General features: G+C 45.6%; 4 protein-coding genes across 4 annotated transcripts; all 4 read left to right on the plus strand.

Moving 5' to 3' along the window:
* Positions 1-3,492: 3,492 nt before the first annotated feature.
* Positions 3,493-4,828, plus strand: LOC144115191 (uncharacterized). Its single transcript, XM_077649457.1, has 2 exons — positions 3,493-3,504; positions 4,157-4,828. Exons 1-2 carry the CDS (start codon positions 3,493-3,495, stop codon positions 4,826-4,828), a joined length of 684 nt encoding a protein of 227 aa, XP_077505583.1.
* A 15,865-nt stretch (positions 4,829-20,693) lies between these two features.
* LOC144094217 (uncharacterized) lies at positions 20,694-23,027 on the plus strand. The gene is made up of 3 exons (XM_077628150.1): positions 20,694-20,764; positions 21,458-21,979; positions 22,893-23,027. Exons 1-2 carry the CDS (start codon positions 20,753-20,755, stop codon positions 21,959-21,961), a joined length of 516 nt encoding a protein of 171 aa, XP_077484276.1. The 5' UTR covers positions 20,694-20,752; the 3' UTR covers positions 21,962-21,979; positions 22,893-23,027.
* A 19,878-nt stretch (positions 23,028-42,905) lies between these two features.
* On the plus strand, positions 42,906-44,866 carry LOC144094222 (uncharacterized). The gene is made up of 2 exons (XM_077628161.1): positions 42,906-42,960; positions 44,346-44,866. Exons 1-2 carry the CDS (start codon positions 42,949-42,951, stop codon positions 44,862-44,864), a joined length of 531 nt encoding a protein of 176 aa, XP_077484287.1. The 5' UTR covers positions 42,906-42,948; the 3' UTR covers positions 44,865-44,866.
* Positions 44,867-54,818: 9,952 nt separating this feature from the next.
* On the plus strand, positions 54,819-55,310 carry LOC144094234 (uncharacterized). The gene has a single exon (XM_077628172.1). The coding sequence runs from the start codon at positions 54,834-54,836 to the stop codon at positions 55,281-55,283; it is 450 nt and encodes a 149-aa protein (XP_077484298.1). The 5' UTR covers positions 54,819-54,833; the 3' UTR covers positions 55,284-55,310.
* Positions 55,311-72,089: the final 16,779 nt, after the last annotated feature.

The following is a 72,089-nucleotide window of genomic DNA, read 5'->3' on the forward strand; positions in this document are numbered from 1 at the left end:
GCGACCCCTCCCCTAAGCACTAAAATTAACTCTGTTGTTTCACTTCCGCGTCTTCGTGCACTGCAAGTTATTGTTTGTTCGGTAATCATGTTGCTTTTATCGCGCAGTGCTGTGTAATGACTTCTAGATACACGTAGCTGAACTCGGACGATATTCCTACAGCTGTTTGGGCGTATAATGGTTCGTGTCGTCATAAAATGACAGCCGTTGGTTATCATCTCATTAGCTATCATGATACGCGAGTGCCTGCACGGCGGCCAGTGATGAGCTGCGTACGTTCGTACAAATACTTTCGTAAATGGAACCACTACTTGTTTCTAGCGAAATTAGAAGCCTAAACAGGCACTCATACGGGCACTCCTGTCCCAGAAACAAGTCACCTTCATCACATACCTATAACGCGCGAAATAGCCGCTGGCTGTGCAAGGGGGCAACAGGTACAACGAGAGCATTTACCAACTTATAAAGTGACAGTCTATTGATTTTATTCACCACATATACGATGCGGCAGTCGAAAGCTCCGAACCCAAGTAAACGTATGTCCGGTTGTGGGCCTGCCAAACATTCCAAAACAATTTAAAACGTAATCTTTCGATACGGGTATGCCGCTTTCCTTTGGTGGTCGGCATCTGCAAACTCTGGGGGGGGGGGGGGGGGGGATAGTGGGAGTAATGCACGTTATAAATGAGATGCCTAGGTTCTATTCAAGCTATAGTTCAAAGCGCTAAGCCGGTTCCAAAAAATTATCAGCAGAATAAGACGACCGGTGATACCTGTCACAAATACCAGCAACCGTTTTTTTTCGTCACAGTTTTTTGCAGCGCCATTGTCAGTATATTTGACAGTCGGCTTTTTAAAAACATTTTACGGAATGATGAAAAAGCCTGATTGAACCATTATAGAAAAGATGAAGTTACAAGAATGAAAAATAAGGTGCCTTAAATTTCTTCCAGAAAAAAATATAACCCCTGCATTGCGCTCACTCCTGTACCTAAAGTGTAAAAAAAACAATTTTAGGTGACGTAGCCCAACTGCATGTAGAGCTACGAATTTTGAACAAATTCCGCGCCACCATCGGTTATGGCCGGATTTCTTCGCCAAGTTAAATTCTGTCTCTGCCAAAACCTTAGCTCTGCCTTCATTATCGCCATCAGAGGGAAAGATTTACACGGACGTGCCAATATTGTTATTCTCGTCTCCGGCGGTAGGCTGTCCTTTTAGCTCTACTGTACGCCTATTAACCCATCCATACGAGCCGTGCTGTCATTATGTGCGAGACCAACTTTAGTCGGCAAGGAGGAATTGATGCAACAGAACCGATGCAGGCGTACTTCAGCCTAATAGAGACCACGATTTACAATTCACCTCTGATGCGCAGCAGGCATGCAAGGGCAACCTTGACGAAACAACTTGAACGCGCATTACTCGCAGAAGGTCAAGCTTGAGTGAGGCTATAGAAGCAGCTAAGATAACTTTCAAAAGTAATTGAGAGAAACTGCGGCCGTGCAACATTCGTGTTTCGGGGCACTTGCCTCCACATTTCTAAACGAGACCGCGTAGGTAGGCATGCAAGGCGGTGATGGTCGGCCAGAAAATCCCAACGGTGTAGAGGAATAGCTGCAGCTAACAACTGTTCTTTCCCTTTCGGCTATTGAAATCGGAGAAAGGCCGTACGCAACAGTTGCGCCACACCAGGCAGGCGTTTCGCGTCAATCGTCACTGTTTCGCATGCGTAATTACGCGGATTTTGTTGTGAATACGGAGTCTAATATCTAGGAACGCAGACGTGCTACGAGAATTATACTAAACGTGTAGTATAGAAATCCGACTTCGTTTAAGCTTCCAGTATTTTCGCTTACACCTATTACAATGACTGATTTTTTTAAAATTGATTTTAGTAAATTCAGTGTTGACGACGACAGTTAGCCTCCCACTTTAAGTCCACATTATTAGCGAATAAACATATTCACCACCATCGCCTCAGTGTAAAAACAGCTTTCGCGTGCTGCTCATCACTTATTATTATTTTTTGTTATTCTGAAAGTCTATTTTTTTTCTTGTTTTTCTAAACTAGTTTTCCTCGGGTTTTCATGCCTTGTGCAGTGCCGAAACAAAGTGACAGTATTTGATCCAGTATGAGGGAAGAAAATGTGTTGCAAAATAATTCTACAGTTTCAGATCACGGTACTTGTTGTTTAGGGCCAACTTAAACGCCTGCGTGTGGAAAATGTGTTGCAAAATATTCTTTTGCAGGAATCCCACGATAACACACTGAAATGTTCATTCATTTCTCAATTGCAACCACCCAAGGAGAGGCTGTTCTCCTTGACCGGTACGATCAAGTGCTGGATGGGGAATCATGATATGATTTGAGAATTTTGTTGCTTGAATTAGAGCCTATGGCCTCTGCTCGATGTTCATGTAGATTGTCTCGTAATTAAAAGCCGTGTTCACTCCCCCTGCACCCCACACACGCATGTACACAAACAGACAAGTACATAAAAATAAAATTGCCTTCTGTGTTTCTACAGCGCTTAAGGTCGCATAGTAGATGTGCAACACGCACTATCGGGGGCATGAGTAACTGATCCCCCTCCCTGCTGCGAACCCCTCCGCATTGTATGCTGACGCCACATCAGGAGTACATCGTCAGGTGGCGCCCGCATGCAGTGCGGCAGGGTTCGCAATTTGTAGGGGGGGGGGGGGGAGGGTTATTAGTTATTTGGTTCTCAATAGTAAATACAGAAGTGCAGACGGGTAGCGAACCTGGAAACTTCACATCAGTCGCTTTATGTGCGACGTTCACCCTGGCTTTCACCTGACGAGCCCCAAATATGGTTCTGTGATTCAGCTGGCTTCCCACAGGCTGCTGTAAATAACTTTTTTCAGACACTTTCGGACAGAAACGTACACCGCGGCTCCAACGAACGTTTGAGAATCGTGGCCGGGCAATTCATGGCACTTTATCGGAAATTACTGGAGACAGGCTGGCTTTATTGTTCTTTGGCGTTTTCTTAGCAGGTGCTGGACCATTTCCTCTGTACTTGCCTCTTCCAGTGTGGGCCGTGCGAAGCGGTCGTTGAGGATGCTTCAAAAGGGCTGCCCGTAAATTCGGACCCCGCCTCTGGCGCTGCGCTGAGAAACCGCAGGCGCAGGCAAGTGCCTTTAAAAGGAGAAAGGAAATACGTGCCTTGTTTTACCTGTTACGCACTTTTTTCGTCTCATTCGGCAGTGTGTTGGCTTTCCCGATTTCGCATGCGGAGAAGTAAAGATGGAACCCCCCCTGGCCTCTTCTTTTCTCCGGCTTCCTCCGCCCAGCTTCCCTGTCCGTGTTTAGTTTCCCCGAGATAAATGCGAGATGCGCTCAAAGACGACGCGAGATAATACGCGTTTCCGTGCGGTACGTGCCACTCCTATCATCCAGGTGAGTGTGTGTATAAAAAGACCGGCGACAGTTCGGGACAGGACCAGTTCTTCGACAGCCCTCCGAGAATGCGTAGCTTGGTAAGGTCTCTGGTTCCTCTTGTCGAGAAGGTCGTCGTTATTCACTTCGCCGCACGAGCCAGCTCCAACCGAGGATTAATTTGCATGAGAAAAGAACGGATCCTGCATTGAAGCAGCCTGGACATATCATGATGCTGAAGCGACATGTTTGTTCATCTTTCTTCGTGACCTTAAATTTAGCTAGTCCGAGCACCACGGAACATATAGCAATCATCTGTCGCAATGCCTTTGTCACTATCGTTTTAGCTGTAAATACAAATTGAAGAGCTTAAACTTAATCAAAATATACAACCGTATGTTTTGATTGAGAACATATACCGAAGCCTGGTTGCGTGTGCTATCCAGGCTACGGTAACATGTGTCCATCCCTCGTTCGTCACGGATGTTGTTAAATGTACAAGATGATAAATGGCAGTTAGATTGTTAGTTGTCAATGACATGTGGAAACGTTGGCGCACCGCGCCCTGACTAACACTGACGAGGTTTTAATGTGTTGACAAACACTAGTCACCAGAAATCATATAATGCATAATCATATAAGAGACCTTGAACTCAAGCCTTTTACTTTCGAGCTCACGCTGTCTTAGTCATGTTGGTGATTGACAGGTAGCTCAAAAAGATTATGTGCCGTATTTGTGCTCTTTTGTTTCAGGCATCGCTCGCGGTACTTGCTGGCCTTGCGGCGACCGCCTTTGGGGGCGTAACGGTTGGCGGCCTCGGCGACGGACTAGCGGGCGTCGGGGTAGGAGGCAGTGTGGTGCTCATCAACTCAGGAAGGGGAGTTGGAGTCCTAAAGTCTCTTCCTGGCCCAGCCTATGTGGTGAAAAGCATAGACCACCTGCACAGAGTAGACGGCGGTGGTGCCTTCGTGACACCCGGTGGAGCAGTAAGCTTCGGTGGCGGCGGCGGCGGCGGCGGCGGCGGAGGCTTCGCTGGTGGCTTTGGCGGTGGCTACGGCGGAGGATACGGCGGTGGCTTTGGCGGAGGCTACGGTGGTGGCTATGGTCGTGGCCTCGGTGGTGGCTACGGAAGAGGCTTTGGTGGCGGCTACGGAGGTGGCTTCGGCGGTGGATATGGAGGCGGCTTCGGCGGCGGATACGGCGGAGGTTTCGGTGGCGGATACGGAGGAGGCTTCGGCGGCGGGTACGGAGGAGGCTACGGCGGCTACGAAGAATGCTTTGATGGCGGATATGGAGGTGGATATGGCGGTGGCGGCTACGGAGGCGGCTTTGGAGGTGGATATGGTGGCGGCTTCGGCGGTGGATTCGGAGGAGGATATGGCGGAGGCTACGGAGGTCTGGGTGGCTACGGTTACAAAGGCTAGCCTTGAAAGGTTCGTCCTTCGTGCCCCCTAACTCCGAGCGTATAAGGCGAGACTTCTCTTCTTGAGCAGATTGCAGCCGCTAGGCTACGCCATATTCACACCGATGTGGTCATGACAGCCGTTGCATGAGAGAACGCTGATTTGTTCTTAGGTTGTAAAGGATATGTTATAAGGATATGTTATGTTATACTGAGCGTACGAATTCTTGAAGTTAGCCCATCTATAGCACTAACTGGAAAAGCGGATGCAATGTTGTCATACGCCCAATAAGCATGCCAAAATACAGAAGAAACCATTTTCTTCTTCCATGTCACACCCAGTTCTCTATAGAAATGGCTATGCATTTCTTTTTCTTGCCGATTCTGTTGCTTTGCTTGCTCTTAGATCTTCTGCGCAGAGGTCGCATTTAGTCGTAGGGCTCCATTGGGGGCCAAGTTTTCACCCGTGGTAAGAGACGGAACATGCGAACAAGAGAGTATGCGCTGCCATGTGCTTTGCACCAGCACTGGAACAAACACATTGAAGGATGGTAGGCTAGAGCAAGTGGCGCGTTCAGTTATGTACTTTTTTCAGAGTGCTTGTGCCGCATTTGTTGTGGCATCGCGTGGGCAGAAGCTCCACATTACCTCTTCTACCGTCGGCTGCTGTGGCTCAGTACATGCTTTGCCATAGTGGCCCGCATTTCGATGTAGGCGAACTGCGATAACACCGTTTACTGAGATTATGGTGCTCATTTAAGGACCCCTCGTGGTCGAAATCGCTCCGACGCTCTTCATTTCGGCCACGTCCGGAGCGCCTATATGTATGATTTGGACGTGAAAATCTATTAATTTTGTGAGCAGTGCTCCACGCCAAAGGTTGTTAGTTTAGGCTGTATAATAATGGTAGACATTGCAATTGTCCTGCCCGTTTTGGAAAAAATGAAAAATGTGTTTAACGAAAATATTAAAGACGCAAAATGCATGGCTGCAGCTCCTATTTCTATGGGGGCAGTATTAACACCGAGTCTCAGGCAAGCATGTATGTTCTGACCCCTGCTGCGTAATGGAGAGTGCAGAAAGCAAGCCAGAACAAGAGTAATAAGGAATAACGTTCAGCTTTTTCTACTAATGAATGAAATGCAGAGATGCTTCAGCCCGAAGCGCGGGCCAAGTATTGCATGCTTAAAGGTATGTTTTCAGCTGTAGGGTCTAACATCATAACAGCTTAATCAAAAAGAAAAAGAACTGGCAGGGTTATGCACTCCCGATTATCAGTTAAACATGATACAGCATCCCTTCGTACCCCATTTATGAGTCACTTGACGTCTATATTTACAATGAAATGCAGGTTTTTAGCAAAGTGGCTGCCTACATGAGTGCTGCACGAAGGCGTTAAAATTCTGCGCGAGAACCGGCAACTAGCGAAAAAAGTGTCCCTTTCTTTCGAATGCTTCGAAGAACACACACCAACAGGTAACCATCACGAGCATTACGTCAATGAGCTGGTTTTTAAAGTTTATAGTGAGAAATATAGCAATCGTTTTTTTCCTTGCACGTTCCTTGCATTTCTCACACCACATCTCGACTTTGTGTTCCTTCTACCAGGGTTCCAGTGCACTAGACCGATCCGAGTAATCTGACAACAGCTGCTCAATTGTCATCACCTTTTCACGAAGTCGTTCATCATGGGTCACCAGGCATTGATCTCCAATGTATGCAAGTGTAAATAAACATCACATCGTCGCTGTGCCAAAAATTGTTTTCAAAAACGTGTGTTCACAAACACGCAGCTGATAAATGCTGTTTATGATGTTACCTGCTTTCTCATGTGTTCAACGGATGCCAAAAGCTGCCCTGAAGGGAGTATATTTAAACTGTAGCTCTATTTTTATCGTGCCCTGAATTCCACATGAAAGCAATAGCGGCGGCTAGTCATCACTGTTGACTGCTTGCACGCCGCAGTCAGCAGTCAAAGTATTTTCACATTTCGAGGTACTCTTTTGCAGGGTACTTAAGATGGACTGAGAAATTGAAAAATGTTTTCCAAAATTGGCTGCAGAGTAGTTGTAATAAAAGCTATGGCTATGAAATTCGCTATCAATCTACCATACTGGTGCCGCTTGCATTAGAGCTGAAAACTATTTTCAAAATTTGAGCGAGTATTATTTTCGTTTTAATTTTTACCATTAATGCACCTTTTTCTGAACATCTACTGAATGCAGAGTTCTGAAATTTTGCAAGAGTATAAACGTTTATTTTACACAACTGGAACATAAATTATACGCTTTGAGCAAAAAATATTTATTATGTTTTTCTTTGTGCAATAAAATTGCCGCCCATTAATGATGTTTTTATAGCCACATAATTACATATTGACTTATGCTATTGATTGTAGTTCCATTCATTTAAAAGGCATTGGTTGAAATCTGTGGAAAATTTTGTTCGCTTACGACCTATAGTTCCTGAGAAACAGGCACATAAACCTCCAAAACTGCTGTTTAGAAAAAAAACGCAATTAAATATTCTGAAGAATTCCTTATCCGCTTGGCGTGACAACAAAAAAATGCTGTAAAAAACAAATATTTTTAAAACTGCGATTACCCAAGTGTGATATATTTTCTTAAAGCTAAAGAAATGTTCTATCAGATGGTCGCAAAACCGAAAAATTATTTTTCTAAGTATAAATAGGATCATGAGAAGAAACAAATTTTATACAGTAAGGGAGTAATTACTCATTCACATTCAACAAAGAGCAGCCATAGGGCTACAAAGAAAAGCTATACTTCTTTCACAGGATCCTCGTAACCAGGACTGAAACCCCAGACCAGGACGAGTTATTCTTAAACTACGAAGTCGCTGTGAAAGCTGTACAGCTTTTCTAGCCGTTTGGCTGCGCCTCGATGGATGCTAAGGTCTAATCACTCCCTCGCTACAAATCTACTTCACCTTGAAGGATTCCCCTTAACACTGTACGATATTTTTTCTAATAATGTACAGTAGAAGACATTCAAACGAGTATAACTATGATACAGCTGTATACAGCAACTCAAAATTCTCAAGTCTGCAACGTCATCTTGTAACACAGCAGCGTCTCTGAAAACTTCTACAGCAGCCAAGAACAAAAGATAAAAAGGAACTGGAAGCGTACTTCTCCTACGAAAGTAGTGATTTTAGGATACATAAAAGAGCCATCCCGGGCGCTAAAATATTCATGTGTACTAATAGTGCGTAGTGCGGCCTACAGTTTTTTTTCTCCTATAATTGCGAACCATTCCTAACAGCGAACCATTAAAGGAAGTGCATTTTGAGTATCGCTCCTGCCACAAAGCTGTCAAGCAAGATTGTCCCACATTCACCGCGTATGGCCCAGAGAGCAGCGTCCTTCGTTAGCAGGAATTTGGGAGAATAGTCTAGTTCACTTCTTTTGCCACTACGTGGTGCGAGACGAGAAACTAACGGCTGTGTTTTTTTTCTGAGGTTAGATCTGAGAACTTCTTTAACTGTGCGCTGCAGTATAAGACTACGCGGCTACAGCGCGACGCATCAGCACTTTGGATGCATTGGCATACGGCTCTATACAGCGTGAGATGTGGAAACCATGTTCTGAATATGTCATTTCTGGGCAATTTTCCTGTTTGTTTCGACGAACACGGCTTTAGCAAAGGAAAGCCTAGTTCCTGCTCTATTTGACCCCGCTAGAAAGAAAGTCATTAGAGATGTAGATCCTTCAAAAGCCAGATTTATATCAGCCTAAATGGCTGATAAAATCGTTTAAAAGTTTTTTGGTTTTGGAAGTAATGTTAGGCGAGGAATCGAGGCAGCGCTGCCTCTGACCTGTGCGGGAGATCACGTAGAACCTAACTCTTTTGGAAAAATGCAGTGCGTTATCTATATTATTAGTTATACGAAAGACTGGTAGGGTTTTAGCGTAGCTAAACCGAGTAGACGTGCGAAAGCGTCTGTCTAGCCTGATTGGCTCATAGCTTTGCTTTGCTGGGTCGTCGGTACCTATGGCGACAATATTAGGCTCTGATAGATCTGTTCGCACCACAGATGGAAGTTTATGAAGACGGTGTGCAATGCACAGAGCAAGAGGGTGTTGAAGATGTGCCATGTCACTAAGGTATGTCACTAAGGCAACGACAACACTAAGCGTGTTCGCCGCGGCGCCACGCCGAATCGCCGCGGTCATGGAAATCCTTGTTTCGTGAGCAGTGCTTTATGGTGAGCAGTATATGCGGTGTATGCTGCCTTCTCTAGATGTCTGTGTGTGCATCCCAGGATTTTAATGTTTGGGAAGGTGGGGATCTGCGGTAGTGCGATTCGTATTACGCAGTTTGGTGTTTTGTGGCATACGCATACTCACATTTCCCTTTTCTGCAATATTTCTATGCAATAATGATAATTTAAAAAAGCTGCGGCGGTAGACTAGGGCTCTCACGGAGCGGCCTTTAGAGCTGAACAGTTCGCGTCGCCGTGGGTTGGATTCCCATTCCTGGATGTTGATATGATTTGTTTTTTAACCTCCTTATGTGGCGCCGCTGTTGCTATGGGCAACGGCACAAGATCCAAAGGTGACAAGATTCTTGGTCGGTATTGGTGAGCGTATGAGTGCCTTCACGCTGAAAAACGCGGCCTCTCCCATTTAAGTGCCATAGGCCGCAAACCTTGGCGGCGCCAGCCACAACTGTCCCAAATTTCTGATAACCTTGCCGCGGCGGCTGCGTTTTTATGGAGGAAAAACGCTAAGGCGCCCGTGTGCTGTGCGATGTCAGTACACGTTAAAGATCCCCAGGTGGTCGAAATTATTCCGGAGCCCTCCACTACGGCACCCCTTTCTTCCTTTCTTCTTTCACTCCCTCCCTTATCCCTTCCCTTACGGCGTGGTTCAGGTGTCCGCCGATATATGAGACAGATACTGCGCCATTTGCTTTCCACAAAAAACCAATTATTATTATTATTGCTGTAGGATCCACTGGCAAGAAGAAAGGAGCAGGATGAGACAAAAGGCAAGTTCCACGTGGTACCCTGAAAGTAACGAGCAGACAATAAATCAATGACATGACTTTTCGCTCTTAGGGCGAAAATGTGACAGCGATAGTTGTGCACTAACCCCTTTCTCCTGTCCACCCCTCCCCTAGAATGCACGAACACTGAAGTGCGACCACCTGAATCTGAACGAATAGAATGGGATTCAAGTGCTCAAATAGTTTTAGAATAACATACATGAAGTTCGAATCGCGCATGCTGTACTTTTCTTCGACGGCTGTTTCAAAAACAGGCCCACTCCGACGTCGTATAGCACGCGTCGCGACGCGGTCCATTCGTGGCGTTCATGATGCTCAAACATATGACCTTCAAGACAGGGTGACGCGGCAGGGTTCAGCCAGGCTCAGCAGACGCTCCCTTCATGCCGGTGACATCGGAGGCTATGACTCGTACTCTCTCCCCCTCTCACAAAGTAAGGTGCGGCGCTAGTTTGTTCGCTGTCGACGTCAGTAGCAAACGGTAATTTTCCGAGGCTTATGATATGAGAGCCACAAGTTAATACACTGACTTAGTACTGCATGCATCACAGTACAGATCACTGTTGCGTCTTTCGACAGCCACAACTTCAACTCCGTGGGTTACAGCGCTGCCGCTAGCCCTTCGCTATTTCGCATGAATATTCGTTTTGTACGAATATTCACACAAGTAGCGAATAATCATGGGCATAGTCGATTCGTATTTCGTTCGGTACTTTAATTATTCGATTCATATCCCATTCGGCATATAGCTAAACTATTAGTATTCGATTCGATGCCGAAGCAACGATATTAGCATTCGAGTCGGTTGCGAAAAAGTACTATTCGCACATCCCTAGCTATTTGTATCAGCTGTGGTCATGTGGTCGAGGACGCCGGAGGCTGACGACGATGACTGCTATTACAATGCGGAGGCCGGGAATCTTCGCTTAATAACTGGCGCTTTAAAATTTATGAGGGATATCGGAATTCTTTATTGAAAGTTTCATTATTGAACCGAGTGGATATTAGGTGTAAAGGTAACTTATACGAAGACAAGTCCTCTTATCAAAGCGTGGGTCAGTGGTGTGAGGCTTCACTCAACCTCCCTAGGGGTTCGAGTTCGCGTTTACATAGGTATAGTCAAGTCATATTTATTTAACAGCTAGCACATGGATGCCAGGAGCGCAGCCAAAAACCTTGTTGAATAGCTTGACGAAGGGTCTTCGCCCATGTACAAAACTTGGCCATATTTAGCATTATATGCTATGAATAAAAATTATTTCGCTTACTCGACAACAGAAGAAGACGGCATTTCAATGTAAAGTTAACAATAACAACGGCGAAAGAAGGCACAATAGTGGTTAAAAAAAGGAAAGAACATGCAGTGGGAAGAATAACAGATTTTACAGTGACACATAACTTGGCCAAGACCATATAGAAAATGTCCTTTGTCCGCTATAAATCCTCACTGTCTCTTAGAAGCCTGGTTTTTATAATAAGAACACATATAAGCATATTATGAGAGTTAGCATTTTAAAACAGTGTCAGTTACGGCTCGACTGCAAAGCCATTTAAATAGGTCACTTAGCAGTCTCGCATTTTTCGCGATGCGTAACCAAGTGAATCGAGGCCACGGCGGTTTTCCGGAACAGTTGACAGTTGCGACGACACAAGTTTATCTTTGATATTCCTTTGCTTTGGTGTTCCTTTGAAGGTAAGCCCGCCATGCAGTCACCTTTCCCTAGTACAGAAACTTCACAACAACCATCGAGATGGTATGAGCAAGGGACCTTCAGCTGCAAGCAATACTATGCTTTGCATCAACTCGGTGGTTACTCTGCGTTCGACACTAATGCGCAAAGAAGCAATGCGTCACTTAAAAAACAACAACAAATAAGAGGTGCCGCCTGTTGCCAATTTTAAACTGCAGTATCTCACAAGGCGGACAACACTGCATGTGGAGTTTTCTTCTTGATTAGTTCAAATATAGCGACTATTAGGCAAGTTTGCGTTGGTATACGAGCGCAATTCTCGATAAATGACGTCCTTTTCTTTCCCAGAACTGAGAGGAGTAAAGAAGGCTGTTTACAACGGTATTTATCGTCTTTGTCCCCAGGTTGTTCGCGAATGTTTAAAATTAATGCATTGCGACATCACCTGCAACGTTGTAACTGCGTTCTGACGCGAATAATTGAATTCCTTCCTACCTGCACCCTTAGAATTTCATGTTCGAAATTTCGGACACGTTAACCTGCTAATGTAGCGAATCGTACGTGTTGGTACATACTTTATAGAAAATGAGTGCAGCGCGGAAACAGGATTGCGGACGAATAAGAAAACATAACCTGCTCTGGCCTTAGTGCCTGGCATCAGTTCATTAGAATGGGCTTCATTCGATATGCGCCAATGGAAGTTGGCTCAAAAGCTTACAGTGCGGTTTTACATAACTAAAACGAATGAGTTGTTTATTCAGGTGTTATTAGACGCTATAGTGTGAATAATGAGAAGTTGTGGGCTGTCTATTTGGAAGACTGCCATATTTTGCCGCTTGTTGAGTGGGCAATGTGCTTAGTGCGAAACTTGCGGCTGCTTTCATGGCGGCTATTGATTTGAAAGCTGACAAGACGGACACCATAAAGAAAAAAAAGCGGCACACCGCGTGTTCAGAATGTCGAAGGCAAGATTCGCAGCATAATCCCTTTGCTAGTGGATATGTGAGTGGTAGGTTTGCATATGCCCATTTTGTTGAGGGTTACATGATCAATAGCACCATAAAAAAGATGGGGCTTAAAAAAATTAAAAAATTAAACAAAACAAAAGAATAGTCATATTTAGCTTATAACTTACGTGCTAATCCCTACTTCGAATTTCCATTTGAAAGACACGTATGCCGATGTAAAGGTTTTACTGCAAGAATAAATATCGCACCTCTCAGTTTTTCTCGCCACGGGCTTTCTCGGAAGAAAGAACTTTGAATGTGTAAAAAGTCCTTGTTTATTTAATACCAGTGTTCTGCGGCTGATTTTGTAGGAATCTGTGCTGAATTGCAAGACAGCACTTTTTTCATCACAACAATCTCAAGCACTATGTGCTCAACAGTATACACTGGGAACTCGCAGCGTTAGTACTCTTCATGTCGCAACCGGGGTGCTTTTTCACTTTGGCTAGAGAACACGATAAATAATGTTTCTCAAAACTGTTTGCAGAACTGTTCCCAGAACAGTTTCTCAAAACCTTTAATTTAGTGTATGGCAGTATTGGTTTCTTAGTTTCTTACGTGCCATAAACACAACAGTACTCGAAACCTTGAGCTTGGTAGGACGCCCTCTGACATACTCATGCAAACATATTTTTGTCACTCGTGATAATATCATTCCGTTCCGCGCATCTAGCGTCATGTGCGCCTTCGAAAAATAAAATGTGATCCTGCGATCCCTCGAGTACTCATCTGACAAATTCTCGTGCTACAGTGCTACAGCTTCCACTCATTGTGACACTTTCTATGAATTTTCCTACCTGTCCAGAAAAAAAAAGACGCTTATTTATTTTTTTTCATTGCAAATATGACTTCCTTGATACCTGTAGAGACTGTTTAGACGAAAAAAAAAAATAGTAGGCGAAATGGCGAGCGCTGCCTGAAAGTGTTAAGTAGGCTTCAGCTCCGCTTTAAAGGGACACTGAGAACAACTTCATCAAATTATTATTCTCAGTGAAAATTTATTATTTTTGTGGATGCTTTGATGTTTGTCCGGCAGGAAAATACGCATTTGAATTTCTAAATTCCCCCCTCCCTCTCGGTTCAAACTCGTGGCGCCCTTACCGAAAAGGACGGGTTGACACCATTTTAGAGTGGGTGACTGTGTAACGTGACCTCTGAGATCCGCTCCCGAAAATTCGTGTCGACACGCATTTTACTTGATAAATCGGCCGGTGACGGCGACACGTGTATTTCGTCTCTTGACCTCTTCTAACTTATAAGCATATCCTAGTTCAAGGAAAGCGTGGAAGAAGCGGGCATTTTTTGGAATAAACTAGTTCTATTACTAAAATAAAAATGCATACCAGACTCTCTTTATGTCTGCGCTTATGAAATTAAGAAAGAAATTGAGATCTAAGAAATGTGACAACAAACATGAATAGCATTTAAAACAGATGAACCGAAGCAATGTTTAAATAAAAGGAATTACATGTTCACTTGTGTGCGCACATAGGCTTATGGTATAATGAAGCGTACGCTGATTAACAAGACACTAGAATAGATATAAAGAGCCCATCACTCCACGGTTACGTCAAAGAATTATGTTGATAAACTATAGCTTCTCAAACGTCCTCAAACGTAGCTTCATGCGGAACTAAATGACAATGTATTTAGCTACAATAAAAATACGCAGTGTCTTGTTTTAATAATAATAATAATTGGTTTTTTGGGGAAAGGAAATGGCGCAGTATCTGTCTCATATATCTTTGGACACCTGAACCGCGCCGTAAGGGAAGGGATAAAGGAGGGAGTGAAAGAAGAAAGGAAGAATAGGTGCCGTAGTGGAGGGCTCCGGAATAATTTCGACTACCTGGGGATCTTTAACGTGCACTGACATCGCACAGCACACGGGCGCCTTAGCGTTTTTCCTCCATAAAAACGCAGCCGCCGCGGTCGGGTTCGAACCCGGGAACTCCGGATTAGTATGTCTTGTTTCCCGGAAATGAAAAAAATGACGCCGAAGACAATTGATTAGCTCTCAAGCATACCGTCACCAAAACTTTCAAGAAAAGTAAGTTATATCTTTGACACACGACACGCTAGTCGTAGAGGCCAAACAAGTTTATTTTTTCTGCTGAAAATGCTCGGACATGCGCACGGTTTTGTGATATAGGGTGACGTGGTTCTAATAATTGTGCCAGTAACAAGGACTGATGCGACAACGCACCTTTTATTCGAGAACCTGGTTGTGTGCAGTGTGTTCGAGGCATTCTAGAGGCACATAGAAGACATCCGTGTCCGCTGCTATAACACTTCGCGAACTACGTTCGCTTGAAGCCGCTGTGTAAGTGGCGGAAAATCTTCAAGCGCCGACCAATCGTTGTGAACAAGGCCCCCGTAGGCCGGGGCCGAAACGTCATCTTTTTAGCGATTGGTCGGCTCTTGAAGATTTTCCGCCATGAACATACCCGACCAGACGGGTTTCCGTCGAACCCTGGATTTCAGCTGTGTAAGTGGTTTGAGCGCGCATTGCCAAAGCAGGATTAATGAAGGAACGTATCAGTGAGGCTTGCGGTCAGGGTAGCCACGCAACAACCACACTTGTTTTGACCTCCTTTGAAAGAGTATGGCTTTGCTGGGCTTTAATTCTGTGGTGGCGGTCATGATGTTGCATTAGTGACCGGCAAGGGAAGCATTACGTTACTGCCGGCCCTATCGCTCTCCACTTCTTATCCTTCCTGGACTCAAGTAATTGCTCGCTTTCGTTAAGCTACCTCAACCATCGGTAATTTTCATTAAGATGGTCAAAGGGATGACGCTTCCTATCCCAAGAGCTTTGCCTCATAATGACAAACTAATTGAGATGCCCTTTGGAATTGCAGATTAATTTTGCGCTTCCTCTGACATTCTGCCGACGAAATTTCTTCAGTGTTGAGCGTGAGATACCTCGCTGCTTCTCAGATGAGCCATGCCTCCGGCAGAGTCGCATTGTAGACACAGAGATGATGAGGGATTTAGACAGGCGTCGAAGCGTAGGGCTTTATTTGCACTACAGTGGACAAAAAATGCATTAATCGCAGCAAACACAATGAATGCCAGTTAACGAGCTCCTAATGACCAACACATATACTACTGACGCTGCTTTTTAGCGAAGATATGACGGTTATAACTGCGCTGAAAATCCAGCCCAACGCTACAGTATGCGCTAGTCCTGTACGCAACCTGCCTACCAATGAGGGTACCCTCCGCACAAAAGGCCTTTGAAAAAATGTGTCCAGTTCCGCTAAGTTAGTTGAAAGAGAGATGTGGCATAGGCTGTGATGTACTGAATAGGTTACACGGCAGTTTTTGAGGTTGCGAACAAATGTGGCGCAGTACCGCTGCGATAACCGAGCTAGCGCAGAGCTGGAGTCTTACAACTGAACGTACTCTGTGGGGAAGTGTCCGTGGGAGCAGCGGAGCGCATGCATGGGAAGCACTTCGCGTCACGTTTCGTGCCGTCAGCGGCCTCAGCTTTTTTTGTTTCCCACGCGCTCGGACCAAGAGGTTTGTTTGTATTGCAGTCATTGTCTTTTTTTATGTGGCAACTAGAAAGCTCGTCTCATGCATCTGACTGCTCCTCATCTTTCACTGCTTAAGTATTTGCAGTCATCAGTGGACTTTCAAAAGCGACGAAATAATTTTGACACGCGATAATGTTTGGGGATGCATGAATAGCTGCAACTACGGCGTCAAGAATAGAGAGGGATATTTGGTGGGACTTCTTCCTGTCCATCAGAGAAAGGGCCAGCGGTGGCAGTGCCCCGATTCCAGTCAAGAGCGCATTTCCTAGCGGTGCGCCGATTTAGTAGCGTGCGCTTAGTGCGCCTAACAGCCTAAGTTACGAATATATTTAAGGCGGCCACCGCAATCAGGACCATCTCCATTCTTACGAACAGCGCTCGAGGTAAATTTGAGCGATTAACAAAAGCCAGCTTTTGGAACTGATTATTTCAAAATACTTAGAATCACTTATCACAAGACTAGGCTATGATAAGTGATTCTAAATATTTTAAGCAAAGCTGAGTCAATGCATTTTTGTGCATTTTTTAGAGGTGAGGAGAAAGAATAAACAAAACTTGTCATATCATGAAACACATAACAAATGTTTCGAGAGGACTCGAAATCATTATTTGATGTATACAGTGTACGCTACACTGCTCAAAACTTTCGAGAGCCATCGAAGAAGTAAAGCGTGGAAAGGTTTTCTTCAGCATACCCGAAGAATTAAATCAAGAAACAGCCTGCTGTGCCACAACTGGCACAGAAACGATGAAGTACTGGAGGTTAGCGATGACTTGCGCAGTGCCCAAAATAGCTTTTAGCCACCTCAATGCTCTCTCATTTTTATTAGCGGCTGAGCCGAAAAACCCTGCGTTTTGGTTCCGACATTCAATTTCTATTTCGTGCAGCTGTGCTCGCGCAAATATGACCTTAATAATTTCGGCACTTGAAACACTCGAACGAGGAAAAAAGGTGTGAATATTTTCGGAACAGACGAAACGCCTAATCACTCCCACGATCGCTTCTTTGCGATGCACACCTATGCGACATCGCCAATTTCTGCCTTCTCTTCAATCGATTCCTGTACCTGTAGCCCAGCTTCACCCCGGCTAACCTTAAAAAATCAAGTCAATCTTAAGATTCACTAGTACCGCGTTATTTGTGCTGACTCGTGATACGCAGCAATAAATGAAGCAAACCCCTAATTCATAAAGAAAAAAAACATTACAATTTTGTTTTGGAAATGAATGTATATGAGCATAACAACAACGCTCTCGAAGTTTCTTTGGGGGCTGTGGTGTTCGCTATCATGGGGTCACTGTTGTGGTTCACAATGCAGTGAGCTCTCAGTGATGAAGGAGACTGGCGCGCCAGTAGGTTCATGACTTAAACTTCGCACGCATACTCTTGGGAGCCCTCAGGTACCTTTCCTGGACCAAAGTTGAGCTTACACCCTCAACTAGTTAGAGTCGAGTTTCTCTCGCTAGGGAAAGATAGCGCTGCAAAGGTGGATGCCGAGGAGCTTGACCACGACTTTAGCGAGTATACGTTGATATCCTGTGAGCAGCGTCACTAAAAAAGCATCAAGTTCGGACTGGTAAGACGATCGCTTCTCTCAAAGCAGTGGGGCTCCGGCTTGTCTTTTAAGGCATAGAAGGTGGTTTCGCTTAGGTCTAAAAGTTTAAGAAAAACGCTTAAAAGTGGTGCGACACAGTCAAATGGAGAAAGCTGGCTGCATCCCTTAAGAGAAGCAGGAGCCCCGTCATAAATGATTCATTGCCCCTTCAGAGGGATAGTATCTCAGCGAGGTAATCGGCAGCATTCCGTGGGCCCGTTCCTACAATGGTCGCTATCCGTACTGGCGGTAGATGACCCGCTTTTTTTTTAGTGCGCAATATGCCATAATTCTTTTTTTATAGAGCAATATCCCTTCCAGGGGTGAGCGCTTTTTAGATTCACTTAAAGGACCTCTATTAATCATTGCTGCACAACTCCTAGTGTGAAGTGTTAAGAGAACGCATCGAAGGAAACGGCGCCGTTCGCTTTCAGGCCCTTTCACTTGCGCTCTACCTTCTTAAAACTGGAGGAACAACTGTACACAACTGTAGCGAAAATGAGTTTGCATAGGTTCTTGTTTTGTGCCTTTTTTAAGTGGCCTTTTGCTGGCGCGTTCCGAGAGAAGAAAGAATGAGGCATGACAGCAGTGATGAGCGAGTTTTTTGGTCCATCGAAGATTACTTCAAAATCTTCGAGATTTAGAGCAGTGGCTTCTCAATGGATGTTCAGGGCCTTCACGCTTTATTCTCTGGCATCATCAGTGATTTTATCGCTACTAAAGAAGCACCTGACGGGGAACAACTCCATTTTTTTATAGTTAGCTGTTTTGCAAGAGGAGCGCCTTTGTTAGAAATACGGCACGCGGTAACATCAGAGCTTCCTGCTCTATTCTTGTGTGCACTCTAAATTAGCCAAGCTTGGAGCAGCCGTAAGTGTTGTATGAAGCATCCTCAACCGGCCGTGCCACCACCACCGCCTTGGCAACTGTCAAGACGCAAGGAAAACGGCTAAACGCGGCTGGATATCCGGACTCCCTCATCAGCAGCGTACGTAGGCCTTCAGTTTTTGAGAGAGTTGCGTCGAGCGGCCGCGTTCAAATGTCCGGAAGGAAGTTCTGCCAAGACAGCGGCAGTGCTGGTCGTCGCTAGTTGAAGGCCGTGCAAAGCTGCGGCGTGCGTCTGGTCTTTTCCGCTTCCAAAAAATTGCGCAACAAGATGTGCAGGAAAGTGAACGGGGAAGTGCCAAAGCGAAAACGAGACGGGGGTAGCGAAAAACACGAGACACGTTATGTTGATTGCAGAAGCAAGATGGTGCGCGAAGTTTCACTGTCAAGTGGTTCGACATATGTCAGCCACACAGGCCGCGACTTGAATGACAGAATAAGGGAGTACGTTAATGCTGTCGAAGGGGGCACAGGGAGCACGGTTGCCACTCATGTGAAAGGTTGCGATTGCACTGCAGAGTTTGAAAAATGCAAAGGGCTCCGGACTTACAGAGATCAGCGAGAACGAGAACTTAACAAAGCATTCGTTACTCGCAGAAAAGGGGCAAAGTGGCGGCAGGTACCTTGTTCGCTTATCCAATAAGGAATTAGCCTTTCTTGATATGTGCAAGTGCAAGTGCTGGTGCCTTCGTTGTCGTTTCTTTTCTTTTTTGCTGGAAGCATGCTATTGCGACATCGCATGAAAGGCAAGTAGTGGTAAGTTAGGCGATGTGTTTGTCGTTGCTGTCTTTTTCGTCCTCTGTTTTGCGCTGTTTTGCTTGTGTTAGCTCTGCGTGAGCTTACCTAAAGAACTGGGTTTGCGTGAAAGGATTCCGCGACGACGTAAGCTATCGCAGGGTGCATTTTATGGAAGGCTTTTAATGTCGGTGTACACTTATTTTCCCATTATTTACGAAAATATTCCCACAACCGTCATCTGGTACCGTTTAATGATGGCTCTAGCTCAATGTTTTTTTTTTTGCCTGCTCCGCAGTATAGCAAAGTGCATAACCAACGCATACTTTCTCTCTTGTAACGCCGGCATTTTGTCAGTATTGTAAGCTTGTGTGCGCTGCTTATAAGATAATTAGTATAGGTTAAATGGAACGGGCGTAACACTTGGAATGCCTATTCGGTAAAACAACTCCAGGTTACCGCACACTATTCTGGGCGGTTATACTCGTTGGTAGAACTGTAAAATTCGACGACGTCGGAAAAATAAAAACGCCCCTTGCCCGCCTATCGGATACACGGAGTACACAGATAAGAATCTACTGTTTCTGAACTTCGCCGCGGCAATAAAACGCCCGAGGAAGACTTTTTTCGCGATTACTCCATTCCTAGGAGATTTGCAGTGTCGAATCATGTCTGCGCAAGCGGCTTCTTACCCCACGGCGCATACAGCCATTAATTTCTGCAGCCATATAACGCTGCGACAAGGATCACAGCACAGACGCGACGGCTTAGTTCCGGACAAACTGCACTTTTCGTTCGGCTCGTGCCCGTATTGCGAACCAGGCTCCTCCGCTTCGTCTTCCTCCTTCTTGACTCGCCCCTCGAAGAAAGAAAAACGCGCGCACAGAGCAGGAATTGTTCACCGTCGAAAATGCAACAGGAGGGGCCGCCACCGCGCGAAGAATAAAAACGGGGAAAAAAGCAACGACGTCACAGGGAGCGACAAAGCATGTGCCGAAAGCTTCCCGGCCGAACTCCCACTGCTCGCCCTCCGAGGAAGCAGTTCCGCTTTTGCGATAGCATCACAGCGCGGTACGAGAATTCTGACTGCGTACAATCAAACCCGGATGCAAAGCACCAAAGGCAGAAGCGGCGCCGGTAAAGCTCGTCATCTCGAGCGCGAGAGGTTACACGCTTGGCAGGTCCAGTTACGCTATCTTCCCACAATCGGCCGCCCTCCAAGCAGGACGGACGCGCACGTGGTTGCTCCGCGTTACGTGAGAGAAAGGGCGGGCTCTGGTTTCGCTTTCAGCAAGATATTGAACAAGCGCTGGGGGAAAGAGAGTCGTGACCTTGTTAGCGGACACGTCACTGCGCGCGTAACAAGAGCTAGAAACCCGGGAGTGGTGGCCAGTATAAAAGCGGGCGGCGGATGCACCGACAACACAGCTTCTTCGGACTGCAGCCCCGAACAGCCGCACAATGAACTCCCTGGTATGGCATGTTTCATCCTTTTCCGATATTCTGTCTCCGCCGGATCGGAAGTCAGTATATGTAGGGTGTGCTAGGCACGACGCGCTCACAAAGAGACCTTTGTCCGTTCTGTTAGAGCGCTCAGAGGAATGTAAACCCAGATGAACGCGTCGCTTCGTTCGTTACAGCGTTTCTCTCGGGCTCGTAATAGATACACATAAAGTGCTTACCTCGCAGGGCAAAAACAACTTGGAACACGAATCGGTCCGCGAGATTGGCGGAACGTTATTTCCTCTCGTCTTTCAGTCCAAATCACTGCGAATTCTTGCTTACGCTGAGAGTAAATAGCAAACTGCGCCACTTACTTATTTCACCGCCCTTTACAACATTCTCCTTTTTCTGCCCTCCTGTTCCGCCTCTTTACAACTCTGTGAAGAAGCGGAAAAGCAGGGCTAAATATTTAGCGTATAGGTTCAGAGAAGTACCAGATGACAGAAGGGGAAATAAAATCAACTAAGCTAAGGCCTCAGAAGGCACTCAAAAGGTTTTCAAATTCTCTTCCTGGGACTTTTCTATTCAGTGTTGACGAAAATTAATTATCTATCCTAAAACAATGCATTAAATTACATTTATCTCGAGAGGAGCAAAAGCTCCAGCAGAAATAACATCTGTAAGATGACCACGACTTTGCTTCGCTGCATCGGTATTGCTCAGGCTATCCTCCTTGTCGGCTCCGCTCTGGCGGTGGGCGCCATGGCTGGCGTAGTTGCTGGCGGAGGCCTTGGCTATGGCGGAGGTCTCGGCTACGGCGGAGGCCTTGGCTACGGAGGAGGCCTCGGCTACGGAGGACTCGGCTACGGTGGAGGGCTCGGTGGTCTCGGATACGGTGGCGTGGGCGTCGGCGGTGTAGGCGTAGGCAGCAGCGTGGCCCTCCTCAGCGGAGGTCCCGGCTTCTCCAAGGCGGTTGCCGGACCCGCCTTCCTCGTGCGCACCGTGCACCACGTGAACAAGGTCCACGGCGGAGGCGCCATCGTGGCCCACTCCGGCCTCGGAGGCGTCGGCGGAGGACTCGGCTACGGAGGAGGCCTCGGATACGGCGGACTCGGCTACGGCGGAGGCCTGGGATACGGCGGCGGCCTCGGATACGGCGGTGGGCTGGGATACGGAGGCGGCCTCGGCGGATACGGAGTCGGCGTGAAATACGCCCTCAAGGGATAAGCTCCACGCAAATATGAGGTACAGTATTGTTCTATATTTGCTCCCACGTTTTCTACCGTCAGTTCTCAACATGTATTGGAGAAGGCGGGTAGGGAGGGGCTGGAACATAGCAAGGTAGCAAGGGCACACCTTTTTTATAGGGCACTGGGCACTTTGGGCAATGACGCCACAGTGTTAATCATGCCACAGGGCATTCGCTTACGGCCAAGCAGTTTTTACTGGTACGCCATTGCAGCCTGCATTCTTTTTCTTTGCAAGCGGCCAGGCAACAGAATTTGTGCACTGCTTGTTCAACGCCTGATACAGAGCGCAACGAACATCACAAGGATTAAGAGGAAACACTGTATATTACAACTGCTCCAAATATGTCGCTTGCGAACTTGTTTGAGTTAATGGCTATCTGTCAGTGCTACTCGATATTTGCAAGTTCCCTTCTACATTTGCGACAGTCCACTTGAGCGTAAAGTAATGAATGATTATCAAATGGTAAATATACGCTTTTGGCCCCTCGGAAAACAAGAAATTCCTGGTTGTTTTAGGGGCTGCCTGAGCAAGTCTCAATATTAGGTTGCCGGTGCAGTTAAAAGAAAGAGAAAGCTGTCTTTAAATACACCTTTGCATTCTCGTTAGTTGAAGCGAAATACAGCGCATTGTTGCGGTTAATCAGGAATCCGCGTTAGTTTCTGCGGAAAAAGAAATAGTAGTAAGCGGTTTTTATGAAATTAATAATAAAAAGGAAGGAAAATATTTTTGCTAGCCCCGGCATCTGCCATCGATACTGAAGCAGCTGAGTTGGGACAGCGGAAATAAAGGATAGCAGGCAGAATGGAGAAATGAGATGAAAGACGTGAGGAAACAGGAAGAGAGGATAGGGAGAGAGGTAATACACAGAAACTATTTGATAACCACAATTTCTGCTCTTTATTTCCAGCACGGAAGCGGAAATTCGGCGCGCTTCATGTAAACGCTCCGACCGCGGCCATGGATATTCAGCAGTATGAAAATTTACAGAAGACTGCTTGTGTATAAGATATGTAAATAAATAACCTTTTTTATAAAAACAAACAAAAATGCCTCATTCGTCGTCTGAAACAACTCACATAACGTGCCAATTTTTCAGCGCTGTGAAGTGATAGAAAATGCGGTTTCAAAAGTCGCCCTGCACCAAATCCTGCGTAAGCTTCGTTCTCTTCCCGTTGTGGATACGCAACATGAGTAGCCAGCGTCAAGCAGCCCGCTATGCTTGACGCTGTCATTGGCAAACATAGCCGAGAAGTTGTTCACTAAGACGCACACACGAAACACAAAATTTGGAAGGCTTAATTTAGGACTTCCTTTTTCTCGATAAATCTACGGCGCAAGTTCCGGCATGACTGTTGGCCATAGGTTATCATCTGTCATTTATCGAACGCCCTGAAAAGACCAAGAGCACAACGAGCAGAGGAGAAGCTCTGTTCCAACATGTTACATTTTTGGACTTTAAGAAGAACTTACATCGTGGAATATTTTGCTATATCATTGGGGACCCGACACGTGCAATCAGAGATAACGCTGTATTGATTGGTGCGGGAATTTGGTCTTGCTAATGACTTCAGACTTCCGAAACTCCGAGGAGGGACTTCCCAAGGGAGGTTAATGGGACTAGTTCGTACTCGGTTAATATCACGGGAGAGCAAATCATGACACGGACACAGGAACGACAGAAACAGGCGGAGTTGGGAGTGGCACCCGTCCGTCCTTATCATCCCTTTGTCCATGAACGATTTTTCGCGCTCCCGTGATGTCATAGAAGGGATTCTCTGGAACATTTAGGCTGCCTGTTCTTGTGTATATGGCAGGGTGTGCTGGTGGCACTGGCTGTTAGCTACCTTATGTAACGCAGATAAAATTTATTCTGCAAATTATTTTTTAATTGGTTTTTTCGGGAAAGGAAATAGCGCAGTATCTGTCTCATATATCGTTGGACACCTGAACCGCGCCGTAAGGGAAGGAAGGGATAAGGGAGGGAGTGAAAGAAGAAACGAAGAAGGAGGTGCCGTAGTGGAGGGCTCCGGAATAATTTCGACCACCTGGGGTTCTTTAACGTGCACAGACATCGCACAGCACACGGGCCTCAGCGTTTTTCCTCCATAAAAACGCAGCCGCCGCGGTCGGGTTCGAACCCGGGAACTCCGGATCAGTAGTTGAGCGCCCTAACCACTGAGCCACCGAGGCGGGTAACAAATTATTTTCCCAGAGAAAGAAACAGGGTTGGAGATGCACGAAGCATTTCTGCCAAAAACCACATGCCGTCCAAGGCACCAACATTTAACGAACTGATGTCAACTCATCGAAAAAATTAGCGGTCTGACCCGTGCTAGGTAAAGATTACCCTGCTGCAGGAATGCATGCGGGCCGTTCAATGTTTTCACCTCATTCATGCATTCACCAGGAGCAACACAAGGTAAGTTGCCGGTAACGAAAACTTTTACGCCACTTGTAAGCCCCCAGCTATGACGTCGCTTGTGCGACATGTCTGCTTACCCTTACAAAAATGGTCTTTAGACAGTCTGTAGACTTCTTATAGACCCTATTGCCTTCCAACAGATATTTCTTTTTGTCTATTCATAGTCTACAGACTGTCTATTGGCAAAAGTCTACTAAAAGCGTATGACCATAAATCTATAGCTTGTCTATAGACGTTCTATAGTATTTGTATTGTCTTTGGACTGTTCTCTAGTGTTTGTCTATAGAGAGTCTATAAACTGCGTAGACAGAAGCCTACAGACAGTCTATAGACTGTCTAAAGAAATTTTTGTAAGGGTTGAATCATCGCTTGTTATCGGTGTCTCGGGTGAAGCATTTGTTTTTAATTTCGTTTACTTTCCAACTGTGTCACGCGTTCCAGGTGTGTTCGGTCTGTCGGGATGGATATCGGTGGGGTGGAGATCATTCAATGATAAAGATCAACAATGAAACGCTGTTAGGGTGCAGTGAACATTGGTACTTCCCACATTCACATCTTTAGTTTACATCATGTCGGAACAACATAAGGAGAAACATTTTATTAGCGCTCAGACAAGGAGCATATTTCCTTCTATTGGAAGTTGTGTTACTTAAACAGTCAGTCAGTCATTCAATCAATCAATCAATCAATTAATCAATCAATCAATCAATCAATTTTCGACAAAGAAAGTGAAGCTGGGAGAGCGACCAAAAAGCCAACAAGGCTGTTGGCTTGACAGGAACCACGCTCCCGGCTGCCTTTCTGCCGGTAACAGCAGAAGGCAGCCGCCAGCAGCAGTTGGAGTAAACAGTATAAATTTTCACAAACATCCGCGCAGTTTTTCAATGCAAAAAAAAGAGAAAACAAAACGTGAAATGAAACACTTATTTACTTATTGCTGACGAGAACGACGGAGTTATAGATACAAATTATGTGGGAACAAAGAACTGTACCATGAGTTCTGCAAGAAAAATGTTGCGATTGCAAATTATGCATGTATATATTGAAATGAATCACACGTCATCATACATCTAACAGTACAATGGCATACAGTAGTACTGAATCATGGGGTCATGTATACAGTGTAGTGTGCATATGATCCCTTTAATGTCTGTTCAAGATCATCAAAGAAGGAATAAAAAAAACTTAGAATTTGCTTATATTTATTATTTATCTGCATTTGCTATATTGATTTTACCTTTAAACAGGGTGTTTCACAAAACACTGTCACCTATTTTTAAAAACAGTCTTTTTGTATTAGAGGAGCGCTTTTTTCGGCATAGCATTGTCAGAATGCAGCTAAGACGAGCTAACTGGGAGGCTGGTTAACTAATAATGAATAGTTAACTTTTTAACCGCTGCTCTTAAGGTGCTTATTTATTGAGAGGTCTGTAGTCCACCGTAAGTATTATCTATACCAGCTTTGAGAATTTCTAAAATGCCGTGTCACACATCCGAGCGCCTGTCACGTGCTCTCTGACCGCTCGCCGCTCCCAGCTGGGCGCTGCGAAATGAACACGAAATGAACAGACACCCCGATGTGTGACGCGCACTCGTAAGCGCGGCCAGCGCCCTTTCTGGCTGCGCAGTTTCGCTTTCGCCAGTGTGCCGCCCCAAGGTTCCTTGCGCTGCAGCGGCGACGAGAATGGCGCTTTTGTAATTCTAAAAACTTATATGGATTTTACTTACGGTGGGCTGCAAGCCTCTCATTAACTAAAGGGCGCAGCAATAATGGTTAAAAAGTTAACTATTCAGTATTAGTCAACCAGCCTGCTAGTTAGCATGTCTTAGCGTAATTCTGATGCACTACACCGCTGACAGGGCTATGCCGAAAAGAGCCGTCTTCTAACTTTAAAAGGCTATTTTAATGCGACAGAATGAGGAGGGCTATGAAGGCGTAAGCTATCCGGCGGCGTTCTGTGTCTCTGTGAAGCCTCCACGGGCCAGATTGCGTTCAGGGGATTTCTCTCTCTCTCTCTCTCTCTCTCTACCTGCCACCTGCCAGCCTACCCCCTTCCCCTCTACACTTGTAGGCATGAAGAGAGAGACGCCAGAGGAAGAATGATTCAGTAAAAATGAAGGCTAAGAAGAAAATGATTCCGACAACAGCGGGCCCACGTGCAAAATAGACAGCCTCCCGTAGAGCCAGGAGCGCAAAAAATACGAACACTGACGTATTGGGGAACAGGCACGAGCGTTGTCCCTCACTACGTTCATGCTCGTATTTTTGCTCTCCTATGTCTTTTCTGAATATGCACCAGCACGCCCAGCTACAGTTACTTTCATAGAGCCACCTGTGCAAACACGAGGCTTGCGGGAGCAATTCTTGCTCGCATTCCTCGTGAAGAGCAAACCCGTGTCCCACAAGCTCTCCATCGGTGGCTGCATCACCTGCCCTGCCGGTGCAGTGGTGCATCGCCTAACCGCTGCGCCACTTCCCTGTTAGTGGTTTGAGGAGTCGCCGCGATCTAACAGTGTGACACACTTTGCGTAGCCGGAACCAGAATCATGTCCAACATTCTTGGAGGAAAAATTTGACTATTGGAAAATTGTAAGGTACTGTTATGGAAGTACTAAAGGTAATGGTCCATTCCTCGGATGTGTATAAAAATCTTTCTTTTACCGTGTTTCTAATGCTCGCATGGAGCAGTTAAGACTCCTATAGAAAACCAATGGAGAAAGCTTATAAGAATAGCAAAAAACGTTATTAGAAAAAAAATACAAGCATGCCGACGGGAGGTCTGCGGATATATGAAAAAATTGCGTTCATAAACTCTTTTCCGTTCAAAAATGCTGTTGTCCAGAATTATTGGGTATGAAGGGAGTGAAAAACAATGAACTCAGAATTGGAACAGTGTCATAACTGGGGCATATTGGTGAATAAAAGACTGCTATCGCATTTTCTCCGCATCAGCACAACCGATAACTCCTAAATTAAAAAACAAATGCTCACAGCTGCCGGCGAAACATCCAGTACGGAGGCCGTAATTCTCTCTTTGATGCGCTGGGAAGCACGTAAACATGCGCCATATAAGGATCCGCATCTCTGCTTGGTGGGCTGAACGCCCAGTACTTGCCTGGAAGAATTTGTTTGCCGAATTGCAATTCACCAGTACGACGAGTATGTACCCTCCACTCTCGCTATATTTACAGCGCTGCCTGTATCAGGACAGTTTTGCGCGGTGTTTGCGGGTCCCAGTACAGTAGCAGCCCTTAGCATGCACCCGTCGCCTCCTGATAACCTTCAGGCCAATGTGAACAAAGCGTTACCGGTTAGTCCGACGACCAGTGAGTGTAGCATCTGCTGTCACGTGACCGATATGTGCGGACCTTGGAGCGGGCCCTCTCATTAGTAGCAGGAGAACGGTTACGTAGACGCCACTTCTTGGCTGTGAAGGAGGGAGAAGAGACTGGAGGTTCCTTAATCAATAAAAATTCTTACTCTGCCTCCTCGTTGAGAGTAGGTATGAGCACGAAATGCATCGCATGAAAGGCGTTGCACATTCTATAACGCTTCATAGATGGCGGTGACCGCACTCTGGTGTTGGCCAGTTTTGGCTGCTGGACGTACCGTCGCATTTGGCGCTTTACATGTCACCGCGTTCAGCCGCCTATCTTTCAAAGCGATAGCCATACTGGATGCACCAATCTTGCTTCAGCCTTCAGCCTAGCCGAGGTCAAAATGTGTCTAGATAGAAAAAAGACGGAGAAAAGAAATTACATCCACGAGAGGGAGTCGGACCCGGGTTGGCGCGAACAGGTCAGCTTCACAGGATGCTGCGCTAGACTAATAAACTATCGCGTCAGTTATTTTTTTTCTGTATAGGATAGAAATCAAAACCGCTGAGCAACCGCATGCTTCACGTACGCACATACTATTCCGCAATGCAGACACACATTCTCATATCTTCGTACACTGCCCTCCAACTGCGCATCAAAAATGCGGGAGACATACACATGCGCCAACAACAGGCCACCATCCAGGCGACTGAGCATGCGCAGCATAAACCCCCCGCACCAAGGCGCACAGTTCACTGAACAGAAACTTAGATGAGCGAGGTGGTTCCCCGGATCGCGCAAGCTTCTCGTGTAGTCCGTCATGCTGCCTCGTGCGTTACGTTTACTCGCAAGATTAGACGCCCTAGATAGTTTCAAATTGAAGGCAGTCCTCAAACAGCACGATAAATGAAGCGTGAACAGCAACAGACGACTAACACCGTGTTTACGCACATAGGTGGCACTGGCGGACGCCGGAGCAGACGAGCAGACGAACAGGCAGACGACCATTGACTACTGCCTCATGTCGCAGGGCATGTATAGCAAGCTCGCAAAAATGCAAATAGACGAAGAGGTGGAGTACAGTATGGGAAGTTACCACAAGCGTATTAGCCTGCAGTTGGGAGCCCTGATCGAAAGAGAAATGCAAAGAAGCAATAAAGACAACACAAAATTAAACGATGAACAAACGGCACAAATAGCAGTCGCCATTGAGGAAGTGACAGAGAAAATCCTAATGATAAAAGTGAGGTTATAATAAGTTAGAACAACTCATCAGTACAAAAATAAAACAAGTAAAAGGGGTAAACCGCTGGAGAGGAAAGAGGAAGCTATGAAACTGGTGGAATATGGAAATTAAGGAGGCTATCGAGCAACGACGAGTGGCTTCAAGGCAACACAGCGAAGCAATGAAGGCGCAGTTATCTCAAGCGGAAATAGACCAAAAATGGGAATCTTATCGACGAAAGAAACAGCAAGTTCAGGTCCTCGTCCAAGCTAATATAGAGCAGAGCAGTCCTGTGGTCGCTCGCTGGCTGAAGTTGGCGATGCAACTAAAGGGAGGCCAAGAAAATTCTGCAACCATAAAAACTGGTTGTGTAAAACGAATCAAAGAAAGCACGAAGATTCAAGATGCCGAGATAAAATGTTTAGAGGGAGATAACGCTGTGAACTACATCTCATCAGTTGTAGCTGAGTCATTTAGGAGCGACGTTAGGTTAATCTCCCTCAATGAGGGAGCAACACAGCACAGCATAATAGCAGGACTGACCAGTCTTAACTGGGAATAGGCGGAAGCAAATATTCCTAAGTGCGCATCCGCAGGGATAGACGAAATTCTAATCAAGCTGATTAATAAACTTGCTCCAGGGAGCAAGGAAACTTTGTTAAAAGCATCGGAGGCAGTCATAACAAATAAGCAAATACGGTATAGCTGGAAACAGAGTAAAACGAACTTCGTTTATAAAAGGAAATGAGAAGACATGCACATAAAATCCTTCCGACCGATTACAATAACATCTGTTATATACAAGCTGCCAATGCAGGCGGTGAAATTAAAAATGCAGGGTAGAAAGTAATAAGCTTCTCGGAGAACTTCAGAATGAGTTCAGAAGGAGTAGGCACTTAGATGATAGCCTGTTCGATCTTACCCAGTACATAGAAACAGCCAAGGTGTAGAACAGACCTCTGTATCTACCCTTCCTGGACATAAGCAATGCATACGACAACGTGAGCAGGAAACTCATGTGGACCATATTAAAAGATGAAGGCATCGGTCATGACGTAATTCATTTCCTACAGGAAATGTACCGAGAAAATAAAGGTGAAATTGCATGGGAAGGGATAAAAAGCACGACAAATGTCGAGGTACGCAAAGGATTAATGGAAAATTTGTCCTCTGTCACCGCTGTTGTTAATTGCTTTATATGATTATTAATTGCTTTATATGATGTCAATTGCTTTATATGAAAGAAGGCTACAATAAAATAACCTAGTGATAATCTGTCGAACTGTTAGGCAGAAAGGTTGTTGAGCAACAGCTCCCGAGGAAGATTTGAAAACTCTGGTTAATTGTTGTGGAGACGAAGGAGATGCTCTAGGTTTCAGTTTTAGTGCAACTAATTCCGGTCAGATGATTTTCAACGATACAGCAGATCAGGTGCTTACAATACAAGGCTTTGAAATCCCCAGAGTGCCCAATACAAATATCTCGGGGTGCCGGAAAAGCACGAACAGTCTGTTAGGGTGAAAGAGTGAAGAGATGTCGGGATAGTGAAACAAGGGACATTATGGGGCTACAACAAATATGAAGTACTGAGAGGTATTTGGAAAGGAATAATGGTTCCTGGACTTATTTTGGGGAACGCGGTTTTGTGCTTAAGGGCAGAAGTTCTGACGAGATTAGAAGTTAATCAGAAAGCTGTTGGAAGATTAGCACTAGGTGCCCACGGCAAGACCACAAAGGAGACAGTACAGGTGGGTATTGGCTGGGCATAGTTCGAAGCACGGGAAGCTCAGAGCAAAATATTGTATGAAGAACGTCTGAGGAAATTGGACAATAACAGGTGGACTGCTAAGGTATTTAAATACGTTTACAGAAAGAGCATTGACTCAAAATGGCGGAAAAGAACTAGAAAGCTAACCAATAAGTATGCAGGACACAAGGACGGAGAAGGAAAGAGCATTAAACGAGAGGTGAAAACGTGGAAGGTAAAAACTGGATTAATTCGATGGAAAAGGAGCCTAGTGTAGACCTGTATCGATACTGGAAAAGGCAGATCAGGAAGGAAGAGTTTTTTGATAACTCAACCCTACCCCTTAAAGCTAGATCCGGGTGCCTTAGAACACGCAGCTGCAAAAAGAAATTTAACGAAGATGACACATGTGCTGTGTGGTGGTAAATCTATAGAAGCATTTGAACACTCATTTTGGAATGTGATTGTATCCATCCGGATGTCGATGCAGGCACAGTCACTCTTCCTGAGGCCCTAGGGTTCAGAGATGACTATAGTGAGGTAAATAATTTTGCGGCGGAAATTAGCAAAAACGATTGGAAGATTGTTGGCTCTAAAACAAAGGGGTCACATAAAGTTCGAAGTGTAGGACTGGAAATATATATAAAGAAAATGAAGAATTTTAAGACTAATGTATAACACAGTTGAACAAGAATAAAAAAGCCAAGCATGGTGGAAACTGCCACCACCCTGTTTCAAAGGGGACACTCCCATCCATTCATCCGTCCGTCCGTCCGTCCAGCCAGAGTAGGCCGGTGTGTTGTTGCCTGCAGCGCCGTCTGCTGCAGTGAGTCGCTCACTTTCGCGCGGTTGCCACGGCACTTGAGAACTGCTTTTGCAAGTAATGCTGTCTAGAATACCTAGTTTTAACTACTGTATTTGGTTTATGGTTTGGTTTATGGGGAATGAACGTCCCAAAGCGACTCAGGCTATGAGGGACGCCGTAGTGAAGGGCTCCGGAAATTTCGACCACCTGGGATTCTTTAGCCTGCACTGACATGGACCTCTAGAATTTAGCCTCCGCCGAAATTGGACTGCCGCCGCGGCCGGGATCGACAGATGAGCGCCATAACCACTGAGCCACTGCGGCGGCCACGTACTACTGTATTCATGAGCAAATGTAGCGCGCGCGGTGGAATGTCGCACATTAAAACTTATCCGCACTTCGTATTCGTTATCATAGCTAATGACCCACGGCACTGGGGATGACCAATAGCCGTCTCCATGAAACACAGGCAGTATGCACAAGAAACAAACGTGAGATGCATATAAATGTTGCAAGTGAGTGCTATCGCTGGCTCTTGGGACCGAAGTCCTTATTGATATTATGTCTTCGGCAATTTTCTGTACATGCGGTTCCCTCCGTTCAATGTTTAGTGCCACAAGAGCCATAGACGATCATAACATAGTACAGGGACAGCAGCGAGCGCGCAGAGTATTCTTCTAAGAGCTATACGATCAGTGACAGCATCGCGCTGCGTGAAATCGTGTTCATCCAGTTTAAAAACGTGGCTGAGTGCGATAGGAAATTTGTGCGATCTGACTTCATTACTTTCATTTAATATTTTGCTCTCTCTATTTCCCGCGTGCGCTTGCTTTCCTTTAGGAATTAAAAAAATGCATGCACAATATAGACGTCAAATTCAGATTAATCGCAGACAGCCGATATAAGTGTAGTCTATACAAAACCTAGCGCTAGTAAATGAAATAAAGCATATAAACCAGTATACGCCGTGCCAGCGCTGTGCGACTAAGTTTTTTCCGCAACAAGTTACGTAACAATTCCTATCTCTCATTTAAGATACATCGATGTGAAATAAGCTTTAATGTGAACTCTTTGAGCTCAGCAAAGTAAAAATTATGAAGGGCTTCCAGACAATGTGTGCAATGTCTAAGCCAAGACTAACTCACCGTATGCGTGAAATGTCTTTCTGAGATGCGTTAGAGCGCAATAAAAGCACGTCGGATCTACAACAGCCCATCCAGCTGTTCCTTTCAGCTGAATGCATGCGCCATACCGTACTGTCATGAACGTTTAAATCTTGCAGCATATATGGCATATCTAGGGTGTAGGCTTTTCAGTTCAAACTGAAAGAAAAAAACGATGAAACTACAAAGAATTCAATTTTAGACATTTGGTTTTACCCTAAAAAAATTCAGTATCCCTGACATGCACGCCGCAGCTAGCTGGCTGTTGACCTGGAGGTAGACTCAAAGGAGATAATTAACAAAGTACGGAAGCCAGGTACGCGAAAAGGCGCTAATAACCTTGGATTAACGCAGTTGTGTGCTTTCACGCATTGTCCACTAGCTTTACACGCGTCTGCCTGTCGGAAGGCTCCACCTTGCTGTTTGCTAGCGAAGCGCTGCTTGTTCGCTGTCATCAGCCGTTCAGGGAAGTTACAAGGTTGAGTAGGTTTCCCCACTGTCCACAAGGCCGTGTAACTATGCACAAGCGCCACGACAAAGGTTCATGTTCTGGCTACCGAGACGGTTCAGTGACAGTTCCACCGCCGCCGTAAAATGCAGACCACGTGATGTCTAGCTCAAACCTTTCGCTCAAACTTCTGCAACAACTTAACGCTAACACGAAACACGACAACCCCATTTTTAGCAGTAAGCTTAAACACTAGCGTTTTTGTCTGACGGCTCTCCATTTCATTTCTGTTACTTTTTTTTAATTGCCAATAGCATTTACTTTAACGAAAACAGCTCTAAGCAAGACCAGTTGTGCGTTAATTACCGGTTAATACACTACTTGTGGTCACAAAAAACGCCCCAGTACACTCTAAATGAGATTTGATAGCAAACAAATAGCATATTTTATAACCGAATGAATGAATGAATGAATGAATGAATGAATGAATGAATGAATGAATGAATGAATGAATGAATGAATGAATGAATGAATGAATGAATGAATGAATGAATGAATGAATGAATGCGGTTAATACAGTAAGCACAGAAATATTCCAGTATGCACAAGGCTATCGACCCGGGGACTCCACCGACAAAAATTGGCAATTGACTCGCATAAAGCAATATTAATTGCAAAAAAAAACGAAAACCGCGTTATGAAATAAACAACCGAAAAAAAGACTTAAATATAACACAAAGAAACGAACTGCTACAATAAAGGAGGATTGAAAATGCTGAGGTGAGCAATATTGCTTGCGGTCGAGAGATGGAAGTAAAACTTTCACGATTCTGTGATTAATTCAAACACGACCGTCATCCCCATCTGAACTCCTCTAGACAGGTGAAAATCTTTAATTAGAGGTTATAAGAAGTCAGAAGAAAAAATCCATAGCACAAATATTGTGACCGCTGGTTAATTGTGATCTGTTTTCAGCGTCCTGGACAAAGCACGGGGAGGCCACACTGCACGGGGCCGGAGCGCCTGCTTCAAGCATTCCGAGTCCGGTGGTGCTCGCTTGCGGGCCTCTTTTATGGCGCGCCCTAGATAGCCCCGCAGAAGCCCTCATTTTCTCGAGAAGGGGCCTGAAATCTTGTGCTTTTCCCGGAACCTTTTCCACACTTCCTTCACGGAAAAAATAAACCTCTGAGAATTACGCTGTCTTAAGATGAACTTTTTTTTCGTGTCGATCTTCTTTAGGCGCTCTAAAATATTCCAACTGAAGCCTAATATTAAAATACCTGCGGCGATTAAAACTGGCTAATTAACTGTAGCTAAATAGTTATAGCACTGGGACTTAAATAACACTCCTGATGTTAACAGCGCAGAACGTACATGGGACACGCAGTGCTCGTTGTGTGTGCTTCTCTTCTCGTGCACGTTCTGCGGTCTTAACGTCAGGATGGAAAACGAACGAGCGCAAGCTGCTGTTCTGGGTTAAGAGCACAGCAGATTGTTCCAGCATACAGTGCCAAAACACTGTTGAATTTTTGTTTCTCCATACCGTACCATTTTTTTCTTTAACTCTTTCATTACTGCGAAAAAAAAAGTAGACCGATTTTGAGTGTTTTAAAATAAAAAATATTTCAAGAAGTACTGCATGCACTGCGAATTGTAATGCATCAAACTGTAGCTTATTAATTATACTTCCGAACGAAGAAAATGACAGAGTTGTGTGTGCAAAATGTTTTTTAAATTTATTGGTTAAATACGCTGATAACACTAAAAAGAATACAAGCAAAACAGAAATTAGCCGCTGCACTGAGCCAGAAATTGATTACAAAAAAATTAAATTATACAAAATGTTGCAAATGTTCTTAGCTACCATTCTTGCGATTTTAAGCTGCGTACATAATACACTGCTCTTTCTGTGGGCTTTCAAGTTAGCAAAAAAATTCAGGGGGGAACTTTGTTGACCTAAAGTGCGGTGAGGCGAAAGCATTTAGCGCGGTGATCCTGCTTGTGTCACTGATATGTGGTTAAGATGATGATTAAGTAGTACACAATTGTTTGTGAATCTTAAATGCTGGAAAAACTGAAGGGCGTTTGGGAGGCATTAGTGTGGGCAGAAAAAAAGAAAGAAAAATACAAGGAAAACTACGTATGCGTTCGCAGGAAGTAGCGTAGTCGTTAGCACGCTCTTTTGCGGAACGGAAGAATGGTGGTTTGAATGCCGCCATGCACAAATATTTTTTTCTTATAGAGTCATCGGTGTGACATGACTTGAGACCGGACAAGGTCATGGCCGCAAGTATGAGCCATTAAAAGCTTTCATCTTAATATGAGTGGAAATAAATATGGGATCTGACGCTCATTACTTTTGTTGTGAACTCTGTTCTTGTTGTTTTTTATAGCAGATCTTGCAGTTTGTTCTTTTTACATTTTTTTCCCCGGTTGGTTGCAATAAAAAATAAAAAGAACACAGAAAAAGCCTTAAATGCGGCTTGGCCTTCCTTGACATAATCATATTAAAAAATTTGCAGCCACATTTGGTAAAATATCTTGGTAGTATGTTACAACAACCCTAAAGCACCGAATAAAATTACTCTCTCAAAGTGCTCGGTGTAGCCTTTCACCTTTGAAGAGCACGCTGTTAAACGAACGCCATGATCGGCGACAGGCGGAAAGTTTCACTTTTCACTTCGCGTCCTCGCGTTAGAAAATAAAAAAGAATATTGAAACCAAAGACATGGTGTTATAGAAGCAAACTAAATAGCGCAGCTTGTCCGCAAGCGCCGAATTGAATTTTTGATGGCTTGTTTAAAGCGGTGTTCATACATGACCCATAGCCGATGACGCGGCAAGGAAAGAGTTTAACAGATATGTGCTGCATAGTAGTTTTTGTAGAGTCGTCAATGGGCCCACTAGTAATGTGGCTGTTTGGACGAGTTGGTGTGACATGGCTACACGACATTCGTGATGTTTCGCTATGATCCGTGGTTCGCAATAAACTGTTGAAAGCTAGCGCCCGTGTATCTCTTGTCTTTCTCAGCTGAACTTGACTTGAGTTGCACTATATTTCTGAAGTCAGTGGGTCAAACGTAATAATGCATGGCCTTAAAAAAATTCTGAGCCACGGAGGAATGCACTGTCCACGTCAGATCAAATCCGAATGCTGTGACATAGTAATAATGCCAATGAAGGAAATAAATACAAAGACATTTTGCTATAACGTTCGGAGTACGGTCACTGCATATTAGAAATGATAATTAACCACGCAGGAATTTATCAGTCTTCCGGTATAGTTCTCTAGAAATGCTGTTCGGTCTAAAACTGTCACGTTTTCGTCCCATTCGATGCCAAGCGCACATGTTTCGAGAGACGCTGAGCCAGTCGAGAACTTTGAGAGTTTTACTTGAAGTCATCATGTCGGTTAAATTATTAAAAAAGCCTGTCCCAGTAGGTACCCACAGCGACAAATACACAAAAAGCCGAGCGCGTGCAGAATGGACTTCATGACCATGCGCATGGCCATGCCCATGACGCAGAACGACTATACACGGCAGACAGCATCAGTATCTGTGGAAACTGCGCAGATTTTCATGCGAAAATGGCTAAATGTTGCGGATTAATTTGAATTAAAGAAAATTAGTCCCGTAATTGGGCATTCAGACGGTTTATAAAGCACGCCTCTCGAATGAAGAAATAAGCAAGATAAGTGCTTGCTCGCTCACTCACTCACTCACTCACTTAATCAATCAATCAATCAATCAATCAATCAATCAATCAATCAATCAATCAATCAATCAAACAAGCAAACAAACAAACAAACAAACAAACAAACAAACAAGGATGGCTTAGTTGTTTGGTAGAAATTTATTGAGCCACTTCAGTGGATCAGGTGAGAGTGATGAACGGGGGACGGGGATGGTGAGCAGGAAGGCGACGGGCCCTCGAACCGCTTTAGATGACCGGGCACTGTTTGGCTGCGGCGACCTTCAAGGCGCGGCCCACGATCCGAACCTCTCTTTCAATTGGGATAGCATCACAGGAGCGATGGGAGGCGGCTCTGCGCAGCACACAAAGAGGGCTGTGGCTGGCTTCTCGCGTCCTCCCTTGCAACACTCGGACACGCAAAGCATGCGTTGCAGCGAGGAAAACTCCCGTGTTTGCCCCAATGGTGACAGCGCTGTGTTGTCTCCGTCACCCTTGTGCAGAGCACTTGAGCGACGCACTGCGGAGCAAACAAAGCGGCACCATTCCTCAACTGGCGCGTTCGTTCTAGAAACAACACTTGCGCGCAAGTAGACCCACATGTTTCTAAAGGCCTGATGCGCACACGCATGAAACGGAAATCACTATATTCGTTTTTTTTTATATTTTCTGGCGCGTGCTGCTCGAAGTGGCGCAGTCTATATACATACGTATGCAGTCAAAGATGTTCCTCGCTCGCAAAGGACTGTTTTCAGCAATATATGCACAAAACAAGCTGTGAGGGCGCGTGGAAATGCCGTAAGTAATCTACGACCCCACCTAAGTATCGTGTTGCTATGTTCGAATCTGCACATGTTGTGCACCGTAAAGAGAAGCGTCATGAAAACGTCGCAACAACATCGTGAAAAAAAAAAGCTCATGGATGGTTGGACTAGTGCTGGACAACTTGTCCCCTGAAGAGTTTTTGTTACGTTAGGACGCCGTTCCTGCCTTATATCGCTTCCTCATGTAACTGTTCTCGGTCGGAGTGAAGTTTTATTGAAACATCGAGAGCAGCTGCAGTAACAAAGACCGTACGTACTTAACAAGAGTGGAAAGCATTGTTTCTCTTCTGAGTAAGTGCAGAGAACACCAGGTCAGTACACAGGACAAAATACACACTAAGTGTTTCGTCCGACACAAACAAAACAGAACGCACTCTGCCGCTGGCAATGAGCAATGTCTGTAGGGCAGGCATAATTCGTCACTTAATTTCCGTCTGTAATAAAAAAAAAATAAACGTACATCGTGACAATCCTATTAGGTACCTAATAACTGTCTGATATGGGTAGCACGTATTATTGCAACTCAAAGTCTAATATAAGCAGGCAGCCGTGGAACAGAAACTCAGAGGCGGAACAATAACCATTGCTAAAACAGACAGCGCGCATTGCGTTGGTACCTTCTAAACGTTGGCTAGCAGACTGAGGCCTCTCCTCAGGCCTTGTTCACTTTGTTTTGGGCTGTCGGGAATCCCGCCTTCCTGCCCTCTCTTTACCATGGACCCTAGCTAAGAGATAAAAAAAAAGAGTGAGAGAGGAGAGTGGCGGGGGGTCCACGAAACAAACTACATGCTTCTGTAATACGCATTTGCAACAGGCCGCTGCACAAATTGGAGGGGACACTTAATTAAACTTCGGCTTAAGGGTATACATGACGCGATCGCGTAATGGGTTAATTCCCATATGTTCAACTTGACGGATCGCTGCCGAGTCTTAGCTGCCAGAGCTCAGTAAACGATGAAACAATTCAGGCAACAGCTGTACACAGCTGAATGTTGCAAACATTCACATTATGGTAGTAAATTTTTTGTATGTATGTATGGAAGTGCTCCTTGGTGTTGGGTTCGAGTGGTGCTTAGGACCTAGTCAGGCTAACTTCACTTTCGCCTTTTGCCCTCTGCACCAAGACAATGTATTGTCTGAATTTTCTGAATAAAAAAAAATGAGTTTACGCACAAACATCACACAGAAAAGGAAACAGCATCAAGAGGGTTGACTCGAAAATTCATCCTACTTTATTCATTTCATTGATGCGAAAACCGTTGGAACCCGTTTGAACTGGTTTGAACCGGTTTGAACTGGAACGGAATGTCGGTCCGGAGCCGAACGTGGAACTCAACCCGAAGAGCATGAACCCGAACCGGATCAGAACCCTAAAAAGTCCGGTTCGACACCCAGGTTTTCGGGCCCTAAACTCTGCCGTACAGAAGCAGTTCTTGATGCACTTCCCATTCATTTCCATCCACGGGACCTTATCATTTCTCGACGGGGAGCAGATAAATTCGAACTTGGACGTCGCGGCACCTGGTCAGTCAGCTGCTATCAGTATGCGCTGGTGACGCGCCGCCGACAGAATACCTTGAGCCCGCGAATTATTCCCATGTCCGCGCAGAGCCACCACGTTCATCGAAGTCTCTATTGAGATAGCAGTGTGCTTTGGTGCGGGGGTATATGCTGCGCAGGATCGACCTCCTGCCTGGCCGCCTTTCCTCGATGCAAGCGTGTATCTTCCGGAACTTTGATGTGCGGGCAAAGTGAGAGCTGGATGCTGGTGTGATTGAGTATGACGGGTTGTGTGATGAGACCCGGTTAAGCCGGGTTTGAAGCCTGTCAGTGTGGGTGCACTTTAATCCAAAAAAGAAAAAAGTCAAGTAGTGGCTGGTCTTCCTCGTCGCGTTCGGTAGCAGCAGAGCGGGGTCACTGCAGTGAAGGAAGGAAACACGTGGTGCGCCGCATGGTTTTCGAGCACTAGAAGGACCTCCCTATTTTATTTTTTTTTTACGCCATGCTATGATCGAACTCAACAAACCACTCAGCGAACACGTCGCCTGTCATCCCCACACCTCCTCTAAACTTGTGCCAAGTGACACCCGCGTCGAATAAAAAAATTAGGAGGATGCTTAAGCTTCGCCTTAAGAGTGCACGAAATCGCGCCCTCTCCTCCTTTTACAGCGATAGCTGTTAGGAGCCTGTCCCTGGCTTGCGCGTAGTAGTCGTCCGGCGTCGTCGCCGTCGGCTTAACCGGAGGGTGCGGTACGCAGTAACGAAAAATAAACGGACTTGACCAAAGCCGCAATTATACCCTGAAGTTTTCTCTTCGAATGAAGGAACAGCAGGGTTGAACCTGTACATCTGTAGAGACACGCTGGTTAGAGCCCGAAAGGGCGCAGCGGGGGGTGTGTGCGTGCGTGTGTGTGTTGACACTCGATGGTACCGATAAAAGGTGGCGTCCACATGCAACCTGGCAGGTGGCGGTTAATTACTGGTCGCGCGAGGTTGCCCGGGAAGAGCAACCTGGGTCGCAACATGGGAGCAACCTGGGTGGCAGCACCTGCCATCACAGGACAGTGGCGCATCACTTAACCGCTGCACCACTGCACCAGGAGTGGTATGAGGACTCCCAGGGTTCTATGAATGTTAAGTAAAAAAGCCCAATTCTGCGTATATGGGCATTAACCCATTATTTATTGCGTAATACTCTTAAGGCGGAGCACGGGCCGCGGTAAGGCGGCGACTGCCTTCACGAAGGGTGCGACGGAGTCGTGGCGGCGGCTACGTAAAGCCATGCAGAGGTAGAACTGCCAACTGCGTGGGGGGCTTAGGGTTGCATCACGCCGCGTGGCGACTGCGTTCACAAAGTGAGCGGGCGGGCTTACACCTTCTCACACGTAAGCTGTTTTTTGTGTCTCTGCCACCTTTTTTTTCTTTAAAAAGTTCGTTGTGAACGTCCGTTTCTTCAGAGAAAGTTATGTCAAGCCACTTTCTAAGTTCTCTAGTTTGGTCATGTGCTCCTGGCCGAGTCCCTTCCTGTGGACGAGGCGCTTTAGGGCTGCAATAATAGCGATAGTGATTGAGGCGTTCGCGGCAACTGTGGTAGGTTGGTGTCCTTGTCTTCAGTCCTCGACAGCACCTGCAGCGAAGAAGCGACTGCCGCCCATGTGCGCGCAGAACGCACAGTATGCGAACCCTTGTGTAAAGCACTCGAGAAGAAAATTGGACTCCAAATAAAGCGACACCTCGCGGCAGGGTCTTGATACTTGAGCAACGTTTGCGTGGAGGCAAAGCCGCGTAGACCTAAAAACCAGGTGGGAACTAGCACTTTGCCAGAAACCATCAGCTACTCTCTGATTTCAGTTTTCACAGCGCTGCTCGACCGCTCTGCACACGCGTGACGCAGACAGGTCACCGTCTGATCGCTGCCTGCACGTGGCAGCCGCTTAGAAGGCGGGTATCCAATCGGGTAAGCGACGCACGCTATGTGACCGGATGGGCTAGCAGAAACTCGTGACATGTATTTTAACTTTTCATATTACTGCCATTGGTTGACCACCGGCATTGTGCCGCATAGTTTTGCTTTCAACACTGCCCCCATCTCACTCTTACCACGCTTCTGCTTCACCTTTAAACATCTTTCGCAGCCGGCACGCACGCACGCACGCGCCGATTGACCTTGCAGCCTATCTGGCCGCGCTTCGCCGGCGGTTGACACTTCCTTTCGGAGGAGATCACGGGAGCTGAGAGACGCTCTTCGGTCTGCACGCTGGTGGGAAGCTCCTCCTTGCTCGTTATAAACGAGTGCTGCCGCCACGGTTGTTTCGATTTATCTGAGACGCAGTTCCATAACAATATACGTATTTTGACGGTAGCACAGCCCTCTTTCGTAATAACCGAGCGTTGGTTTTAACTTCGGCCATTGGGATCGACTATGCACGATTCCTGCTAACCGAACCACGCTGCTCGGGCTATATGCCACGTATGTGCCAATTAACGCCTGGCAGGATACGTTTCTCCTTATTTGTTGAAAGACTTAAGAGAAGCCACTGACTTCACATTATGGCAATTTAATCATGGTTACCGTTTTATTAGTGTTAATGAATTAAGAGCAATGTTATGAAGGGAGACATACTTCGGCGGGAAATCCTTGCTGGAGCAAGAAACCAGGCCGAGATCAGTAAATGTAGGTAGGGTTTTTCTTTTTACACTTCATGTTATTCTTAGCAGCACTTTCCAAACGTAACTCCTCTCTTTTTAGCGAGAAGAGACCCTTTGGTGCTTTTTTCATGTCCCTGAGTTTGTTATTTGAGACGGAGATAACATGTTTTTTTGCCAAGCAGAAGAAACAATGTCCGCATAGGGCAAAGTTGCGTTACACACTTTAGAAAAAGCGGCATTCTTAGGTGGCAGGAAACATGCCTAGCACAAGCGCTGCATCGGGCATACGACGTACTTATACGAATAGAATATCTGCTCCCTTGTTGATTTGTAGTGTTTAGAGCTAAACGGGGCACTCCCGCTCCATATAGACTCACCTGATTGACGCAAAAAGTTAGAGCGCCAAGAAGAAAAAAATATGCACGTGCGCTTACTTGTATGGCATTACAATTTATGTTGGCAGGTGGACAAGGAAGCCCAGAACTGGAGCGTGCGACGGCACCCTCGCACTGTCGTAGCGTACCAAAAGCTCGCTATCCGCGTCGATCGGGGACAGAAAAGAAATAAGAAAAGAACAAGCGGAGGAGCTGGCGAGGCGCGTCCCTGCCCCACGGCTGAAAGGCACATAGCACTGAAAAAAATGAAAGCGTAAGCGTTACCGAACCAAGCGCTCTGAGGAAACGGGTACGCATCGTCTTCCGCTCGCTCGCTCAGCCGCCCAGCCGTCCCACCGCGCGGGGAAGAGTTCCGCGCAGAGAACGGGTTCAGCGGGGAAGCCGCAGCGCGCCAATCGAACCCGGATATGGGGGTGGTGCACCACAAGCCGTAATATCCACCCGCCAATTGGTTTTAAGAAGCAAGAGCAGTTCTTCAGTCAGCTCTTGGAAACACCTATCGCAGAGATCGCACTAAAGTTTTGATCTCTCTTTTGTACATGCAAATAAGGGTGGCGCTTTGCTTTACCGGTTAACGCCCGGAGTCGCGTTTTGATCACAAGCCCAGAAAAAATAACCAAAACACGTTAGGAATGTCCAGTGGCTCCGCCTCTGTGGAAGCTTATCCCGATGTGACGCAACGTGAGCGAGCAAGGCGGTGCGCCAGGGATATATAAGGTGTACGCTGGTCTCAGCCAGAGCAAGTCGGCTCCTGCAGCTCCCCTGAAAACAGCCATGAACGCCTTTGTAAGTAAGCCCCGGCTGGTGGCCACTTTCTCTTGACAATTGTCCTACAAAGCTTCCGCTGCGATTACGGCATGCAGTGACAGAAGCAGCCAGTCGGAGATTTAAGAACGCGCCTGCTTCAAAGATTCGCCTCGTATGTTGCAGTGCGGATCGAAATGTGAGGGGAACCCCGCAAGTGAAACTTCTAAGGCAGCACTTGCACTGACCACAGCAGACTGAACCAATTAATTGCACGCGTGCAAGAGTGCGAGCGTGCGCTCCTAAAGAGGGCCTGCCTGACCACGCCCCCTGCCTGGGAGAGCAGCTTCATCACTTGTCACGCGTGAAATTAAGCTCAAATACCGAATTCGTTAAACTTAAACGTCAGATCGGTTCGTGACTGCCGCCTCGCTCTACCGGTGACTGATTACGATTACTAATGAGAGAGTAGTTCAGGCTAGCACCGACTGCGTCTGAATAGCTTTGTAAAATGGGTTTCAGAGCTTGTTACTTCGAATTTCTGGCTTTGCTATCTGAAGCACAAGAAAGAACGGATTTTTCTGCCTGTACAGCCTTTCCGTGCTCACGTGCTTTATTACTACTCCTTTTAATTCAAATGTGACGCAAACTGCCCTCCTTGCAGTCGGTGAAAGTTAATTATCTTACTTTACCTTCTGTCTAGTTGTTTTACGGGGGTTTAACGTCGCAAAGCGACTCAGGCAATGAGAAAAGCCGTAGTGAAGGGCTCCGGCAATTTCGACCACCTGAAGTTCTTTAACGTGCACTGACACCGCACAGCACACGGGCCTCTAGAGTTTCGCCTCCATCGAAATTCGACCGCCGCGGCCGGGATCGAATCCGCGTCTTTCGGGCCATCAGCCGAGCGCCATAACCACTCAGCCACCGCGGCGGCTACCTTCTCTCTAGTGTCCGTACACAATCTGTAGAGGCTATATCTGCTGCCCATATATCTTAACATTCATAAATAGAAGACGAAAATGTCACAGACCGTACCAACTGATTGTGACGTAATTCTGTGCTGAAGATAAAAACAATGATGCGCTAGAGGAATGTTTGGTATCAACAGGGAAAGAAAAAGTGTGTTTTTAAGCAGGCGAATACCGCATTCTAAGAGATTGTAGAGCTTGCTCCGAACAAAGTGAAGTAGTCATCGCTTCACCAAATCTGTAATTGCTAAGTGGGACACTTAGTAAGAGTAGCAAAATGACTCGGCTGCCGCACCCACAAAGAGTAATTGAGGAGGCGAAGTTGCCGTTGAAATGCTCCTCGAGCACAATTCTCTTCGTTAATGATGCCCTCTACGAAGCTGCTTGAAGGTCCAACGGCGTCTCTCGAATGAATTTTCAATTTTAATTGCTAAGCTTACTTTTGCCGTTCTCTTTCAGGTTGCTTCTCTGTGCTTGGCCACGGTGGCTTACGTCTCTGCCGGTGGCTTGGGTGGCTTCGGTGGTTACGGCGGTTATGGTGGTGGCTACGGAGGTGGCTACGGAGGAGGCCTCGGCTACGGAGGACTCGGCTACGGTGGAGGGCTCGGTGGTCTCGGTTACGGCGGCGGCGTCGGCGGTGTAGGTGTAGGCAGCAGCGTGGCCCTCATCAGAGGAGGTCCCGGTTTCTCCAAGGCGGTTGCTGGTCCCGCCTTCGTGGTGCGCACCGTGCACCACGTGAACAAGGTGAACAGCGGCGGTGCCATCGTGGCCCACTCCGGCATCGGAGGAGTCGGCGGCGGGCTCGGCTATGGCGGAGGGCTCGGCTACGGAGGTGGTCTTGGATACGGAGGTGGCCTCGGATACGGAGGCGGTCTTGGATACGGAGGTGGCCTCGGATACGGCGGTGGACTGGGCTATGGTGGTGGACTCGGATACGGGGGAGGACTGAAATACGGAGGATACGGCCTGAAGGGATAAACGATGTGTAAGTGCGAGACGCCCCCTTTTGCCCCCTAATTCCGTCCTGCACCTTTACAACGCAACCACAGGTTTCTTGCCAGATAGCCAACGACACTGCCAGACAAACAAGGTTCTTTGACTGCATGGTACAAAAGTATAAAGGAGGCGAACATAACAGTGCACAACTAGGCCTGTGATTCTGCAGTCTCAAACTTCGCTCCAGGTACTTTTTTATTCCGACTGAATTTTATGACAGAAAAGACATCCATAGTTAATCCTGGGCATGTGCAGCCTGTGCATGATGTTTCGCTTAGCAGTGCCTTGCATTCTGAAATTCTGAACAGCAGAGAACCTAAAGGTAGGAATTGTCAGACACTAAGCTTACGATGAAACGCGGCTCCTTTGTCGGTTATGACCAGAAACATTGTGTCACTTGCAGCAGAAATGAAAGATATGCTTTAGCTGCGTTACTGCTGCGTGTCGTCCAAAACCTTTACTTTGTCACACCGTGGTTGGGCGCTATTCGAAATGGATTTGTTTTGGTCATATAAAGTTTTCGCTTACTGCAAGCGTCGTCGGGAGAGAACCGAGTAGCAAAAATAAGAGAATAGAAAAGGTAATAGGTAGATTTGACCAGAATATGGAAACCGTCAGCTATATGCGAGAAAAAAAAAAGCAGATTGTATAAAAACATCAAGATAAAAAAGCTTCCTTGAGATCTCAAGCTAAGGAACACCCTCGCAAATATATCACAGGTTGCAGCTGGCTTCATTTGTTTCTTTCTGCTTTTATTATGCTTTTATCTGTGTGCACCTTCCTTTGACTGTTTGTCCTGTCTTTTCTCAGTATGTCATAGCTTGTACTTGCAAACTTACCGTGGAAATATGGCAGTTTGACTCCTGTTAATTTGAACCTGTTCATTCCTTTTCAGGCGGGAAGAGGCGCTCAAGACATCACGAAGCGTCAATTTAACGCCGGCGAGCAGCATTTCATCGGCATTTGTACACTACATGTAAATAAACGATATTTTAAAATGACCTGCATTTCGTAACTGGTTCAAATGCGCGAACAAGAGCAGGGCCATTTTTTTATGGTAATTGTTTTCGTGATTCCTCGTTTCACCAATTAGTATTGGCCAGTCGCTCCTTAAAGAGGGTCGTGGCTAATAAAACGACCAATTTGATCCTCATTTTGGATTTTTCAATTCATTTCTTTCGTCATCCTCGGAGTCATTTAATTGTATCACAGCAAAAAAAATACGTTGAAATGCACAGTAGAAATGTAGAAAAAAGAAAACGTTTTATTTTTGTGTGGTCGTCGAAAATTGTGAGCGAATCGCGTTTCTGATGGCCCCGGTGCATTGCGGATTCCACGGCTTTCCAACGACGGGGCTCCATCATCTTAGTATGACTGTGTGTAATCAGTGTTTCGGCTTGTGGCAATGCCGCTTTTCTCTAAACAAAACCTAAACAAAATGAGGTGATTAATGAAGCAAACGAGGAAATAAACTTAAAGGATAATTTTCTCAGCTTGGCTTTTTCTGGGATTCTGCTTATTTTGTGCATGAATCCCGAGACTTTGACGAGTGCAGCAAAGCTCTCGATTTTTATATGTACGCGTGAAATAGTTTTTTATTTGTTTTTTAAGATACGTTTCCATGTAGATATGCGTGCTGGAGTTTAAATTTTAATTTCATAAGTATTGGGCGTTTAAAAAATAACTACACAGAACACAGAAAAGGGCTTCACAGAACACACACAGGGATGTTATTACACAAAACAGGGCTTTGTGAACATGGTGACGTAAAAACTTGTGCTATTTCTCCATAATTATTTAACGGGCCCGATGTGACTTTACGGAGTTGTTAATTGTGATTAGTCAACAAATAAAAAGAAGGTTGGAAATGTAAGGCAATTCTAAAATCTGCATAAGAAGTTATATATATGCGCCAAATTTGGTTACATATCATGCGCAAATAATGTAAATAGTTTTAATTGCCACGTCCCGCCTTAAGAACAGATTGAGCAAGTAGCAGTGCTTCAGCCAGGGCATCACGGGCGGCCGCCACGGATGATAAAGGGGCAAAATAATTAAACAGGGCAACAATTGCTACAAAATACGGACCCAAGTAGCGTTTGTAGTTCATACTGCCTGTGGAACAGCTGCACAGTCGTACAGAATAATTAAGAGACTGTACCATGGTTAAATAGTAGGAAGAGGAAAAGAGTTATAGTTATGAACTTTCTTGGCTGCAATTGAGCCTGTGTAAAGGCTGGAATAAGCTTTTGTTTAAGTCATATACTTGCCAGTCGACAAAATAGTCCCGGAAGCTGCAACCAAAACAACCAAAATAAATTAGCCAAACTCAAATTATTTTGCCAAGTAACTGCTCCGCATAATAGTGACATATAATTTTTATGTAAATGTATAGCTGGACTGAGCTTCAATGAAACGTGGCAGGGATAGACAATAACCAATTTTGTGCTAATAAATTTATTTTTAGGGGCACGCTTGTATCGCATGAGTAATTATACACACACACCTGGAACCTTTCTGTGTTAAAAATTGGAGAAGCACAGACTTTGGTAGCTGGTGCACTGTGAACAAAAAAAAATGTCAGTACCTTTTTGTTCTGTAATTACCTCCCCCTCGCTATTAGCTCGATGTCGAAGTAGGCATCTATAGTTTCACGTACCCCTTACGTACGCGAAATACTCATATATAGCATGACTGGAGAAAGACGGCTCTTCGTGCCTCTAGGCTGCAAGCGAGGAAACTTCTATCCACTTATTTATTCCGCGGAATTGATAAAAGTTGATAAAACTTCACTACATCGGCAAATTTGCTTTCACTTTGCTATTTCATAATATGGCTGTCGCGGCCAGGATTTTTTTTTTATGCCAGCGATCGTTCACCGGGCAGTTGAGTGGACATTCAAGGTCCAGGTCATCACTCGTCGCAACCAAATACTTCTTGCCGTTCGATTCACACGACTTCATCTTTGTACACATGAGTTGAAACAAGAAAAAAAAAGTCATGAATTATGAACTCACGTCTAAGCATACAGAAAAAAAAGAAAATCTCGGCGAGAGCTCACCTACAAAACTACCTATCAAGCAGGTTGCACGGCTTTCATGAGACATGGCGCAGAATGCACCTAGTGAGCTCGTAGCCGCCAGCATTCGAGACGACGACACACGGCGCGGCACGAGCGGCCATTTCGAAAGAAGTCCGCCACTGTGCAGTGGTGTCAGCGAGTTTTCGCTATTCGGTAGCAGAAATATACAGATTTCGTTTAATAAAGAGGAATTAGCCATTATAGTCTTGCGTTGTACTTGACTGCAGTAAAGCGCAGTATGTCCAAAGCACGTGCACTTACCGCGTCGCCTAAGGATTTCGGCGGCTTCATTAACGATGAAGCGATGATGAAACCTTTGATGGTTTCTCCTGACGACTTCCATATTTATACTAATGGACACATTCAGTCATCTCCTGTGGTTTAAAAGTACCTAGTTAATCTTATCTAATTATTGCATGATTCAATGTAAAAAACAAAAAAAAAACGCAGGCAAGAAGATTACTGCCTGCGTTTGTTTAATTGGGATCATAAACAGTAGGGGTATTCCTAGAAGTTTTTGCTTGCAGTTTTTACCGACAAGGGGAAGTCTTTTCGGCGCCCACACTTAAATTTACTGCTGTAAAAGTCATAAGGTTAATATACGCCATTCGCAGAATGCGCGCAGAGAGATGAAATAAATTTGTAAAGCTAAGCTTACCGGCTTAGAGCATTAACCAGCTAAAGCTCTTAAAGCTAGTGTTTAGCCATTTGCTCTTCGAATCTGCATCGTCGACCGTAATAGAAAGCTTAGTCGACCACCCATCGCCTGGGAGAGATATTTCCCCCTCTCTACCTTGCCGCCTGCTTCGGTTGGCAGGTAGTGGCCGTTTAATTGATTTAATTGAACGAAATTCAACGAACTTAATTTTTATTTTTGTTAAATTAAATGAATTCATTCTGTAATTACGCTCTAAACGCTGAAACTGTCTATTCTACGGGTAGAATGCAGGGCTATATATGGCTAAACCTGAATTCTGACCGCTTTTGCTGTAAAATATGCACAGTGGAGGTTATGTAAAACGTTTTCGCTTACAATGTGCCCTATACGGCAAGGATGTAAAATTTATTCGGGCTGCACATCGACAGAAAACTTTCTAGCGACATCTGTACACTTCACGGCGTACGACGTGAGCGTCGCAGTCCAGCGCGCGCGCACACGCACACAAAAAAAGTCTGATTCATTTCTGGCAAAGTCTATACTGGACGACCTGCTGCTTCCTGAGCGATAGATCAGAAAGTGTGTAACATTCTCCAGGCCATTGCAAAGGTTTCAACTGTTTATTAATTTATAATAAGGGAGTAATTACTCATTGACATCCACCCGAACGCAGCCATACGGGTACATTTATTAACTTACTCGTATAAGTACCCGAAACACTATAAGGACATTACTGCGGGGGGAATATATCGGAAAAACATATGCTTGATCAAAATGAGCTGCCAAAGAGGAAGCATACACAGAATAAGGACACCAAACAATACAATAAAGCAACATCGAACCGGCAGCACGAAAATAAAAGAGGCAGAGGCGTCGTGGTATAAAAAGTTGACACATAATGCAAAAGGAAAAACACCAAGTGCTGAGCTGGCTACAAGTAAGGAAAAAAATACGTACCTACGATAAGTTTCATGTTAAAAGCAAAACTAAAAACATGTTTTACATTGAAGAATGGTATTGGGAAGCCTATTCCAGAGTGTGCAAGTGTGGGAAAAAATGAACTGCGGAAAACATTTGTGTGCAGTATGTTTCGGGAACCTTCAACATTCTGTTGACAGCCTTCACTGCAGTGATGGCCCTAGTTTGCAGCTCACAGTCAATCCTGGGGCTAACCCTCTGTACCTTACTGCAATATGGGAAGCAACATATATAAAAGCATATCCCAGAAGAACGGAAATCCGGGCTTGTTGGTAAGACTTGACAGAAATAAAAATGGCGCAAAGACACAGGGACGGAGTCAAGAAAACAGGCAGGGCGCGAGCTAGCTTTCAACAAATATTTCGCTGAAGTACGCAGGCGTTCGCAGCAATTACGCATAAAGAAAATAGACATTCTACTAATAATGCTTTTAGTGGTTGAATTCGGAGCAGAACAAACTTAGAAACTTTTTTTGTGCATACCCTCGGATGGTTTTTCGAAATGACAGAATGCCTGAAGAACATAAATTCGCTCCCAAAGCACGCGAGCGTTAATTTCATGACGCTTCATGACGTCAACCGAGACTTCATTGTCATGCCTGATGAGTATGACATCTTGCACTGTTTGAAATGCGAGAAGTCATGTCGAAGGTATGCTACGTATGTAAAGCTAGGGCATGTAAATCTAGAATTAGCATACCCAGCAAGGTATGACAGCAGCGGTGGCCTAGTCGTTCGAGCATCCACCTCGCATGCGAGAGGTGCGGGGTTCGATCCCCAGTGCCGCCGGGTACCCACCGGTGATACAATGGGTACAAGCTTCTCCTGGCCTGGTGCTCGGCTTCTTTGGGGTGAAATGCTTGGGAAGTGGGTCTTTGACCCCACCTTGGGTAGAAGAAAAAAAACCTTGTGCCATGGCGCTCTTTGGCCACAGATGCCCTCGAGCCGAAAAAGTTCATTATCAACGTCATTATCATCACCAGCAAGCTATGGAAACATTTTAAAGATTTGTGCACAGAGCCAAAACTGTAGGGGAAAGGATTTATTGTTTCGCTTTTATGTTTGAAAATTCGTCTTGAAACAATGTGATTGCGTTCAGTATAAGCATTCCAACAAGTTCACCAAGTGCCCGAACAGCCATACAATGTGCTTGATTTTAGGGAAAATAATCGTGCCAACGATTTCTTGGCAGTCGAAGATCGGAGTGAGAGTGTACGAAAGACCGGAAGCAACGACATAGGAATGCGCTGTTTGGATTGTAGAGAGATATCCGCACTGAGCAGAAGCCCCCCTCCCCCATCATTAATACAACCACCAGTTCGGCCTATGTATACTTCTCGCGGCACAGAGGTGTCTGATAGACGACGCCCATGGTTTTTGTATTAATAATCGTCTAGCTGAATATAACGAAGATTTAAGGAATGGCACGGGGTCACATTTACCTCATCACTGTAAAGCCTGCGGTAAAGAAAACAAGAACATTTGCGTGGTGAGTCTGAAGGACACCAATATCATAAAAAGGAGTAAGGATAAGATAGCCCGTGAACTGGTCGAGGCTTTCCTTATCAGGGAAACAGGTAGAGATTGTGGAAGCACCTCATCAATCACTATATATAAGAATGAAAGTGTTTTCTTAGAAAAAATGAGGTGATACAAGGGTGCGCTGCTGTTTCTTCCTTAAATGCATTCCCTTGTGCGCATGGGTGGGTCCTCCTTACCCTCTTGATGTTTCTTTTATGTTCGCTCGCTCACGCAGTGAATTAACAGTTGCAATTTGCGCCTGTCCAGTCTTTATTTCTGTGTGTTGTCTGATTTGGAGCCAGTTTTTTTTTTCGTTGAAATGAACCAATTAGCCCCTCAACATGTTCTACTCAAGAAGGGGAAGCAACAACGCCATCAGCAAAAACACTAGGCTCGTCATCATGAATTAAGATATGCCAACTCGTGGCGAGACAATGATATCGAAGGTTTGCTTGCACATGAAGCCCCTTTGCGCGCAGGGGGAAGAGCTTCATAGATTTCCCTCGTGCGTTGCTCAGAGTAGCATTTGAGGATTGCGCACTGTTCAATAAGTTCTTGGTCTCGTCTTTTTGCACTGTTTTTTGTCAAAATGTTCTGCCACTAACTCGCCCAGCAATACACTTTGATGCTGTAAAAGATATTTACTTATACTTTATAGATCAGCGCATGCGCCCGTTGTTATGCATCCCGATGCTGAAAACCAAGATCAGCGAGCGTGATGGCGATTGCACGTCGGCAAAAGTGATGTATAAGAAACTGGTATTAACCGCCAGACGATAATTAGGAATTTTTAGTATAGAGCAGCGTCCGTTACAATTTCCACACCCGGAATGTCGTATATGGTGACGTACGCATCGTCGACGAAAGATTTAGAGATTTAGGCGACAGTAGTTGCGACTTCATCCTAGAATTGCGAGACACTGTGCGCCATCTAGTGACAAAACCTAACAGCACACCGTCGGTGATGCGGAGGGAGCGTTGCTTTTCTTCGAAGGTGCACTGGAGAGAACGTAAACTATAATAAAACATGAAGAGCACTCCTGAAAGGAAGAAGAAACACTGCGTATACTTAAAACAAAAGGTATATTTTGCGGAGATGTGGTCACGTAGTGCAATACACGACAGTGGCAGTGTTTCACCGCAAAGTCACTTCGGTCTGTCTCATGTGATTATGTATACCAAATTAAAATTATAAACCTTCGTGTCTTTGATATTTAAGTCCCCAATCCTTACAATATGAGGCGCGATTTTTTTCATTTCCACCAAAATCACATGACATGTTTTGAAAAGTGGTCGATTCCTTTGACGCTTTTAGGTCACTGTAGTTAGAAAGCTGTTTGGTTTTCAAGGACTGCAGAAACCAAATTGTTACTTGTGCGTTTACTTCTTTCAAATGACGCGTTAGACATTAACATACGTGCATGGATCACTGCGTGAGATTCGCCTACGACGGCTAAATAATTTATAATTTAATTTAGCTTGATGCTGTTTTGGTTCCATCAACCCCAAGATGGCTGTGGCGTGTATTTGACCTCTAGGTCACGTGAAGAACGAAAAAAAAACGGAGATATAAACGCTGACACGTCGTTTGTAACCAAGATTATTCAAACAAGGTCACCTCGTGGGCGACAGTTTGTCCAGCAAGCGGAGAGCCGAGAGACGAAATCAGTGCCGTGCACATTAAGTATAGTTGTCTTGCAAGTACTGCAGTTTCGAGGATGGAAACGAAAGTCCGCACGTTACGCCGGCAGCGAAAATCTCCGAAGTGCCATAACGGAAGTGTCAACGAGGAAGGCGGAAGACGCGAGCGGAGAACTTCCACCCAGCGATTTGCCAGAGCGACCGTTCGAGTTGGGGCCGTCGATTGCATGCCCAATGGAGAGCGAACAATGAGCGCGACCGTTGTCACTTTAATTAGAAGCTCCGACCGCAATCGGCATGTGCGCCGAGCGACGTTATCGCGACCGTCTCCGCTTCCTGGTCACGGGGAGGCGGGGGAGTACGGGCGCCGGTGTCGCCGAGGGGACCCCGGCTGCGCCGCGACCGGCAGCTTTTCGCGCCGGCGGACGGGTTCGGCGGGTCGCTTCGATAGCGCCGATACGACACGAGCCGAGGTGGCCCCTGGTCGAGGAAGCGACACTACCGCCTCTCTCGGCTCGTGGGCGGCCGATCTAAATTGAGCGCCCCGGCAAGCCGCGTTCGGACGCACAGCGCGGGGCCTTTGGGTCGATTAATAAGGAAACAAGAAAGCGATTCAGCGCTCCGGCCGATACTATCAGCGATAAGGGCGTGATCTGCATAACCATACACGCGGGAGGACCGGCCTCGCGAACGCGTATGAATTAGAAATAAATAAGCGAGAGTGCCCTATTTGTGTCCTTTCTGGGTGGAACTGCGCATCGCAGTCGCCTTTACTGCGGCGTGGCATGTCAGTGTGCGCTCTTTATTTGCATATATATAGCCTCAAGCGAAACATAAGAGAACAAAATAGTGGCATTAGTACGGTTCTCTTTGGCCGTTAGTATGCGGAAAATAAAAGTATTCAAAGTTTCCCGCTTCTTAGAGACCGCCGTCAGCCCAGGAAGCTGTTCCACTTGTCAGAGCGGAAGGTGCGAGGGTTTTAAAATGTACGACCGCGCAGTGACCAAGATAACACGACCCGTCACTGTATAGAAACGAGTCTCGGGCAAACAGTATATAAGGCTGCGGCAGATGGTCAGCAGGGCAGTGCTCCAGAAGCAACTCGCAAGCAACCATGAAGTCTGTGGTAAGAGGCCTTAGAAGCACTCTTATTGTGTCCATATAGAGTGGAAACAGCATTTTTAAGGCTGAAATTACGCACGTGATATTCATTTGACTCACTACTTTATATCTCATATTTAATACAATACAATAATTGACTGCGCCACTGACTCTGCTACCTTCAAGACAGAAAGGCAGAAGAATGAAATTAAGAGCTCCGCTTAGAAGTATATATATATATATATATATATATATATATATATATATATATATATATATATATATATATATATATATATATATATATATATATATATATATATATATATATATATATATATATATGTATATATATTGCGACAGTGTGCCTGCTGGCCTAGGTGAAAGTAAGTGTAAAAGCGGACATTAGGTATGCCGGTGCGCCCGTGAATACCTAGTGCGACAGTAGACCTGACCTGAGCACGACTTTGCTCACGGAAGGACCAGGCTTCATGCTAACATACAAAAGTGTTCTTTAATATGCCCTAATGAAGATGCGCTCTAAAGTGTGTGAGAAATAGCAGTTTAATTGTGATTCCTAATAACTTTGGAGGTCGTGTAGGAGGGGTGGGGCAAGAAATATGAGGGATGCGCAGCCCGGTAGCTGCTTCCTTGGTTATGTAGGGGTCACCGCAACTGGGCTGCGCTAGGTAAGGGAGAAAAGAATAGGGGAGTAGAGACAGATGGACCAGTTTTCATGCACATATGTAACTTTGGTGTAAGGCTTTGAGCTGCAAACACTAAATTGCCACTGGCTAAAGTGCATTGCAGCGTTATGTTCGCTCACTAACTGATGCTACAATATTTTTTGCCCATAATTGCATGTGATAGAAAAGGTCGATTATAACTTTTCAATGTCATTCAGTAAGCTAATATGTTTGCCTGGAATCCATGTTTCATTTCAGATCAACGTCGCTATCATTTTCGCTATAATGGCAATGGCCACGGATAATGTACTGGCTGGTTTCCTTGGAGGAGGGTACGGGGGTGGATATGGGGGCGGCTTTGGTGGTGGCTACGGAGGTGGCTTCGGCGGCGGCTTCGGAGGTGGATTTGGAGGTGGCGTTGGTGGAGTTGGCGTGGGAAGCAGTGTCGTGCTTCTGAACAGCGGAGCAGGCGGAGGCGGAAAGGTGGTCGCCGGGCCAGCCTTCCTCGTCAAGACTGTCCACCACGTGAACAAGATCCACGGCGGAGGCTCCCTTGTGGCCCACAGCGGCATCGGCGGCTCTGGAGGTGGCTTCGGTGGAGGTTTCGGGGGCGGATTTGGCAGTGGACTCGGAGGAGGCTTCGGTGGTCTTTATGGAGGCGGCTACGGTGGCGGCTACGGTGGCGGCTACGGAGGAGGCTTTGGTGGAGGATACGGCTCGAAAGGCTGGTGGTAGAAGAGACTGACCTAGACCTTCGTCAAAAAAATTGTGAGTGTTTTAATCGAGCCAAATCTAGCAGTATTATCGGGTAGTGATCCTACTGAACGATTCTCGATCTTGTTTTACAAAGAATTTGTCCACAAGGTCGCGTTTTCTGGTTACAAACGACTCATGCGAGATAAGGCACGAAAGAGGGACAAAGAGAAACTATGCATTCGCTGACTCGCTAATCTTTGTTTTAGTGCGGAAGTAAGGTATATAAGTAGTTAGGAAACCGGTGGAACAGGAGAGAAGTAAAAAAATTTTAGTTTAGTTTATGGGCGTTTAATGTCCCAAAGCGACTCAGGCTACGAGGGACGCCGTAGTGTAGGGCAGCAGTAAAAAGAAAGGAACCTCTTTCCCTACTTAAAAGAAATGCGATACGAAAGAAAGAAATAAATAAAGGAAGAAAGAAGGGAATAAAGAAAGGAAGAAAGAAAGAAGGAAAGAAAGGAAGAAAGAAAGAAAGAAGGAAGGGAATAAAGAAAGGAAGAAAGAAAGAAGGAAAGAAAGGAAGAAAGAAAGAAAGAAAGAAGGAAAGAAAGAAAGAAAGGAAGGAAGACGTCCTTCGTTAGCAAATTCTGAGCTGGTTGAGTCACATATACGCCGGAGCGTTTGGATAGGTGGCAGACCCTTACAACTTTCCGCGTGCGCTCGTTAAGGTGTTTACAGTAGCACTCGCCTAAAGAAAAAAATCGGCTATACAGCTGCAGGCGAGGCTATGAGCGGGCAGTTCTATTGAAATCTGTATTCTTTTCTTGTGCTTCCGTAGGTGTCTTTTTATGCAACAGCCAGTTTGCCCAGTATAAAATTTTTCAGAGGTCAAGGAAACACAGAGGACAGCAGCTGTTTTGTAAGGTGCATACTGACTAATCGACCAACGGAAAGCCGAATCTTGCGATTTCCATTGAACAAGACCATACAAGTCACTCAGCTTATCGGGAGCGGGAAATACGACAGTGCTAAAGCGCTTGGAAACAACAATAATCGCATGCTAAAATCGGTTAACGAACGGGATCTCACTGTAACCAACCCAGTGCAGCGCTCCCTCATGGCTAGTGCTCTTTTTCTGGGCGGGTGGGGGGGGGGGGGGGGGGGCTTAAACCATTCGATCCAGGTAGCGAACCTTACGCATCATTTACATGTTAAAAGCAAGTATAAGTGATACTGGCCATAGTTGGTTTAGGGTAAATAGTAAAAAAAGCATACGTGTGCATGGTACTGAAATAAAACTGAGTTACGTGAAGAGGTGCGAAATGCTGGGTAAGGTTGATTACCTGGTGGGAATTTGCATTATTCTCAGTAAATGCATGCTTCTGACCAAAGCATCGCCGGCTACTTGTACGAGCAAAGCACTGTAACTTTCTCTAACGCAGTGAGAGTATAGCCCTTGGCTTTTGTGCCGTTTTGTAGCTAAGCACATTGTGCTCGAATGTTCGCATAAAAGAATTAATAAAGCTTTCGCTAAAAACTTACCACCATACTTAATTCTACGTTTATTTCAGCATCAGCGCCGTGTGCCAAGGCCTGTGAAGCGTCATCACAAAACCTCCAGTTGAGGCCTAACTGCTGGAGTAACCTGGTCAGCGTTAGCTGTACCCGTTCTGTAAATAAATCCTCTCTTGAAAAAAAAAACTGCATATATTGCCCCGCCGCGGTGGCTCAGTGGTTAGGGCGCTCGACTACTGATCCGGAGTTCCCGGGTTCGAACCCGACCGCGGCGGCTGCGTTTTTATGGAGGAAAAACGCTAAGGCGCCCGTGTGCTGTGCGATGTCAGTGCACGTTAAAGATCCCCAGGTGGTCGAAATTATTCCGGAGCCCTCCACTACGGCACCTCTCTCTTCCTTTCTCCTTTCGCTCCCTCCTTTACCCTTCCCTTACGGCGCGGTTCAGGTGTCCAACGATATATGAGACAGATACTGCGCCATTTCCTTTCCCCCCAAAACCAATTATTATTATTATATTTGCTGCTTGCTATAAAAAACTGCTGAAGGTGAGGGCCCAAGTGCCCGGGCCTGTGTGCTGTGCGATGTCAGTTCACGTTAAAAATCCCCAGGTGGTCAAAATTATTCCGGAGCCCTTCACACCGACACCTCTTTCTTCCTTTCTTCTTTCACTCCATCTTTTACATCTTCTCTTACGGCGCGGTTCAGGTGTACGCCGATATATGAGACAGATGCTGCGCCATTTTCTTTCCCCCAAAACCAATTTTTTTTATTATTATCATTATTATTAGCCACACTCGGTGGCCTCATACAGTGGCGCTCAACAGTGACTAAAAAAGCGAACAACATATTGTATGATCAAGGTACGTATTAGAATATCGAGGGCACTGATGCTGGACGGCCGTCATTAAGGGAACACTGGAAATGTGCATGGGGCTCAGTTTCTGCAAGTGTGAAAATAATATGCACCACCTTTACGGCATCTGGTGATTTGCCAATGCAACCTCTCCAGTGACCGCGTAAAAAAATTTGTACGCAACTTGTATCGCTACATCTTCGGTTGCGACTGGATATAATGTGCTGCCAATGGTTGGAGCTTATTTTGAACCCTTTGCGACAAGCCACGTAGATTCATTTTAAGCCAAGCATGCGAATTGAGTAAGAAAACTAGTTTTAAGATGGGCACCTCCTTGCTTTACGTAAGAGCCGGTGTGGCTTCCGGAACGTATATGTACTCGTTCGCCTGCTCTGCACGAATCTGTGCTTTCAAAAGGCACAAAATTGGCTTAATTGTATACGTAATTACTTCTTACAAAAATGAGCCAAATCAGTGCAGCTGCCACCTTGAAAAGAGAGCAAAGTCATGACGTGGAGATATCAAGAAGCGACAGAAATAGCTTAAGTAATCATCAGGGAGGCTTGAATTTCTGTGTTTCATACAACAATCTGAAATTTTGAAAGTTTTCGTTCGTCAGGATCAAAATTTGCCATTGAAGGGGGTAAGGAAAAGGTCGTAACCTTTGGTCTCTTTGGCCCTACTGGTGTACTTTCTCGCCCATTTGCAGCAAGCAGAAAAGAGACAGTCCTAATGGGCTCTTTAATTGTCAACGGGAAAGCACAAGCGTCGTAGCATGCATTGTTTGTGATGCGACACGCAGAGAAACGTTGGGAGGAACAGACGTTGAGAGGACATGCGCAGCTTCCAACTAACAAGTGTCTGTTAGCAAAAAAAAAAAAAAACTCCGCCACCAGCCACTTTTTATTGGTGACCGGAACAGGAGTACAAAAAACCGTTACCAAATAAAGGCAGTCTTCATACAAGCCTCAAAGCTTTATCAAGAAAATTGCTCAAGTAAACGTTTTTGCGGCGGCAGTTGGTGCTTCGTTGTCTTGTGTAACGACTTAGCGCAACATAAAAACGTTCACAATTGAGACATATGGGACAACGCGCGTGCATTAAGCAGTTTATGTGCATCGGTCAAAAAGACAATCGTTTGCTGATCTTCTCAATGAATCATGCTCATGTTTATCAAGCCTCCTGTGCTTATGAGTCCGACTGCACCTTCGAGAAATCTATGCTAATAAAATTTACGCTTCGCATTTAATGCGAAGAAAAATTGCCATTTCATTTCGAAGACATGCGCCGAAGTTATGAGAACCCACTGTTTACTCTCATTTATGCAGACAGGCCTATATCGAACCCGGGTATTTCCCATTACTGACTAGGTCGCATACACGGTTTATCCCCTTGAAAATCCTGTTGAAAGTATAGGAAACTCGCACATTGTATTGAACACCAATTCCGCCGGTCGTCAGATATATCGAACTGCGCGCAGCCCCCCTCCAAGTTGCGCTTCTCCTAACGAACCGCTTTGATCGTTTTTCGCCCGCGGAGACGGGTCTGCTGCGCGGCCTTGGGCCTCTTTTATTTTACGCCACATGGGTGTCATACGGTGAATCCAACCTAACTAATGCGAAGCGCCGGCACTAGCCCGGCGTGCTTCGCTCGCTTCGCTCCCGAAGGCGTTAAGGAAACCAAGTGCACCTGGATTTTAATGCGCGATAATTCTGTGTTTAGAGCTGTGGTAAAAAGATTAGACATCTTATAATAGGCGCTCGCTAGTTCTAAAAAATCGTCCCCCGCAGCTTCGATGCGAAGCAGGTTACGCCTAACAACGCCTTGCTAGCGGTGCACGCAGGCGTGCTGGACATCGCGGCGGGAAGCGCGTCCCTATCGTGGGTGGGATGTTTTGTTTGTTGCCAGGTTACAGATAAGCTTATCTACTGTCATTTTTTATATATCGAATTATCAAGGTAGCGAACAATTCGCGACACCATCGAGTTCTATATATCCGAGTTGGATTATATTTCAAAATGAAATTTGGAATGTATTAAAAATTGCTAGGTAAAAGGCCGTCTCGCGAAACTTGAGGCTAAGATTTAAAGCAAGAAAACCTGATTACTGTTGGGAAAGCCAATATGGCACAGTTTTACTCTCAAACCTTGATCAAACAGGTCTTTGTTTTAGGTAGTGTTAATAAAATGAATAAGTTAAATTTAAACAATCAGCTTTTACTTGATTGCACGTGTCGCCTCAGATTCAATTCAAAATAAGTAGGGCATTAAAAGAAGCAGCCAATCACGTAAGATTTAAAAAAAAGGCTTTAATCAGAAAGCGATAACTCAATAGCATTCACCAATGCACATAGTGGAACTCCAGCACGACTTACACGTACAGTAAGGAAGATGAATGAGTGCTGTAAGACATGGATTAAAAGCGCGTTCCATGCTGCGCTCAATTTATAACACAATTGGCTTCTCTGTTGTTTAACATCGGCAGAACTAATCCAGTAGTACTCGTTCGTTTTTACTGTCCGGGTGGGCAAGTCGCGGCTGTGGTTGTATCACGTTTACGCATCAACTAGCCCAACTTTCGTTTTTGTTGCACAAATCTCACCTGGTTGTTCTGGGGTGGCTGGCAGTGAGTAATAACTTGCTTGTTTGAAATGTACTCTACCACGCTGTGGAGTTGCCCTCATGACTCTCAGTATATTAGACTGAATGAAGACTGATTTTAAGAGTTCATTTCGAGCTATATGAAGGAGACGCACAAGGCTCAGACAGGACACCAGAGTGTGACACTCGCGCACAGTGAGTGAGACCGTTTTTCCGCTAACATCAGCAATTCAACGGAACACTGTGCAGTAAGCCCTGCCAGGCGCGCCTGCCGTACAAATCTTGGGTTTCGCGCGATTCCTAAGAGTGCGGAAAACACTTCCTTAATACATGCACCATCACAAAAATCACATTTAAGGCTTTCTTTTTTGCCGCTGTACACTACTTTCTTACTGAACCTTTTCGAATAAGTGTACAAATCTGTGAGGTAATTAATTACCAAATACCAGATTATCTTGACGCAAAAAAAAAAGCGGTCTGCGAGCAGTCGCTAACCGCCAGTGGCCGTGCTTCAGGTTTGCACCAGGAGGTTTTCTAAGCGTCTGTGCAACTTTCAGCAACACACTTTATGCAGCATATCTTGAAATGCTGCGCCCTTAAGGTATGTGAGAGCTAACGCACAACGTTCTCCTGTTTCGAGGCCCCTTTCTGTTCTGTCACTTCTTACAACCTAATACTGTGTTCTTGTATATTTTTTGGAACACACTGCCTCTTCAATTTTTCGTCTTCAATCGTTTACTTTTAAATTACTTTTTTTTTCACGCACGCATTTAGTATTGACGTAATCGAGACAGCAGTTGTTGCCATGGGCAACTGCGAAGAAATTGAAAGCCTCGCGGCTTGCCTGCGGTCTAACACGCACTACGAAAGTGAAATGCATTTTTTTTCTCTTCGCAGTTGGGCGTACCGTCAGTTTAGGTGATTGAATTTTATCGTGTTTGTCCTTGGTACTCTCCGTTGTGCTTAAGTTGCAAGATACGTGCATTCATGAGATTTTGTATAAATATATCTTGTGAGATTATTCTGACATCTGCAAGCACTGCGTTTATTTTACCCTTATTTTGGAACGTAAGAATGCCTATAGCTGTGAATACCTTGTAAGTGTGCACAGTGACAGTCAAACCACTATTTAGTTTTTTGACTCTCTTAACATCGTGACAATGATAACTTCTTTAATAAAGAACATAAACTTGCTGTAGAAAGCCGGCGCAATGCCAGATTACCTCACTCACTGCTTCATCTACTTTATGAGCTAGAACCTCATTATTGTGTACATTCCAAAGTTTTGGTATTGTAAATTTGTGTCCTTTTTCTGGGTTTGTGTGTCATTGACTCAAATTTCTTCTTGTTTTCGAGACTTGTTCAGAGCCTGAACCGTCCTTTTAAACGTAGGGGACGCAATAAAAACAATACTGTAGAATGATGATTCTCATATACCTAGAAGCATTAATAACTATACTTACATTCGTACAGTATATGGCCTCACAAGGAAAGAATGATCGCAATTTTTTTTCTTGTGTTTTTGGGCACTAGATCTCTACACGAAGGTTCTCTGGAAAGACGTAGCAGTTTTTGTGGTTGGAAAATGTCGGCGGCAAACACAAAAACGCACGCGTGCTTTCTCCGCCTCCACGCCTATGTTGTAAAGAAAACAGCTAGTGTAAAGGAACTGCGCACAAGCGTCACATCTAGGTTTTGAAGGGAAAGGAAATAATGCAAGAAACGGCGAAGAAACGTGAACCAAAACCATAAAGCACTCCCGGCACTTTTCGCGACGAAAGGCCGACAAAAGTCACGGCATTTGTAATGGCCAGCGACTCAGCAGAGAGCCGCGAGGTTCGAAAGCGTCCTACTCTCCGAAGCGGCCCCCGGCATGCAGCTGTGAGTGGGAGCCCTTCTAGACCGCGTTTCACCTTCCGAAAGTGTAACAGCGCACACTTCCAGAGTGTCTGAGCTGGTGCTTAATGGGAGGGAGTGCGTCGAAAGAATACTTTCGAAAGCTCTCGAGAACAGCAGCTGTACCCATCTTGACTTGAGACTGCACGCGCTGGCTTTCGGGGAGTTCGGATGCGCCGAGGACAGGGAACTTGGAGGAAGTCCGGAGCAGCCTGCATGTGCAGTAGAGGCGGTGAATAAGTGGGATTGAAACGTGATTGTGTCTCCATAGCTAGCGCTCATGATCCGCACTAAAACATGTGCAATCCGCCTTAATTCTTCGCTTGTTTTTTCGTCTCATGATAACATCTGTCTCGATTCCCTGCCCCACTCAGCACACAGTGTATCCCCCTTATTTGCTATTCCGTCCAAAGCATGAAATAAAGTGACTGGAGGAATAAGCTGCGTCAGACTATGCCCTATTGGTACTACAGTACTTCTTTCAACAAAAACCGGTGCCCCAAATAAAGAGCCGTGTCAGCTCATTACTAGACGCGGGAAGCGTGTGCTGCCGCCCAGGAGTTTTTCTCATGCATGGCGCCGAAGAACGAGTTCGCGCTAAAAGCGTCAGAGAAAGTGGGATGGCTGAGAATGAATATATCTCCTTTGAGAGGCCCACCGTGGCATGTGACCCTCATAAATTACTATTATCCCCTTTAACTTCCCGGAGAAAGGATCGGCGGCGGCATAGCCTGACTTTATTCTTTCTTTTTGTGAGACAAGTAGGTCCGCAGAAGGGGTACACAATTCCATGAGCACGCACAGATGCGTATGCCAGCAGCATGTGCGTCGGCCAACCATCATAAAGCGCTTTGTTCTTTAAGCGCCTTAACCACGCAAGCTATGTTCTCTCTAGAAAACGGCGTCAAACTATACGATTTCCTTGCCCCAATCCCGTTATTTCTGGTTCTTGGGCGAAGGAATGCAGATATAGCGTTGAAAACAACGTGGGCTGCATATAGAGTATACGGCACGCGCAAATGTCAGTGCAAAACTGACGAGACGTGCGACTTCTCTGTCCCCTGGCGTTAAAGCCCGAACATCTTCCATTCGCTTTTGCCTCACTATCCTCGACTTTCGCTACTCTCCTTTTTCCTTCCCTTGTCGGAGGAATATCCGCGGCGCATCAGTAGCCACATCGGAATCGGGGCTTAGATCGTGTCCTTATGCTTGCTTCCGTGACCGCCCGCAGATTTGTTCCACCGTGCGGAGAGAGCAAGGGTTATGCATTGCGCGGAACGAGCTTTCGAGATACTACTTCTTTTTAGGGACCGTTGCCTTTCGTTTGGAGAATGCAAGATCTGGCTCCCTTCATAAATTTGTCAAACGGGCCCCTCATTTCCTTTAACTTGTCTGCTAATATATATATATATTTGGTTGCTAGAGGCACAATGCAAAGTTGTGAAACGCTTGAGTTGGCCATAGATTTATTTTTTTATTTTTATTTATTTCTTTAAATAAATCTATGGCTAACTGAAGTGTTTCACAACTTCGCATATATATATATATATATATATATATATATATATATATATATATATATATATATATATATATATATATATATATATATATATATATATATATATATCTGTGTGTGTGTGTGTATATTAGCAGACAAGGTAAAGTAAATGAGGGGCCCATTTGACAAAATTATGAAGGGAGCCAACAGTCACCGAAACCAAGGTGCATAGGGGAACGTTATTTTTTTTTAATGTGTTGTGCTTACCAGTGGGATAATATTACTTCGATTAATAAATCGCTTAAAGAAAATTACTTATTTTATGCTGCTTAAAGCAGCAGAAAAAACAACCATGCCGCCGGTGGCATCCGAACCCACGACCTCCGAATATCGCGTCCGGTGCTCTTACCAACTGAGCTACGGTGATAGCTGTCCAATCTGCTGCTCTCGTGGGTATTTATGTTTATTTGGCGTACGCGAACCTTGAGAGTGTTCACCAGCGCCACACTCGACCATAGCGGCGGACGTAGCACGTCCTGTAATAGCGCGACTGTGACGTGGAACGTCATCTAACGGCGAGGGCGGAAACTGTGCGGGAGCTCTCTTATGCAACCTATGGCATCAAGACTGCCAGAATCGAGACCCTCGTATAGCAATTAGCAGACAAGGTAAAGTAAATGAGGGGCCCGTTTGACAAACTTATGAAGGGAGCCAACAGTCACCGAAACCAAGGTGCATCGGTGAACGTTATTTTTTTTAATGTGTTGTGTTTATCAGTGGGATAATATTACTTCGATTAATAAATCGCTTAAAGAAAATTACTTATTTTCTTTCCATTACACACACACACACACACACACACACACACACACACACACACACACACACACACACACACACACACACACACACACACACACACACACACACACACACACACACACACACACACACACACACACACACACACACACACACACACACACACACACACACACACACACACACACACACACACACACACACACACACACACACACACACACACACACACACACACACACACACACACACACACACACACACACACACACACACACACACACACACACACACACACACACACACACACACACACACACACACACACACACACACACACACACACACACACACACACACAACACACACACACACACACACACACACACACACACACACACACACACACACACACACACACACACACACACACACACACACACACACACACACACACACACACACACACACACACACACACACACACACACACACACACACACACACACACACACACACACACACACACACACACACACACACACACACACACACACACACACACACACACACACACACACACACACACACACACACACACACACACACACACACACACACACACACACACACACACACACACACACACACACACACACACACACACACACACACACACACACACACACACACACACACACACACACACACACACACACACACACACACACACACACACACACACACACACACACACACACACACACACACACACACACACACACACACACACACACACACACACACACACACACACACACACACACACACACACACACACACACACACACACACACACACACACACACACACACACACACACACACACACACACACACACACACACACACACACACACACACACACACACACACACACACACACACACACACACACACACACACACACACACACAGAGGCATATATATGAGAAGTGTAATCGGCTTTAATTTTTCGTGCTTTTTCGCTTATGACAACATCTAGCTCGATTCCCTGCCCAAAACAGCACAGAGTATATCACCCTTATTTGCTATTCTGACCAAAGCATGCAAGAAATTGACTGGGGTAATAAGCTACGTCGGGGTATGCCGTATTGGTACTATAGTACTTCTTTAAACCGGTGCCCCAAATAAAGAGCAGTGTCAGCTCATTTCTAGACGCGGGAAGCGTGTGCTGCCGCCCAGGAGTTTTTCTCATGCATGACGCCGAAGAACGAGTTCGCGCTAGAGGCGTCAGGGAAAGTGGGATGGCTGAGAATGAAAATATCTCCTTTGAGAGACCCACCGTGACATATGCTACTTTGCGTCAGCGCATTTGTACTATGGCGGCAGAGGGGAGCTGCGGCCTTGCGAGGCCGACCACAAAGAGCCATGTACCCCCTACTGCAGCGTGTATGTGCACGCTTGCTAGAGCAAGCATGCGAAGACCTTGTGACGCTAGAGGAACACAAATTCCTTAGGCGATAGTCCACCCGCTTTATCGATGTGCGTCGCGGCCGTGTGGCTGTGCTGACTCTGCCGTTCTAGCCACCGGCAAAATTGTGTGCGCGTGGTTCTGCTGTGTGCCGTGGACTACAAGTGACACGAGTGCGCTGCAAAGTTCACGCCTTGAACTTCTGCGACATCGTTCAAGAACTTTTTCAGTGCACTCTTGTCATGTGCATTATTGTCATATGCGTTTTTTTGTCATGTGTTTTTGGCATGTGCATTTTGTCATGTGCGGCTTATTTGTACCACCGACGACTTAGGTCGTTTTTGTATCACTGTTTGAGGGACGAGAGTCCCTGCTTGTTCTCAGTCCAATACATTTCTCTTGAGTGACACTCATATATTACCATTATCCCCTTTAACTTCCCGGAGAAAGGATCGCCGGTGGCATAGCCTGACTTTATTCTTTCTTCTTGTGAGGCAACTAGGCCCGCAGAAGCGTACATAATTCCATGAGCACGCACGGATGCGTATGCCAGCAGCATGTGCGTCGGCCAACCATCATAAACCGCCTTGTTCTTTACGCGCCTTAACCACGCAAGCTATGTTCTCTCTAGAAAACGGCGTCAAACTATACGATTTCCTTGCCCCAATCCCGTTATTTCTGGTTCTTGGGGGAAGGAATGCAGATATAGCGTTGAAAACAATGACGGACTGAACCAGGTAGCGCCTCTCAAGCACAGGCAGGTGAAACATCTGTGCTGTGCCTACACGAGCTGTAATGTCCTGTACTCCCGAATACCACTTAGAGAATTGACTGCTTCCAAAAAATATGCAGAACACAGCCTGGATATCGAAACTTGACTCATTTCAATGGATATCTCAAACCAATGTGCACTATGAACGAGTCATGATTTGAAAAACAATTACATATGTACACATACCAAGGTTACCGGATACATTTGTTAGATATCATATGATATGTGGCTTGAGTAGATATGAGGCAGATATGTAAGGCGAGTTAATTAAAGTAGTACCATAAGCATCTTTGAGCAAAAAACAATAGGTGGCCATGGGCCGTGCAGAGCACTGATGCTAAATCCCGCTGGTTTCCACTCTGGACCCATCAGGCTGTCCTTGTGAACACGCTTTGGGAGACGGGTTATGATACGTAAGTTCTCCCTGACCATCTGTTTCTTTCACGTGTAATGAATGAAAAAGTCACAAGTGGTGTCGAGTTGCTCAAGCTGCGTGTATATATTAATTGATATTTTTAACGAATGCATTTCTCAAGTGTAAAAGGAACAAATAGCAGCGTGCAGGCAAACAGTTTCTTCTGCTGCGGATATATCGTAATTGGTTTTTTTGGGGAAAGGAGATGGCGCAGTATCTGTCTCATATATCGTTGGACACCTGAACCGCGCCGTAATGGAAGGGATAAGGGAGGGAGTGAAAGAAGAAAGGAAGAAAGAGGTGCCGTAGTGGAGGGCTCCGGAATAATTTCGACCACCTGGGGATCTTTAACGTGCACTGACATTGCACAGCACACGGGCGCCTTATCGTTTTTCCTCCATAAAAACGAGGATAAAAAATTTGGAGGACGCTTAAGCTTAGTCTTCAAGAGTGAGACGCGACAGCGTGTTGCAACGTTGCCAATTAGTGCACGGAACGCCATCGGCCGTTCGGCGCGACGCGTGGCCCGTTGGACAATTTAAGGAAAAGACGCCTGTCTCACATATCTCGGTGGACACCCGAACCGGGCCCTAATGCGAGAAACTTTGCGAGAAGGAGGAGGCGGTGGTGGTGGTAGTGGTTTTTTATTAAAATAATAGTAAAAAGGAAGGAAAAGTTTTTTGCTAGCCCCGGCATCTGCCATCGATACTGAAGCACCTGAGCTGGGGCAGCGGGAATAAAGGATAGCAGGCAGAATGGAACCCGCCGCGGTGGCTCAGTGGTTAGGGCGCTCGACTACTGATCCGGAGTTCCCGGGTTCGAACCCGACCGCGGCGGCTGCGTTTTTATGGAGGAAAAACGCTAAGGCGCCCGTGTGCTGTGCGATGTCAGTGCACGTTAAAGATCCCCAGGTGGTCGAAATTATTCCGGAGCCCTCCACTACGGCACCTCCTTCTTCCCTTCTTTCACTCCCTCTCTTGTCCCTTCCCTTACGGCGCGGTTCAGGTGTCCAACGATATATGAGACAGATACTGCGCCATTTCCTTTCCCCAAAAAACCAATTATTATTCAGAATGGAGAAATGAAATGGAAGAGGTGAGGGGACAGGAAGAGAGGATAGGGGAAGAAGTAATAGTAATAATAATAATAATAATTGGTTTTTGGTGGAAAGGAAATGCCGCAGTATCTGTCTTATATATCGTTGGACACCTGAACCGTGCCGTAAGGAGAGGGATAAAGGAGGGAGTGAAAGAATTTCCCCAAAAACCAATTTTCTTTTTTCTGGGGCCATATTACGTACTGCAAGTTTGTAAGCGTGACGTCAAAATTACTAAACAGTGTTTGACAGCACTTTTGACGGATCATGCACTACGGGCTGTGCTAGGGCTGATGAACCGATGAAATTCCAGTCACCTCCAGACAGGATGCCGGAGTGGAAATAAAAGTGATAAGCGATAAGTAATAAGTGATAAGCGTGATATATTCCACCACTAAAGTTCGATGCTCTCGCGAATGCATTCCAGTACTTGTTTCTGGTGCATAACAGGCCGATCAATTTATCTCATTTCTCACTATGACCGTAAGAAATTAATTCTCGGAATGTGCCTGCCACAAACGTGTAGTAGTGACTAGCTCGCGATAATGAGTCTAGATGTGACTGCTTCGGGTTCTGCCCGCGCGACAGGGGCTATAACCGCTCATTCTAGCGCCCATTCGATAATTCGAACTTTGCTTAATTCGAACAATTTTCCGGTCCCCTTAGTGTTCGATTTAACGATCTTTTACTGTATTACTACAAAATAAAGGCTCAATAAATTGCTGCAGTTTGTTTTTTCAGAATCCAGCCATTCTTTGCTGCATGCGACAGAAATATGCTAGGAAAGGCGGGCTTGTTGCAAAAGCAGGGGTGCCATAATTACTCAAGTAATTTGCACACTTTTTTCTTTAAATTTAAAGACTTCAAAAGGGGCACGCAAATTACGTGGAGTTTTTGCGAACACGTCCTTAAAAAGTGTAGCGCGAGCACTCCTTTCCAAAGCACTGCCTGCTCATTGTCGTCTTCTACATGGCATTACTCCGGTGGTTCTGGCCCAAGCAAAACCGTCTCTTGTGTGTCCCCAGCCTGCCTAGTGCAAGCGCTCCTTCCCGCGGCACTGCCCTCTCATTGTCTTTTACACGGCACTAATCCGGTGGTTCTGACCTGAGCAAAGTCGTCTCTTGCATGTCCGCAGCTGGCTTAGCGCAAGTTCTCCTACCCGTGGCACTGCCCACTCATCGTCGTCTTCTACGTGGCACTAATCCAGTGGTTATGACCCAAGCAAAATCGTCTCTTGCTTGTCTGCAGCTGGCCTAGCACGAGCGCCCCTTCCAACGGCACTGCCCACTCATCGTCGTCTTCTACGTAGCATAAATCCATGCTTTCTTACCGATTCAAATGTAGCAAGTATTCTCTGTAGTTTTTGGAGAACTGAAAAAGCATTATCGAATTAGCTTAATCTGTTCATCACGGCACAGCTACCAATTTCGAGATACTATCTACGTTTCGGCCTAACACTCAAACACGAAACCACGTCTTCCCAGCATTCCCGCGGTGGATGAAGGGCCATTTAAGAAACTCGCATAGATGGTGGCGCCAGTTTTTCCTCAGGGTAATTAATATTTAGAAACTCTATGCCGTCGCCACTCGCACATTTTGCATTGAATCGGTTATGGTTGCTGATAACGGGTTCATTGAGTAATTCTGGAAATAAACAATGACAGAAGCAACTGCCACAGTTTGGCATAAATGTGTCTATTTTAGCTGAGATATGGCTCTGTGCCTGAAGTAAACATTGTGAGTTCTCAAAGACCTCGTGTACCCAGTATATTAGGCTAGCATTTTGCTCATCTTAAGTTCTTCCAATTACTACACACACACACACATTCCAGAAGTACCAAACAATAGCAGAAAAACAAATTTCCCTCTGGCACAAGCATGCATGCAGACTACAACCAGGTTATCACACTGCAGTAATTAAATAGAGTTTCAACATCATCATCAGCCTGACTACACCCACTACAGGACAAAGGCCTCTCCCATGTCCCTCCAATTAACCTTGTGAGCGTTTCGATGGAATTGCGTAAGCAGGCCTGGGGTGCGGCATGATCTCGGTGACCGGAACCGACTATGCACTTCCTCACCGGAACAGGATTTGGCCACTCTGGTGTAGTACTTGGCCACAACCTTATATGAACAACCTAATTAATAGAGTATTATACTCCAGTAAAAAGACAGCACCAGGCCCAGACAATGTACATTACGCTTTGCTTCCCCATCTTTCTAAGGCTGCCGTTGAGGCACTGTTGAAATTCCTATATAAAATATAGGTAACTGGGAAAATACCCGAGGTGTGAAAAAAGCAGTCGTAGTACCTTTTCTGAAATCCGGAAAAGCACCAAATAGTCCTAACAGTTACAGGCCGATAGCCCTTACCAGATGTATTGCAAAACCATCCGAAAGTGTTGTCAACTTGGAGTGGCACATACCTTCGTGTTTAACTGCCTCACTCTCGCACTGTGCATTGCATGTCGTCGTCTTCATCAATTTCGATCCACGCACAATGGATCCAGAACACATCGCTGTCGTAGTGCCCTCTTAAGATGCGTTAAGCAGTCCCAAAATTTTATAGTGCTGTATAGCCTTGAACCGAAAGCGAAATGAAACACGACGTGCTTGCGCACATGCTTCGCATTTGACAAGTAAGCTAAATCTGCTCTAATTTTTTGGAACCCCATGCCCCACCTTATGACTGCGAAGTTGGCGCGAGGTACGGTACCGGCTCGAGACGGGCTTCGCTGAGGCATCTTGCGCTGTAAAAATCATCAAAGGCAGTACTCTTTTCACATTACTTGTCACTAGGTGAATATATCGCTGATGGGTTGCAGCCTTAAGTTTGCTTACCGAGCAGTAAGCAGGCCCCTAATTCTATCAGCATTGATCCCGTGAATTTGCGTTGAATAGCGTCGTTTTTGTGCTGTGTGTCTCACAATGGTGGCATCAGCCAAGTGGCCCTTGCATCTTTGCTTACGAAGACTGCCCAAATAACCCCTTTTCTTTTTACTGGGATGTTCATACAAAGTACGAACAGAGAACATATCCTTGCACTGCAATGCAATCTTCGCAATGTCACCACTGTAATGGCGTTCCGCCAGCAGCTGAAGTGATCCTCCTTCGATCGCAGGCGATCTTTTGAAGATGCTTTGGATTTCCTGAAAATGGGAATGTTGACACGTGTCAAGTTTCAACGGCTGGTAAAAACTTGAGGAAATCGGGGACGATTTTTCATCTGCGAAGGGGTCGGCCATAGGAAAAGCGGTGGCCGACGGCCGCACTGGCGCCAGTTGGAGCAGCGACTGCTGAAAGTGAAAGTTCACAGAGGGTGATTCTTACATCCTGCGTTTCAAATTTTGCAGAGAGGTGTGAAAAAGATCTGAGAGGCGACCAACTTGGCTGCTGCCGTGAAATGGCGGAGAAGCTCTTGTTGGGCAGCAACCTAATGTAATCTGGGTCGCGGATTTCAAACCATCAATGCCACGTTAAAACGCTTGACGCGCTGTAATTGTTCCCTTAAATTGTTTCGCAGGGCATAGGAATAAAAAAATCGGAGGTAGCTGAGGTTTTCATTATGAACTTTCACCTCAAACCTTCCAATCCAACCACCGAATACCTTCTGTGAATATGCGACGGCTAATAATGTAGCGACTATGCCACCCTGCATGATAGTGGTTCGTATTTTATAACGTTTACTCTGCAGGACTATGATCATGCTGTGCGGTTCACATAGATAATTTCTAGGACCTTTGGATATGCTCCTTCCTCATCCTGATTATGCAATGCATGCCGGTCTGCTGTTGGTTCCAGTGAACCAATTGCCTTTAGCATCCATTCTCGGCAGACTAATGCAAAAATCGCCTAGAAACCACGGCAGACTTGAAGCAGACTATGATGGTAAACAAAGGCAA

This window comes from Amblyomma americanum, chromosome 1 (assembly GCF_052857255.1).
Source record: "Amblyomma americanum isolate KBUSLIRL-KWMA chromosome 1, ASM5285725v1, whole genome shotgun sequence".
NCBI classification, from domain to species: Eukaryota; Metazoa; Arthropoda; class Arachnida; order Ixodida; family Ixodidae; genus Amblyomma; species Amblyomma americanum.

What these genes read in the sequence shown, in the direction of transcription:
- LOC144094234 (XM_077628172.1), top strand. Translation starts at nt 54,834, where the DNA reads ATGGCAATGGCCACGGATAATGTACTGGCTGGTTTCCTTGGAGGAGGG.